This window comes from Astatotilapia calliptera, chromosome 7 (genome assembly GCF_964374335.1).
Source record: "Astatotilapia calliptera chromosome 7, fAstCal68.1, whole genome shotgun sequence".
Classification (NCBI taxonomy): Eukaryota; Metazoa; Chordata; class Actinopteri; order Cichliformes; family Cichlidae; genus Astatotilapia; species Astatotilapia calliptera.
In genome coordinates, this window is record NC_137428.1 from 1,958,189 (window position 1) to 2,028,170 (window position 69,982).

Here is a 69,982-nt window from a genome sequence, read left to right on the forward strand (position 1 = left end):
CTACTAATTTAATTTAAAGTACATCAAATCAACAACTTTTTGCCAGCTTCTAATATTTTGTCCTCCTCCTCAGTAAGTCTCAGTATTTTGCAGGTGCACCTCCCCTCTCTGTTTCTAGCTGATATACATTCTTGTGTCATAAGCTGATGGAGCGGGTCACCCGGAGCGCTCGCTTTGGCGTCGAGCCGGCATCTTCTGGTCCAGCAGAGGAGGAGAGTGTCAGACCTCAGCAGCTCTGATGAGATCCAGAGCCATCGCTGTTAATTAAATCTGCTGCTAACAGGAGACTCACTGGGACCGAGTTCATTCTGCACGAGTTCCACTTTATTCTGCAGCTTGTAGAACCTCCTTCAGCACCAATAACCTGCAGCGATGGTTCACGTGTGACTTTATTAGTCTGTCTCATCACTGTGGAGGAGTTTTGGTTGCTTCAGCTCGTTGAGGTTTGCTGCATCCGCTCATGCACAGCTCTCTGAGCTCTGCAGCAGCTCCGTTCTTTTCTTCTTCAGTCGTTCTGTTGCAGACCTGCTGCTGTGCTGGGATCTTTGTCCTGTTGATGACTCGGTGTGGTCCGAGCTTCAGCTGTGGGACAGTGACACACTGACTCTACAGAGGAGCTCGTGGTCCACTCAGATCATCCACCACTTAGAATCCCTTTACCGTGACCTCAAGTCTTAGAAAGACAAAGCTGATTTTTCGGCAACTGGAACAACAAACTGTTTTGCTCTTGAGCCTTTGAATTGCTTTAAACTGAATAAGGACACAGCAGCTGAATGCCTTGTGTACTCTTTGCGTTCAAATATATAACACAAGTGTTTATGTGCTCCTCTGGAAAAAGTCAGCGTGAAAGCGAGATAACGGGATGAATAAAATAAAATGAGGAAATAAAACGTGAACTAACTTTGCAGCAGAGCCGATCTATAAAATGGATTTTGAGGAGAGATTTAAAAGCGCACACGTAGCCAGGAGATATAAAGCTAAAGTGAAATCTTCCATCAAACGGGATGAATTATCTATCTGCAGTGTCGAGCCTCTCAGTTTACTCTCAGAGCGTAATGATGTGGAGTGAAACCAGCACCTGCTGGGGAGCACCGAGATGAATCTGAAAGCCGCTGCTATGATTAAAAACTCAGCAGAGATTCAAAGTGCGGCTGCTTTGCAGTAAATGGGCTAAAACGTGTTGATTCACAGAAACCTCTGCTGTGGTTTCACTAACGGAGGCTCCACTCAGAGGCTCCTCACACTGGAGCTAATTAGCAGAGAAAGGAGAGGACAGAGGCGGTTACACACCACGGGAAATCATTTCACAGCTCCCGCAGCAGCCCTGAGGGGGAAACGGTCAATGTAGAGAAAAATGTATACACGAGGAGGGATTACGTGTAATTACATTAGGCCGTAAATTATGCAGCCAGCCAGCTCTTTACTGCTTTATAGTGAGAAATCGGTCTGTTCTAACTTTGTTTAAATCATTCAGGGACATGTTCTTCAGACTGAAACCAGAACACTCGGCTCGCTCCCAGAGATCATTTTTAAAGGCTCTGGCTGTACGTAGATATTAAAATCCTGTTATTACCAGCTTCTGTCAAATCATTCATTTAATCCCTGAAGGATTTGTGCAGGGTTTCAAAGCCACTGCAGCTGTTTTATCATCTGATCTAAAAAAACACAGAAGCTCCGATAATGGTGCAGTGAAGTGAGTTTAATCTTACAGGACAGGGCGCAGACCATCAAACAGCAGCAGAAAAGATAGATAAATTAATAAATAACTCACTAATAATTGAGAACAATAATCAGGTGAGGAAGAGCGAAGAATAGAGAGATGAAAAATATTCTTAAAACCAATTATTTAATGTGTCTAATGTTTGTTTTGTTCTTGAATTTCTGAGTTCATTCTCATAAATTTGCAGATTTTGTTTTCCTTCTAATAAAATTATTGTCGGTTTTCTTGTAAACTGACCATTTTCCTCATAAATGTGTAATTTATTTGAACAAATCTCATAATTTTACTATCTCTCATACATTTAAACATTCTCCTTATAAATTTGCCGGCTTTTATGTTAGAAAGGTTTCGTATCAATTTCCTTTTCATCCTCTAATTTTAGTTTTCATTTTTCTTCTGTTTCATTTCTTGGTTTGCAAGTTTCTCCACACAATATTTTACATTTTCTCGTAAATTTGCCAATTTTTCCTCGTAACATTTTCATATTCTCCTAAATTCTTATAAAGAGTGGAAAGAAAGAGAGCAACTAGTGCTGAACATTTGTTTGAATACACACAGCAGTTTAAAAACTGATGAAATGTATTTATTGGTTAAAAAAAAAAATCTATAAAACTGTAAATAAATTTGATAAATTCAAGTTGTTTTTTTCTTTTTAGCTTTCACTTTGGAAGCTGCTTTTAATTTGAAAGTGCTACACCCGGAAATTGCTTGTCACGGCGTCGGAAGTCGAGACTTCTATTTATTTATTTATTTTAAAATAACTTTATTGAACACACAATGAGCATACAACATACGGAGACTTCAATTTTTCATCTCTTCGCTGTTTTCACTCTTATTTTCAAAGTCTTGAATTTGGCCCCTCATGAAACACAAGCGCTTATATTTGGACCGATGACTGTTTTCTACAGTAATTTTAAAAGTTAAAATCTTTAAAAGCTGTGAAAATGTAAACTAACGGCGTATATAAATAGTTATATATTATAATAAATATAAAATATTTAGAATATTGATAAAACAATGGTTTCGTTTTATCGTGTAATTTCGTGTATCGTGTGATTTATAGTTCAGTGACACACTTCCCGTGTCTATATTTTCATTTGACTCCAGTCGGTGGTATTTTGGTGAGGGACCTCCCACGCTGAACTTCACTTCCGGTCGGCGTTTTTTTTTTTTTTTTTAAAAGATGGCCTCACGCGCTCAGGAGGTGTCTCTGCTCGGGCTGTGTGACGGAGAGATCGACTCCAAGAAGCACCGGTGCTCCTATCTGACCAACAAAGTAGGGGGTCGGCCGGACTGGCCGGCGGGCATCGCTGCCCGGTCACCGCGATGCGGCCGCTGCAGAGTCCCGCTAGTCCACGTGGTGCAGGTGTACTGCCCCGTGGACACGTCTCCGCACCACAGGAACCTCCACGTCTTCGCGTGCCCGGGAGCTGAGTGCAGCGGTCGGTCAGAGTGCTGGGCGGTGCTCCGCTCACAGTGCCTGGAGGCAGAGGTGCGGACACCCGGGCCGCCTGCACCGGCTCAGGAGGCTCCTATGCGGGTCACTGACTGGTGTGACACCGCTGACGACTGGGGGATGGGGGGAGAGGAAGATAATGATGGATGGGGAGGAGGTGCGAAGCAGAACACAGCTGTGAAGGAGGAGACAGGAGCTGCAGAGGCAGCAGGTAGGGCTGGACAGAGTTGCATTTTTATCAAAGAAAGTTTTATTCTAAAGGATGCCATATTTTATATATAGATTATAAATTCATAGCCATTTTTTTCATTAATTTAAAGTTTTTCTCCTCGTGCCTTTGAGGTTCTTGTAAATTTGAAGATCTTTTCTCGTTACACTACAAAGGACCAAGGATAGAGGTCGTCTTTCAGCACTACTTCTTAGCCAACAGTTCATCTCAGGGTGGTTCAAACATGCTTCTTAGAGGAGCCCTGCCCAGACGCAGAACAGCCACTACGCAATAAAATAGAGATTCTTTACTACTCCAGATTGGAGTAGTAAAGGAATTAAATACTTGGAACATATATTAGAAGGAACAGACTTTATCCCATTTGACAGACTAGTTTTACTATATGAGATTAACAAGAATAGATTTACAGAATATCAACAAGTTAAGTCTATAATAAAAGGAAATTTAAGCCTAATAAAGTCAAATTACAAACACCATCGAGTGTGGTACAATTCCTTAATCTCAAAACCTCCAAATTCCTGTCCAAAATATACAAGACGCTCTCCAAAACAGGTGAATCTATATCTCTTCCTATTATGAAATGGGAGGCAGATCTATCAGTCAGCTTGGACCACCTTAACACACTCTGGTGTACACACTCTGGTGTACACACTCTGGTGTACACACTCTGGTGTACACACTCTGGTGTACACACTCTGGTGTACACACTCTGGTGTACACACTCTGGTGTACACACTATCTTGGTCGGCTGCTGTCTTTTATCCTGTCTTCCTTCTCTCATCCCAACCAATCACAGCAGATGGCCCCGCCCCTCCCTGAGCCTGGTTCTGCCGGAGGTTTCTTCCTGTTAAAAGGGAGTTTTTCCTTCCCACTGTCGCCAAAGTGCTGCTCATAGGGGGTCATATGATTGTTGGGTTTTTCTCTGTATCTATGAAGCGCCTTGAGGTGACTTTTGTTGTGATTTGGCGCTATAGAAATAAAATTGGGTGCTGTATAAATGCAACTGAATTAAAAATCTCTTGTATTGTTAGTTCTGTGTGCTGCTCAGTTACATTTATTATTTGCTGTCATGTTAGCGTTTGCTGTGGTTTCTGTTTTTATTATTTTCCTTCCTCGCAGGCGTCTCTCTCCATCCCTCTTCTCCTCTATTTTTCCCTCCCCCTCTCTTCCTGTTAACCATCTTCACCTTTATTTTTTTTCCTTTTCCCCAGGCCTCTCTGTTATGGTTGTAATAATCCAAAATAAAGTGATTGTATGGAAGTCTGAGACAGTGAGCCTATTGCTCAGCTCATCTCTGGTTCTAATAAATGATAAAGTGAAGCTCCTGTTAGAGTCAGACAGAGCAGGGAGCGCTGTAGTGCGAACTACCTTCTGACAGGCAGGTGAGGTCATCTTATGGTTCTTTTTTTTCCCCTGACAGCTGGTGAGACGGACGTCAGCAGCCGTCTTTGTGACCTCAGTCTGGGGGACTCGCAGGAGGACGTGACCGCCTTCTGTCCATTCTTCATCAGCGTGGTGGAGGAGACTGATGTTTGCGGGGAGGACGGCGACCTGGAGCACGCTCAGGAGCTGCTGAGGGAGTACGAGAGGCGGGAGGGCGTGGCAGTGGGGGAGTTAGAGGGAAGCGGAGGAGGCGGGGACGAGAAGTATGAGAAGACCGGAGCCCGACACGGAGACGCCGTCTTCTCCAGGTTCATGAAGACGATCTCTGTGTGTCCGCAGCAGATCCTGCGCTACTGCCGCGGCGGGAAGCCGCTCTTCATCTCTGAGCCGCCGTCCAACGTGGCGCAGCTGGTGCCAGCGTGTCGCTCCTGCGGAGGATCCCGGACATTCGAGCTGCAGCTGATGCCCGCGCTGGTAAGCCTGCTGCACGGGGAGCGCGGCGGTGCAGGGGTGGAGCTGGAATTTGGGACGGTGCTAGTCTACACCTGCGCCGACAGCTGCTGGACATCCAGGTCGGACTCGGCCGTGGAGGAATTCTGCTTCGTTCAAACCGACCCAGACCAGCAGCTCTTTGTGTGACGGACTAACCTGAAGCTCGCCGTCGCCATCATGGTGGGATCGCGGTTTATTTATACCCCGTCATGATGTCAGAAGATCAAAAATCTGAGGCGAGCTCGTGTTAAAAAAGGACCAAGCAGCAGCTTTTGTTACTTCAAGGCTTTAAAGGTTTTGCCTTAAAATGTGAAAATATAGATGTGCCTTAGTCATCGGGCCTGGGCAGAGCGTTACAGCTGCTTACGGCCACACGAGGGCGGGACACTGAACCATAGCTGCTCTTATTGGTCCTTCAGACTTCATGGTGCTGAACACAGGAGCTCCAAAGACGACATCAACACGAGTGTTAGAAAAGATTAAAAGTCTCTGCTGCAGCTCGTTTGTTCGTCATCTTTTCTTTTCTAAAATCTTTTACTGCTGCAAACACAGCAGCAGCTGTCGTCATGCGCGAGTCATGCTTTAACTCCAAGCAGCTTCTGGTTGTTCCTGTAGAGAAGAATATTACCAACCGTGACCTCTGACCTCCCTGTAATGAAACGTTGCTGTTTCAGCGCACGTGTTGGTCGTCGGGCTCTGAAATCCTCTGAAAGAAAAGACTCGGACACACAACAAGTTTGTTTTTCTTTTTACTTCAACCTTAAACATGTTTCTAAAACGCCGTGTCACACCACAACAGTTCGGTCGAGAAGCGTCAACGTTAAACCGGGCGAAGGAAATGTAAACGAGTGTAAAACAAAGCTATAAAAATGTAAATCAGCTGAAGGATTTCAGGTTTGAGGATCAGATCCAGAGTATCAAAAATAGATTATTTGTAATTTACTGGCCAATAAATAACAGAATTTTCTTATTTTACGTCTGACGTTACCGATTGTTAGAATTATTATAACAAAGTTAAATTTCAGCCCTTTAATCTTCCTCCAATTCGCTCATGAAAAGTTAAATCTTTGGTTTGTCTGTGAGGTACGAGTCGGTTTCTCTCTAAAATTCCTGAGACAGACGAGGAAACGGTCATCTGACGTTTTCAGGCACTTGAAGATCAGTTTGGAGCACTTTGTGCAAACAGCAGAAGAAAAACGACGTTCCTGAGAGCGCTGGTGCTACTGAGGGCCTCCGCAGAACGGTAAGGTGCCGGCGCCGGATTTTGGCTCCCAGTCGTACCGGTCGGGTTGGTCGCCGCCAACCAGGCCACCGATGTCCCTGTCGATGATCTCGTTCACTGAAAACAAAACAGAAACGTTGTGGTCTGTTTATTCCAATAAAACAAACGTTGCTGAGCACCTGTGTCGGTTTGTTGGTCTCATGCAGCAACTGCGTCACCATTTGCAGAGGAGTTGGATTCAGACCTGAGGCTGGACTCTGCAGACCTTTTGCAGATTAAGCAGTTAACTGCTTTGTTATCAGACTGCATGTAATCGCCAACTCGATCCCATTCAACTGCAAACTGAACCCGATCCCTGTCTTTGAAGGAGTGAGACTGCAGCGTGGTCGTGCTGTTTGGGAGGGGCAGCCCCAGCCAATCAGAGGGAAACTTTCTTGGAAGGGGGAGGAGCTAGGATGGCTAGTTTTGAACGATGCTTAACCTCAGGGGTTGCAGTGGGGCTCAGCATAAGAAGGAGGGATTACTCTGAGGTGTGACTCATGCAAAGCTACCCTCAAAGTGTACCCCGCCTCTTGCCCTATGACAGCTGGGATAGGCTCCAGCGCCCCCGCGACCCTGAAAAGGATAAGCGGAAGCGAATGGATGGATGGAATTTCAGCTTCTCTGCTGCTGTGTTGGCAGAGAAGCTGAAATTCACCAGCCATATTTTGATTTTTGGGCTCTTTGAGGGTAAAATTAAAATAACACGACACAGTTTACTGGACAGAGGTCAGTTTGATTTGAAGGCTCTGCAGTCACAATCAGTGCTTCAAGCATGACCTGCACCGATGGTGCCTTCCTTTCATGAAGGATGCTCCAGTCTCCATGAGCACTAAGAAGGAGTTAATAAAGGAAGCACTTAAGCACCTTTCCTTAGGTTTAGTTCTGATTGTGGCTGCAGACTCTAACACTTCACCTTCCCAGTTAGGAACCTGCTTAAGGACTCTGTTACAGTACCGAGCACGGCCACACGGGGGCACAGCAGGACAAAGTGCTTTAAACGAATCCATCACATTCAGCTCCCTGATTCACTCCAACAGCAACAAATTAAACAAACTGGCTTTCTTTAACTCCTCTGCTCTGCTTTTCTAACCCGTCCATTAAATACTAAACTGTTCCCACATCATGAAGCAGCAGGACTGAAATGTGCTGAGCAGGTGTGGCGGTCACACTGCAGTGCGCTCGTTATGAGCAGCAAAAGATAAAACTGAGTTCATCTGCAGAGCAGCAAACAGCTCGGTCTATTCATAGCTCTGCAGTGAAACCTGAGGCGCGCACACACACACACACACACACACACACACACACACACACTTTAGAGTCACCGATTAACCAAAACAGAGGAAGCCGATATAGCCACGGGGAAACGCTCGCTCCACACAAAGGCAGGTTCTAACCTTTGAACCTCCTGTGATGGTGCTAACCACTGCACCATTGTGCCGCTCCTGCTGCTAGGACCTCAAGGACGACAGAAACCTTAAGCTGGATTTCCAGCATGAATGCAGACAGTAAAAGCAGGGTCCCAGGCTGTGTCCATGGCAACATCACTTTATCAATCTTTTAATGAAAGGTCAGGTCAGGTGTTAAATTCTAATTTAGTATAAAAAAGTACCAAAAGTCTCCATCATGCAGGCACGGAGAACATTCATTATCCAGATTTTCATTTTTAATGTGTTTCAGAATCGTGTAAATACACTTCTATCAGCCACCGCACGCACACAGATATTGTATAACCAGTCATAGTTTTCTTACCGGTGTGCTGATGCGGTGAGCATAACAATGTTTTTGAACATCCTGAACATTAAACTTTATTATGTCGCACTTCTACTCTCTGCACTGACAGACTGATTTAAATATCTGAAATAAATCACATCTCCAAACCAGATCAATCTCTCAGGAGTCACATAATTCAAAAGCCACAAACTCCCTGTGGTGCCCTCCACAAAGAGAATGGGATGCCAGAGAAGCTCCTGTAGGTGCTTCAGTTTGTGAGCAGGCTGCCGTTCCTCTGGGGGGGGGGGGTTCTGATTTTCGGGGTTTTAAATTCGAGCTGAAAGGCTATGGAGGAAGACAGCGTGAAGATCAGACGCCTTGAGGACAGCTGCTGCCTGTGCCAACAAATTTAACCTCCACCTGCACCATTCAGAGCAGCAAATACAGCTATTATTAACCCAGATCAAACGCAATACGCACGCACACAGCCAACATCAGAGAGCGACAGAGTGCACACATGGTGTCACTGACATGAGAAGAACAGATTGAAACAAGCAGGTTTACGAGGTAAAAAGACGAACGCTGCTCATGCTTTGATACTTTGACTCCACCACGGCAGCTTTGCATCATTCAGAGTTCACAATAATCCTTCTTTATCTCATAATGAGTCTTTGTGCAGCCCCTCAGTTCAATCAGAAACAAGCAGTTTTAGCTCCTCCTCCTTTAAGCAAATTGGCTGCCCCTTAAAAAATAGCAAGTAGGTGGAGCTTCTGTGCCTGAGATGACTGTGTCACGAATAACTCGTCAGGCCTGGACTCTGCAGTCTATTCACACCTACAGGCCAGTGGACACTCTTTCAATGATGAGGATGTAACATCCTGGACAGGGAGGAACGCTGGTTTGAGGGCGGAGTCAAGGAGGCCATTTACGTGAAAAGGGAAAGACCGTCTCTGAATCGAGGAGGGGGCCTAAGGGTACATCTGTCACCATCTTACAATGCTGTGATTGCAGCCATTGCCCACCTCTCTGTGAATGGGACTCATGGACATCAGTGGTTGTTGATCAATGTTCATGAGAATTTGCATAATTAAGATGAAGGAACTGACCTCCCAGCCCATTGTTCCTTCAGTGGGCTGGTTTCAGTCATTATGCAAACGTACTGGTTATAAAAACCTGCAGTCAGCTGAGACTGAAGACGTCACCTGATGATGACGAAACATTTCTCCCACAAAACGCTGCGTCCAGATAAACAGAATCAACCTTTGGAGGTATCATTTCATGCATCGGTTAAAACACTGGACTCCAGGTAAAGGACGCGCAGCTGGAAACACTTCACGCAAGTCGAGCTGCCCAAGATTCACAGAATTTACATACAATGTTACCTTTTTGTGATTTATATCGTTGTCAGGACGATAAAAGTCTTATATCGGGATATGAGATTTTGGTCCTATCGCACAGCTGTCACTTCCATAATTTAAAATGATTAAAATTACTTTGACCTCACATCTGTATATTATGTTGATAAATATAAATGTATATTATTGTGAAAAAAACAGGAAGAAGCTTTTTTGTTTTTATCAAGAGTAAATCTGGGTCAACATCCAGCTTCCTACCATCATCCAGCGTGATCTCCTGGAGGCCTAAAGATCCCAGAGGCGGCTGCTCCTCCGGCTCCTGCTTGATGATGAGTGCCTCCCCCGGCCCGGCCAGCACAGAGTCCTTCTGGGGGTTGGCGGGTGTCACAAAGGTACTCCTGGGACTCAGAGACAGGTCCCTCTGAGATCCACCAGGGGAGGAGTGTGGAGGGACGGAGAAGGTCTGAAGTGGGACAGAAGAGGCTGGAGGAGGAATCGTGGTGATCTGAGGAGCCATGACGGAGGTCTGAAGGGGAATCAAGGTGGTCTGCGAAGGCAAGGAGACTTGGAGCGGGACCGAGGACGTCTGAGGATACATTAAAGGGGTCTGAAGAGGAGCAGAGGAGTGAGGATGGTGGAGATGGGGGTTGCTTTGGGGACCACACTGCACCAGGAGGTCACAGGAACCATAGTACGCCACGTCAGGACTGAGCGTGCCGTTGCGCGAGGCCGTCAAGCTGAAGCCAGGTGGATTCTGGGAGATGCGATCTGGCTCCCAGCGTTCCTGCTTGACTGTGGCGACAGCGGGAGGACCGTGGTGTCTGACTCCAGGCAGGTAGGTGAAGCTCTGCGTCACACTTTTCCTTCTCTTCCCGTTAGTGACGTAGAACTGGACCTGGACCGGCGACGTCGCCTTCTTATTGTACACAGGAACCTCCACCACGATGCTGGACTGGAACACACACACACGTTTATAAAACATGAGCATTTGTTGCTTTTCTGCTTTACATACTAATGCATTTTGTATTTTGGGCGTTTGGACCTAAATGATGTGGTTTAACACATGCGCTGCACTCTGATCTGCAGCCACACGGAGGCTCTGAGCGCGTCAGCAAAACGCACTTAAAAGGAAGGAGGAGGAGCTTCGGCAAGAAGGCTTCATGGCACTACGAAAAAGGGGAAACAGTATTTATATGAATGTCTGAAATTTATCGTGGTAACGCTGGAGGTTTCAGCTTGTAACTTCCTCTTTCCACTTCCTATAAAGGGAATCTTGGTCCCCATCTTAAGAGACGTTCAAATGCTCAGAAAAAAAACCTGAGCAAAATTCTGTGAGCTCGACACTTCAGGGCCCGAGGGGAGACTACAAATATTAGACCCAAATATTTTCCCTCCGCTCACTGTGCAGCCGGACATCAGGAGGCAAACAAAGAAACATTACAGCTGAAATCACACTCGGACACCGAGAAGCAACAAAAGCACGTCGCTGCATGCACTGACGAAGATCAACGCACCAACACAACTGAGCAGGATCCTGCAATAAAACTAAGATCGCAGTACCGTGCTGCTATGAAGCAAAAGTACTCCGGGCAAAAGTTTCTTCATCCTGAGGTCGAGCTGTTTTCAGTAAGCATCAGTCTGAGTGTAGAAGCAAGACGGCATCTCCACAGTGACACACCTCGCTGTAAAACCTCGGGAGGTTGCAGACGCCTGACTGCTTTCACTGATTTTAATTATGCTTGCGACACCATTTATCACATATTTAACTTAGAAAGACTTTTGTCCTTATTAAGCAGCAGAGGTCAAATCTAATTCAGTCATTAGTGCCACAAACAGATGTTTCTTGTAGTTGGTCACCAGGTTTGTACTCGTCTCAGATGTTGGTCTGCTGCTCTTTACAGAAACTCTGAAGCTCTCTTGGCTGCCACTTCACCTCCCTCCACAGATTTTCTGTGGAGGCCTGGAGGCTGGCCAGGCCACTCCAGGACCCGTCTTCAGCTGCTCTCTGTTGCCTTAGTTTTGGGTCACCGCCATGCTGGAAGACCCATCTTGATTGTTCTGGCTAATGGTTAATTAACGATGCGTGTTCACACACGTCCGTCGAGTTGATGCCAAAGAGCCGCCTCTGACTCATTCACACGTTCACTGGAAACTTGAAACACGCCTGAACATGTGTTCTTGAAGATCTCGGTCCGTTGCAGCGTAGCGCGTTACAGTCGTGTTCTTGGTTCTTCTTCTTCGGATATTTATATAGAGATCCTCCAGCTTCAAACTGTATAAATATCCAATAGCAGCTAGGTCCCCTAATGTTCAGAAGCTGTTGAAAGGATAAAGTTGTGGTATATCAGTGGTTAGAAATACCATTATTACTTTAGGATTAGTTTAACACAAAGTCAGGGCTGACCCGGGACCATGGCTGTGAGTCACAGTGCGCAGCATAAAAGTCCTTTCACATCAGACGCAGGATGTGCTGCTAATGCTAACTGCTAACTAAAAGCCAAGGATCCAGGATTTGTTGCTGGCTGCTGGGCTCTGTGGGTTTTTGCAGCAGCTCTACCTGTTTTTTTTGAAGAGTTTTTGGTTTTTTTTGCTAGTTCTTCAAATGTTCAATAAAAACATGTATGCTAATTCATAACGAAGAAAGCTTTGTAAGTATCCCCACTGGAGAAGACTGTCATTTCCACAACACTGGCACTGGCATGTAAAAGGCCATTTATTCCCTTCAAAGACCTGAAGCTCCATAAAGCACCCCTCCAATAGCCAAACCCATCTGTTCTCTGATTGGATAGTTAAATTTGTGATTGACATGACATTGGCCAATCAGATGAAAGGAAGAAAAATGGGGTCAAAATTCGTACTTGTAACTTGAAACTTGAGTGCAGAGTTTCTCACGTATTTTTTGGCTGAGTCCACACACAAATCTGTTTTACACACACACAAATTCTTTTTACACTTACAAATCCTGATTTACGAGTACAAAATATTTATGACCACAATTTGAGCCCATATCGTTCACTGACTCATACACTCATGTTCTTCTGTGCTTCTAACAGTCACTCCAGTGGACGCATCGGAGAGCAACTTGGGGTTAGCATCTCACCGTGCAGACGGGATCAAACCACCAACTTCCCAATTAGTAAATACCTCCTGCTCTATGTCAAGGACTTTTGACAAATAAAATTGGACTGATTGATTGGAGCCAACAAACATTTGAGCTGAGCTCTGCCTAAAGCTGACTGAGCGAGAGACGCTCAGACATCTGCAAACATTACTGATCCTTCCTGTCGAAACGTTGCTCATCCGTCCCGATCTCAGATCCAGCTGAACAAACTCAGAGTGAACTTGAGCCTTCAGAGCGGGGTCAAAGCGTACAGCTGTATATCGGAGGGTGCGCTTGATTTACAGCACAAGTCAGAACAAGAACTTTGTTGTGAGAACCCAGTCACTTTGTTTTTTATCATCGCTGGAAGTCAGGATGGTAACTGAACTGAAACATGAAGAGTTCAGTTTCTGTTTGAGGAAAAAAAGAAATAAATGTAAACTTTTTGGTTTTCCCGTGTCTCAAAGATGCCGACGCTGCCTCGATGAGCGTTTGCAGTGATTTACTGCAACAGCTGCTCGAGTTGGAGCTCATTCTCGAGGGAGAACAAAAAGTTTTGGATTCTTAAATCGTTCACTCTTTCTCCGTCTGTGTGCTGCATCACCATCACTCCTCGTACTTACTCCGCTGCATTTTTCAGGCACGACTCTGGCATCGGTTTCCCACAGCGATCTTCCATCTGAGGGGACAAAACACACGAGTTAGACCTTCAGACAAATCATCAGGCTCACAGAAGTTTATGTAACCTTATTAAAGTTGCAGTAAATTAATAAGGCGATCTTACCGGGCCCTCTCTCCATGAAAACAACCCTGGACTGAGCGGAAATGTTGGGTCCGCTGATGAGCAGCTCCTGTCCTCCCTCCACGGAGCCGCTGGCTGGACTGAAGCTGTCCACCTGAGGGAGCTCCTGACCTGAGCGCTGGGCTGAAAAGCAACAGGTTTATTTTAGGACTTTATTACAGATCTCTGTGCTGCAGAGGAAACAGAACGGAGAAGGTAACTCGAGCATTAACAAACATGCAGTATATTTTTGCCTCTGCGTCTTCTTCTACGATCGTGCTTTAAAGGAACACAAGCTTCCTGTTTGCGAGACTCACAGCACTCCACGGGAATCGACGCCGTCTGCAGCCACAGAATCTGGCCGTCCGGCTGAGGGATGGCGACCCTGAACACCACCCGCACCCTCGTGTTCTTCCGCCCGATGTCCGTCTCTCCTTTCTTCAGCTCGATGTCGGCGTTACGCAGCTTCAGGATGCCGGCGCAGTCGATGCTACGAGAAAAAAGGCACCGTTTATCAGAACGCATCGTCTCAACTGCTAACTACCTGTCCACACGTGGACCAGAGCTCGCGCAGTGTGCACTGTGGTTCAGGTCCACATTCCTGCCAGCTGCAGAGAAGACTGTGCAAGGTATGAAGCTGAAGTGTGGGAGCGAGAAACTGGTGAAACAAGATCCACAGAGGAGCGACCCATCTGACTACAAACACCTCCGCTTATTAGAGTTTTGTTAAATGAGCCTGACGTGCCTGAAAACCACAGCGTGGCTGAAAGTTGCTGACGCGAGAACAAAAGGCCTCAAGGATCTGTACAAACCGTTTTGTGAACACAAGGTCCTTATTCACAGCTCTAACCCAACACCACCATATATGGCTAGTACTACTACTAGTTACTGAATAATTGAGCTCACAGCAAAGCCATCCTGTGGCCATGACCACTTAAAGCTCACTCACGCTGCCTGCAAACAAGCAGCAGACTAACGTTATCGACTTATGTACATGCTTCCTTCTTTAAATGTTTGAGATTACGGTGACATTATTTACATGCTTCCTGCCTCCTCTACAGTGTCTAGACTCTGTACCACAGCTCTTTATTTTTTGCTGCGCTTTCTAATCTGGCTTCCTGACCTTCGTTAAGCCTAAAGAGACAGCGGCCGTGTATTTGTATGTTTTTAAAACCATGCTGAGTTCTTATCGATGTTATTTCCTGTCACAAACAGCTGATCTTTGTAATTTCCCCTCCTCTAAAAGGAGGGCTCGAAACCTCGTAGATGCCTCAGTCACGAAACACCTTCAGAACAAACGTCCTGAGTGTTTCCGTCTTTGTGTTCAAAGTAAAATTGCTCTCTCCAGTTTTGGGATCATTTCGATCATTTTTGGGGAAATTGTTACCGTGTTTTGTTGCTCAGATGAAGAAAAAACAGTAACATGAAAGGTTTTCTGGCAGCGAGGCTGGTGTGAAGATCGATATCATTGGGAACGTGATAAAGACTCAGCTACCCAGGGTGTGGGTAGCTGAGCATTAAGTATAATTAGCAGCTGTATGTAAATGGTTTGATATGCTGTGCAAAAGTATTGAGACACCATAATTGCTTAGTAGTGTCATGTAGTCAGTGTAAGAGGTCAACTAACCCTAAGCTGCCGCTGGTTGACCATTTCTCGGGTCCTCAAAATGACTTGCAGGGGGACAGATCGTGTGTAGAACCACCACTCAGACCTGCACCCCTTGCTAACAAACTTGCCTGTACCCCTGTCCTGAAGAAACACCTGAAAACTGTTCCAGTAAGGTCTTCTGACTGCCTGCTCCACATGTGAGGCTCAAAAAAAGCCCTGGCTATCACATGGGACATTGTTTTGAAGGTCTGGGGCCACCCTCAGTCAGTATTTTGAACCCATTGAGATGGGGTTGGCAGCTTCCACAGGCGATGCCTAACCGTTGCTATGGTGTCTGGTAGGTGGAAAGTTTGTTTCCTTAAATGGTGATAGCGGCTTATCCGTCTCTTTTAGCTGAGCTACTTTAATAAAACTCTTTAATTTAACCCTTTTGCCTCCGTGACTCCTTTTTCTGACCCGGACACTTTTTGTTACTTCCCCCTAACCGCCTAGACCCCTCAGGGGAACGTAACAACACCCGCCCGTTCTTTACACGTTGTTAGGAAAAAATCAGAAATATACATGGAGAAGCAGCAAGTTTAAAAGTCAATATTTGATTTGATCGTCTTTCTTCAGGCTCCTTGAAGGACATTCGAAGCTCTTCTCTGTGCTGAAACAATATGAGGAGCACCTGAGTGACGGTGCATGGCTTATAGGGTTCGTGATCGTTACCTGGCAGACATGTCGTTCTCTGGAAGCAGAGGGATCTCCAGCACTTTGATGGAATCCATAATTTTCTCCTGACACATGGTGGTGACTGTCTTCCCCGTCACTCGGTGGACCTGGTAGAAGGGGTGAGGACGAATGTATCGGTCGTCCGCGGTGCCGATGAACAGCACCAGACCGACCCGCTGCTCGCTGCATCCGTGCAACTACAGGAAAGGAAGAAAGACGAGCTGATAAGCAGCTGCTCATCCTGACGAACACCTTGACACCACTGCAACCTGAAACGTCACGCTCTGGACTCCAAATTACTTTAAACTGTTGGATGTGAAGCCGACATGTGATATCTCACAGTACAGTTTTACAATGATTCATTTCGTGCTGGCTGGATCAGTGCAGGGAATTTTTCCATGGGGAAAAACACAGATGTGTAGTTTAGCATGAAGGCCACCTGAGGGATAGACGCAAGTGGTCAGACCTTTATTTAAAGAAATGGTTTGATGGTTTTTGGACAATGATGCATTTTTACCACCAAACAAAAGTCCTGCATCAGCTGTTTAGGAAGTACCGTCGCTTTTATACAGAGGCCCATTTTCAGAGGCTCAGAAGTAAGTTTCATGGTCTGGTGAAGCCTACTTCCTAAATATTATCCAAATAATATCCAGGAGAACTTAAGCAGATAAAAGACTTGGAGGTGATTCCATGTGTTAGCCGTTCACTCTCAGCATGAGGTCCAAAGAGATGAAGTGAGGGAGGCCATCACTAGGCTGGTTAACTGGTTTCAGAGAGGAACTAATCCCAGGACATTATTTGGAAATTTCCTGTAATGGGAGAAATGTTTTTTCTCCTTCAGCATCTTCCTGCCTGCCAGCTGTTCTTTCTCCAGCTCGGCTGTTATTTTGGAAAGATTTGTATCCATTTCTTTACTGAACTGGAAACATCTGCCTGCATCTTTGTTCAAAAACCTCTTTCTGGTTTTGTAAAGTTTCGAGAGCTTCCAGTTACTCCTGCTAATGTTGGACCTGAGCTCTACCTGTGACACTGGTGACCATCACATTATGCTCGACAGGTGGAGATACTGGGTGGGTGTATCAGGCTCTGCTTTGGAGAGGTTCTCCTCTCGAGGTTCTCGTCACTTCTATGCTGATGACATCCTGTAAAGCCCCAGGATGTTACAGATCTTGCTTAGATTCTACTAAAACTTAGATCGCTGAGAGTTTTCTCGATTGAAAAAACAAAGAAGTCTGTTTGTGTCCAAGGGTAATGGGAACTCTTGGTCCTCTTGCCACATTTTCTGGAAGATTTGATTGATTTGTTCTACATCAGAGAGTAGTTAACTACCAACGTACTGGGGCGACCGTGGCTCAAGAGTTGGGAGTTCGCCTTGTAATCGGAAGGTTGCCGGTTTGAGCCCCGGCTTGGACAGTCTCGGTCGTTGTGTCCTTGGGCAAGACGCTTCACCCGTTGCCTACTGGTGGTGGTCAGAGGGCCCGGTGGCGCCAGTGTCCGGCAGCCTCGCCTCTGTCAGTGCGCCCCAGGGTGGCTGTGGCTACAATGTAGCTGCCATCACCAGTGTGTGACTGTGTGGATGACTGGATATGTAAAGCGCTTTGGGGTCCTTAGGGACGAGTAAAGCGCTATATAAATACAGGCCATTTACATCGTGACCTAAGGTCATGTGATCAGGGCCTGTGCGTCAAGGCTGAGAGCTAAAGGAGACAAAGCATTTGTTTTTTAGCATTTTGTTGCAAAGCAATTTGTGATATTTGTCTTGAAAGGTAGAAAAACAACAACACAAAAACATCTGGACAGATGAAACCAGGAATAACTTACAGAGGAGGAGAGGCCTGATGACAATATCCTCCGAACACGGAGGAGGCAGCATTATGTGCATGTTCAGCTGTAAGTGGCCTTGATCATTGGTGTCACACGTCCTCAGGAAGGGTGTTGATATTAAAAAGGTTATCGCAAAGCAAAAGTGATATCTGAACTGAAAAGCTCCCGGCCACAAATAAAGCTGGAGTGAACACATGAAGCATGTTTGAGACGGAGAGAAAACGACTGTGGTCACATTAGCAGAAGGAAAAGAAGGAGAACTGAAAGAGAAATCTAACAGTTACTATTTTAATCTCTTGCAAATTTCCTTCTTAGCGAGTATTAGAGGGCACTGCAGGGCAACCTGCACGAGGCGAATAAAGCCTTGCTTGATTGATTGATTGATTGAGGTGTTATGTGTGTTTTTGACCTTTGGACAGGCGAGCCTGGCTTACATTTATACCTCCAATTGTTATATAAAAAGTCCAAACAAAAAGCCTGTGTCATAACCATAAATGAAAGCAAACACTAGAAACTGTTTTAACAGGACGAGCGCTACAGACTTATAACAAAAGTCACCAAATTAGCGACTGCTTCAAATAAACTTGTAAATAAAAGCAACTGTCTTGACAGTTAAACATAAATAAATGAAACAAAAACAGGTGGATGTGGTGGGGCACCTGGGTGTAGCCCACAGTAGTGCGGTCCTTTCTCTTGTTTTGACTCTAACATGTAACTGAGAATACGACTCGTTTATTAGACCTACTGTAATTACAGGTCGAAATGCAGATCCTTTCCCAATAAAAGGTCTCGCCATGAAAAGTTCTGATGATGATTGATTGCATATGATTCAGCATTTAAACTGGAACAGGTTTAAAAACCGGGAAAGGGATCCTGGGAAATGCTGGGATCTCTTGGAGGACGAGGAAATGAAAAAATGAAAACGGCCCGACTGATCGTGACATTTACAGACCTGCAGTTAAGAAATCATCTGCATAGTGAGCTGCCTTATCCTTTTATAAAGACTTTTAACTTTTAATATTGTCTTGTTAAGTATTTGCTTTATCATAAAGATAGGGGTCACTGTACCATTCAGTTTCTACCCTCATTCCTCTAAAGAAAGATGAGAGGAAAAATAGACAAAGAGAATTTGAAGAACAGCCCTAGCTCTGTCGTCCTTTGTAGATTTCACAAATTAAACAGCAGCCCTGAGTGTGATTATCTGCTTCCTGTGTGACCTGTTGTCCCTTTTCTCGACAGTAAACGCTGCGAGTTTTAGCACGTCTTGCAGCAGGAAGCTTTTCTAGCCTTGGCGGCGGCCTGAGAATGTGCCACCCAGAATAGCCCTGCTGGTGTCCGTTACATGCGAGGCCTTGATGAAGGCTTTACTTGTCTCAGGCCGCCTCTGTTGTCTGATCCACAGGCTCCGCGGGGCCGCTCACTCGACACATCGGCAAAGCACGCAACCTCAGTCGACCTGTGATTCCATCTCCCGTGGGTCACCACAGGCTCGGTGCTTTCAGCTTTTTATTAAAATTATTATTTATGCCACAGACTCACACTTAACTGTTTGAAGAGTACCAAAAACTGAACGAGCAGGCACAGAAGCTTGTTTTCATCTACCTGAACTGTTTTCATTTTCAGAAACCTAAACTTACCACAGCCTAAACAAAAAACGAAGTCAAAGCTGCAGTTCCTCTAATGGCCACTAGAGGCCTCAGACGTCCCCATAGACTCCCATGTTAAATTGTTACAGCAGTATTAAACACGTTTATAGCATGAAACAGGGGGAAAAGGTGTTTTGGTCTTTAAAGATAATTTCACCCTTCATAACGACTCACCTGTTTAAACTGTGTGAAGCCTTAAAATTTGCATTATTAGGGGCGTGGCCTCTGACAGGTGGATGGTGACACAGGCAACGTCCACACTGGCCCGGATAGATTTGAAAACTGCGTTTTCGTCTGAAAACGCTCCGCGTCCACACAAGCGTTTTCCGTCGTTTTCCCAGAGTTGTGCGTCCACATTGAAACGGCCGAAAACGCTTACGTTTCAGTACTGTGCAAGCGCAAAACGCAAGAAGATTTGGCCTGCCTCATTTCAGTCTGCAGCTTATTTAATTTCCGGCTCTTTGAAACGTCGCGGCAAAATGTCGAGGAAAAGCACAGAGTTTTTTAAATGGACTCACAATGAGGTGGAGTTGTTGCTGCGAGTAACACAACAGTACAAAGTTGCAAAAGTGAGTGAGAAATAAAGAATTTGAAGAAAAGCTCTCTGAAGCGCGTACAGACTGATATTAATCCTTAACAGGGCTGTCAAACAAAACAACTGCTGTATAATACCCCCGCTATCTTAGTTTAATTGGTCACATGACTGCATCACATGACTACAATGTGTCATCGTTTTCAAAAAGGCTCTGGGTTCGCTGTCCACACTGCGACGCAAAAACTGAATTCAAATGTATCCGCTTTGGAGAGCGTTTTCAAAACGCTGCGTTTTCCTTGACTGAAAACGGCGTCTCAGTGTGGACGGGAGGTCAAAACAGAGAGAAAACGACCCCAGACCGCTGTAGCTGCTAGCTGTCTGTTAGGCGGGATATGTTTGTGCTGTTGAAGCCTTTTGGAGCATTTTAATGGCATTGTCTGACTAACAACATGGCTGTGGTGAGAACAGTGAAAGTGCATCCAGTTTTTATTTTAATGTTGACCCATCACATGCACCCTCTTCTATCACACCAACACTGAAAGCTCTTACTTTCATTTCAGCTAGTAATAGCCTTAGTGGCTGTTCTCACTGTAGTTTGCCTCAGTAAACTTTTGCACCAGTGCCCCGAGCGTCCTTATTCTATTGTTTATTAGTTTAAAGACTCCAATATCATTTCAGTTTATTTCTATAATACCCTTGAATCTCACATATTAAGTCAGTGCCAAGGTAACTCACCTTAAAGTAAATCGAGAACAAGCTTAGATTAAACAAACTCGGTGACAAAAAAGGTTAATATGAAAGTGATAGTGAGGACGCACCTTAACGATAGGATGTCCAGCAGCTGCCTTGATGGATCCGCGGCTGCCCTCCGTCTCGTAATGCGCCCTGTGGTAGGACTTGGGCTGGACCTCCACCTTCAGCTCGCACTGGTCATACTGGCTGGGCAGAGGCCAGTCCAAAGGAGGGGGCGATGAGGTCCTGAAGGCAGAGAAAACAGATGTGATCATCAGCTAGTAACCGAACTACACCCAAATCTATTTGCTGAATGCTGTAAGGCCCACCTGAACAGAGGGGCGTTTCCGGGTTTGGGTTTGTTCCAGGTAAAGTGGGAGGGCACCTGAAGGAAGAGCTCGGCCAGGCCCTCTTGTTCCCGCCCCTCTTCTGCGGGAGGATCCTGGAAGGACTCCAGACTGGAGTCTACTTGACCTGCCAGGAGGACCAACTGACTCCCCGACGTCCTCCTAGTCTTGGAGGGAACGTCCAGCTCAGGGAATCCGCACATGAGGAGGGATCCGAGGGCGCCGGCAGGGCTTCCCACCCAGGTTTCATCTGTCACGCTGCCCCGTGGGGAGGCGCCTGGTGTGGGGCTGGGTGAGTGGTGAGGGGACGGAGAGCGGGCATGAGGGTCGGCGCTGGAGTGGCGTCTCTTACCACAGGGGGAGGTTGGCCTGGATGACGGCCTGAGAAAGCAGAGCGGGATCAACGACTCAGACATGCACATCTGAATGTGTTTAGGCCAGGGGTCACAACCTTTAAGACCCAAACAGACATTTGGAGCCGGTTTCCACGCAAAAGAAAACAGAGCCGCAAATACTTGTTGACATCTAAAATGAAGATAACACTGTATATATTGTTTTTTACCTTTGTGTGAACAACTAAGGTGTGCTGCTTATGAAATCCATGAAGTGCTACAGAGAAAATTACATTTTATTTATGTAATTAACACATTTTGAACTCTTAAAGAAATATAACAAAAGCAAAGCTGAACTAAAATGATCCAGAAACAAAAACTGTTGTATCGCCTTTGGGCTTTTGGAGCCTTGACCTGACTTTTAAAAATAACTTAAAAAAAAAAAAAAAAAGCACTTTGCTGCTAAAGAAATGAAAAATAAATATTTACAAAATTCTAAATATGTATTTTACCTGGTTAATTTGTGTGGCGGGGCGTGGTCTGCAGCGCCGCTGCAGGGGAGGAGGACGCACCTGAGCAGCACCCGCAATCACGCCTCGCCGCCTTAACATCTGTGCTGTTGTGTTGGTGTGTGTCGGGCTGTGAGCTGCAAAGCTACAGCCGGCTGTGTGCGTCAGCAACTGTGTGTGAAAAGCGTGTTCATGCAAACATCGTGGGGTCTGCCGTGATATGTTTACAACGGAACTTCTGCTCCTGAACCTCTGCGCACAGCGTCTGCAGATCGGGGCTGTACGAAGTCACTTTCATCTTTACAGGACTGTAAGCTGTCGTCTGTGAGGCGTGAGCGGCGTTTGTCTTTAACAAAGTTCACGGTGGAGCTGCTGACAAAATGTGGATCCGAAGATCCATAATTGGCCTACCTGGGGCTGAAAGTCTCGATAAATGCAGGCGTTTCGGCGGCTACACCGGCTTCCACAAGTGTGACGCTTATTTTGAGCGATGAAAAAATAATAAAATATAATTTTATATTTATATGTCAATATCACAATAATCTTCCAATGTAGAACTACAAGTTAAAAAAGAACTAATTTAAATATAATACACTTCAGCTAAATACTTTAAATTATTTTCCCAAACCAGGCGGAGCCGCACTATAAGGACTAAAGAGCCGCATGCAGCTCCGGAGCCGTCCCCTGACTCGCTAAACAAGCGCTTCCCAAAATTCACACCTTTAATCACAACTCTGACTATTCAGTTAATTATTAGGAGTTCATTATTTATTAATATATAATAATATGTTTATTTTTTTAATTTTAAAGTATCGATTACTTAAGGGTCCTGTTGTGATTTTATCTTGAAATGGTTGAAATGAACCAAATTAAGACATCTGGTCTCCATGGCGATATCTACCTGGAAGTGGGCCGGCGGTTGAGCCAACTCTCGTCTGTCACGCTGGTGCGAGGAGAGTGGCACGGTGACTGGCGGGGCGACTGGCGAGGTGACTGATGGGGCGAGAGCGCCGGGTTGAAGGCCAAAGGATGCTGGTACTTCTGCTGCCACAACTCTACCCCAAAGGCTCCGCCCCCACAGCCCGGAGAACCAAAAGGCGAGCCGAGGGGGGAACCCATAGCGAGGCGGGCGGCATCAGGTAGCTCCCCCTCCACATCATCGTAGGTATGCGAGAAAGACTCACAAGAGGAGAGGTCGGAGATCCAGCTCCTGGAGGAGAGGCTGCTGCACGGGCTCGGGCACAGAGCCGGATCCCGGTAGCGGGGCTCCAGAGAGAGGTACAGCTGGTCTCTGGACCAGGATGCATCGCTGTAACCCCCCTCTGCCCCGCCCACTGCCAAAACATCCTGGCTACTGTCGGGCTCCAAATGGTTGTTTGGTGCTATGGAGGTAATCTGAATGCTGGGGCAGTCAAAGGCTCTGGGGTTCACCTGGGCACCGTACTGGGGCCCCTGAAGTTGGTATCCAACATGTGGGTCTGAGGTGAAACATGAGGGGGAACTCTGCAGCTCCTGGATGAAGGGCTGCTCGACCAGAGCCTGCGCGGAGGAGGGAAACGTCCTCACATCGAGATCTGGACCTGCGAAGCGGAGTAAAGAAAACAACATGTAAATCAGGCAGGAGATCATTTGCATTGCAAATGTGTGGTTTTCTTTTTATGGTGTAGCTGTCCTGCAGCAGACGACTGCACCTGACAGGTAATATTCATCAGTCGCTGGGAGAGAACCTGCAGGAAAGCGGTGAGGAAATGAAGTCCACAGGGTTTCCTGCAGAGTTTAACAGGATTTCAAAAACAAGACCATCCTCACATCCCAAGAATGTGACCTTCATAGAGCAAAGACTTAGATATCTTCTCTGAGGGCCGTACTGGGAAATGAGTGTTTGGCACGTATAGATTACTCAGAGTTTAGATATTATGTGTGCAGTCATATCCCCGGAGTGCTGCTTTGAGGCTGAAAAACACTCGTCGATATGTTATCATTTAATGTAAAAATGACTGTCATGTCATTTGGCTACAGATGTAACAGCAACATGATTAAGCTTCAATTTTGCTCTTGCACAGTTTCACAATTTCAACATCTTTGAGTATTTTACATGTTTGATGCAGGCTGACTTCCTGTCATTACATCATTCGACATAAAAACCTCCAAAAAAGGCAAAAAGAAACCAACGTGTGTAAAGATCACTACAACAAAACAGAATGTGATAAAACATTGCTTCAGCCCAATTATCACAACTGTGATCACCACATCAGCCCGCCGTGACGCATTTCCTCCTCCTCTGTCGATTCATTTTGATCTTCTGTTCATTTGCTTGATTGAAGCTTCGACTTCATTTCAGTTCTCTCACCAACGATGAGATGCGTCATGATTTCAGGTTAAAAAAAAGGTACAAAAGTGATGAATAACGTCATTTTTTAAAACTCTCGTTGATTTGTTTCATTGGTTCTGCTACTTTTTTTAATGCAATCATTTAACAGCAATTTTATATTTAATTCAAAGCAGAAATTTTCAAGTTTTTCTTTTTAATGTAGTACTTTTAGCCCCGCTGCAGTTCCCTGACAGTTTGGGAACCACTGCTCTTTGCAAATCATTTAAGTGATGAGGCAAACTTTTATGTGAATGGTGAAGTTAACAAACAAAACCAGCGCTATTGGTCTGACACTAACCCACATTGGATGGATCCCTCCAAGACTGTTGGAACAACAAAAGTGATGGTTTGGTGTGGTATATGGAATACAACGATAGTGGGTCCATTCTTCATCAATGGAAACCTCAAGGCCTCTGGATATTTGAAATTGCTACATGATGATGTGTTTCCCTCTTTATGCACTGAAGCTGGCACGTTCCCTGAGTTTTTCCAGCAGGATGGTGCACCACCACATTATGGGTGCAGGTCCGAGCATTCCTAGATGAACAGTTTCCTGGAAAGTGGATTGGTCGTCGTGGGCCAGTTGAATGGCCCCCAAGGTCTCCCGATCTGACCCCCTTAGACTTTTATCTTTGGGGTCATCTGAAGGCAATTGTCTATGGTGTGAAGATACGAGACGTGCAGCACCTGAAACTATGGATACTGGATGCCTGTGCTGGCATTTCTCCTGCGGTGTTGCTATCAGTGTGTGAAGAGTGGGAGAAGAGGGTTGCATTGACAATCCAACACAATGGGCAGCACATTGAACACATTTTATAAGTGGTCCGAAACTTGTAAATAAAGAAAGAATAAAGTTACGTTGAAACCAAGCACACCATTGTTTTTCTTGTGACATTACCAATAAGTTTGATGTGTCACATGACCCTCTTCCTATTGAAAAACAAAAGTTGTATTCAAGATGGCCGACTTCTAAATGGCCACCATTAGAGATGGCGCGATACCACTTTTTTATGTCCGATACCGATATCATAAATTGGTATATCGGCCGATACAGATATGAATCTGATATAGTGTTTTTTTAATATCTTGCTGCATTTGGTATAAGTTCATACTCAAGTTTAAATAAACAACAACACTAAAGCTATTCTGTTATACCTGTATGTAAAAAATGCACTGCACCCAAAATATTTCATAGTTCAGCAAAACTGATCAATCTAATAAACTTAAACCTACACCATCCTCCCTATTCTGGTATTTTAAAGAGTACTTAGCGTAAATATTAAGCAACCTAACTAATAGGGTTCCAACTCCCAGCAAAAAATAATAATAATAATAATAATAATAATAGGGAACCACCCCCCACCTCATGATGCTTAATCGATGTAATCAACTTTAATTTAATGCACAGAAATCAATTATTTTTCAAGAATAATTAAATAGATTCAACATCTTTCTTCAACAAAATTGCAGACTGCACAGATGGTTCCCAAAGGAAAAAGTACTATAGCTTACTGGGGTATATTAGACTTAACAGTTACTATATACAGTAATTGACTTCTATACATTTTACATCAGATTAAAACTTTGGGTGTAAGATTCAGATAATTATTTATTAAAAGCTCGACATTTTAAATGACAATAAGAAAGAAAAGTATGTCTTTGTGCCCCCTTTTCCCTGTTCATGCCCTATCGGCCCCCCTGGCTAAACTTTGCTAGATCCGGCCCTGCACAGTTACCAGTGTCAGCTACGTAGAAAAAGATCCTCGAGTAGAAAGTAATATTAAATAAATTCTAACAACAGCTGATCAAGCTTAAACGTGCTGCTGCTGTTCAGCCGCTGGTTTCCTCTTTCTGGTGCAAAGTGGGCCAAAAACAAAGAAGAGAGAAAAGCCGATCAGCTGATCATTGATCAGTTTCATGATTGAAGTAGCAGCAAGAAGAGGCAGTCGCTCCATATATCACTTGTTAAGCTTTACAAACATTCAGAGATGAACTTACACACTTGCTTTACTTCTCTCTGGGATCACTTCCTCGGAGATGAAATGCTGGATTGGTAGCGAGGCTACAAATACACACAGCCGCTCTATCACGTGACGCATACTGCTCCGACGTGCTACGGTAATGAGCCGAGTTACGCCGTGTCGCAAGTTTTGTGAGGTGCTTTTTTGCTATTTAATGGATCGGATTACATTTTTTATTTCTCTCCGATCCAGTAATTTAGGTCAGTATCGGACCGATACCGATACGTAATATCGGATCGGCCCATCTCTACCCACCATGGTCACCACCCACCTTGAGGAGTTTGCCCCCTCACTTATACTAATGTGCCACAAACAGGACTTTAATATCACCAACCATTCCCATGTTATTACGCTGTATCCATATAAATGGCCCACCCTGTAGTATAATCCGGGATATTTTCATTTTTTTGATCAAATTAAAGTTGGCAATAAACCACAAAGGTCTGTGAGAGATGGAAATGAGCATCTTGTGTGACCACAGAGGTCCTGACACACTGATGCTCTGATTTGTGGTTATTTATACTTTTTTAGATGCCCAAAAATGAGATCCGATAAGGGAACTGATACTGAATGTGGTTTAAAAAAGTTTTATGAAATCCCAAACCAGCCAAACAACCTCCAGAGGAGAACCACTTCCTGTCTGCCTGCTGATTGTTTACCATTTGCTGTATAGTGTCTGTGACGACGCGTATTCGTGATGCATTATTCAGCTATTTTCAGTAACGCCGTCTCGGTCCGACTCTACTTGCACCGAGGTAATTATGGTGACAGATTATCTCCAACAGTTGAGTAAATGCATTCACACAGCTGCACACACGCCATACTACAACACTACTATTAATACCCCCCCTTCACCCACCCACCCACACACACACACACACACACACACACACCTTGCAGTGTGTATGCAAAAAAGGCATAAAAGCTCCAACTGTGATCTGCTTCAGTAGCTCCACTCGCTGAGTAGAAATAAATGAGATCTGATGCAACAGTTACCCCGTTTGAGTGCAGACAGAGGGGGAGGAGGTGATACCCGCCAGCAGCTGGGTGTCACAGAGCGGTTAAAACAAACAAAAAAAAACAAAAAAAACAAGCAAACCAGGAAGTAAAACCTGCCAGCAGTGATGCACGGCAGCACGCTGCCTGAAGCGCATGCAGACAACGAACACATCTGCAGTAGCCATCTGCTGACCTGTCCGTAATCTATCTGCACATCTAATCACCTCACAGTCTATGCATCCATTCATCCATCAGAGCTGCTGAAGCTGCTTATCTGCCAGTCTTTCAAAGTCAGCCTGCAGGACATTCAGAACAGCTGAAAGAAGCGTCAAGAATTAAAGAGAAACCAGTGAAAACTTTTCAGAGGTGCAGACGATTCCTTCAGTGTCTGTTTGACTAAAGAACCAATGAAAGAGTATAAAAATAGCTGCTCGCTGTTTTTCTGTCCATCTACAAACAAGACTTTAATTTCATGACCTATGAGCTGCCAATAACATCACATCTGCTCAAAATCACAACTGATTATTCCACCAAGTCCAAGGATTTACTTTAGTTTACTGTGTCAGCAGTCTGATATAAAACTGTCAAAGTAAGAACCGACTGGTGGGAAATAATAAAGTGTTATTACATATAATAGTAGGACAAAATTTGTCAGGAGCAAACCACAGCTTTGTCTTCATTAGTCATTACTGGCTCAAAATACTCCTTCAAACAAACTCTGAGAAACCACAGAGTGAAAAATGGTCCAAATTCTTTCAGCTAAAAACGATCCCCGTGTTCTCCCAAAGCTCCTGCTGAGGGTCCACCGCAAACGCCATCGAACAGCAGGAAGAAGACGCCAAAAACAGACCAAACATCTGAGAACCTCCGTCCACAAGACGAGGTTAATCAATAATATGTTATTAATATTAGGGCTGCCACGATTAGTCGACTAGTCACGATTACGTCGACTATCAAAATTGTCGATGACCTATTTAATAGTCGACGCGTCGTTTGAAGCTTTGTAAGATCACAAAAGACGCAGGAATAAGTAGCAGGATTTAAGAGTGTAATAACGGACTGAAACAGAAGATGGCAGCACTGCATGTACAAGGATGCCAGCTGCCGTTAAACCCCGAAGAAGAAGAAGCTGTGTCCCAGAATTCATAGCGCGGCCCAGCTCAGTTTATAACAATGGCGGCAGCTAGTTAGTTTTAATATTGCTCTTATTGTTCTTTCTGGGTCACAAAATAAACATTTAACATATTTTCAGGCGAGAATGTAGCTGTGTAAACCTCAAATATCTGCTCAGTTTATCAGGACACCACGTATTTTCAAAAGCGCTCCGACGTTTTCGGAGACGTCTGTTACCCACTAGCTCGATAGCTAGCCGGGGGCTAGGTCACTAGCGCCGTGAGAACACCGGACTCGCAAAAATAATCGGTGACTAGTCGACTATCAAAACAATCGTTTGTGGCAGCCCTAATTAATATATTATCATTAACCTCAGTTATGATACGGAAAACACTCCGCCAACAGAAACGACACTACATTGAACGACAGACACACAAACAAAGAGCAAACGTCTGGCACAGCAGAAGGAAAGCAGCTTGTTTCTAAAATCAGAATCGGCCATTATGTGGAAACACTTTGGATTTAGCACAGGTGATGTCAACTAAGAACAAACCTAACATCCAAATGAGACGCAGATGTTACAGATGTTACTGTACAGTGGATCAAATCTGACTTTCATCAGTTTTAACAAATATCTCCGACAGCACTGGCTGAAACCATGACCGAGCCTCCACCGTGTCTCACAGGCTGGAGCCTCACTGTTGGACCTCTCTCCTGACCTCCTCCATCTATACTGGATCTGGATCCATCGCTCCATCAGACCCATTTCAGTCCAATTCTTGTATACGTTTCATACCTCAGCCTTTCCTCCTGCTTCCCTTAATTAAGAATGGATTCTTCTTTTGACACTTTTCATAGATTTAACTAAAGACACAGGTATTTTTGAAACAGGCTCCTAGTAAAGTGTCTGAAGAGCCAATTTAGACCTTCAGAAAGCTTGAACTATTGATAAATAAAAACGAGAGGGTGGGACCTCCAGCAGGTTAAACATCAAACACAGAAAACACTCAGATCAGGAAACGGCGTCAGCACATCAGCAAGCAGATAATCAAAGTTATAGCATGAAGGCAGAAGCTGAGCCAGCTGAAGACCCAGCCCTCTGAAAACAAACATCACTCCTAACTTGACCTGCTGACAGTGTGAAACTGACAAGGAGACAAAGGCAGGTTTGGAGCTTGTTGCAATGCAGAAACATGCCAGTTAGGTGCTTTTAGCTGATGATAAAACTCAGAAGTACCGACAGCACGTCACGCAGGCTTTTCTGCACAGGTATGAGTATGAGGCCTGAAAATATCTCGTCTATGGTGCATCAAATGCATAAATGTTTGAAAAATATGACAATTTAAAGTGACCTCTTCTGCTTCGTTCCAGCTTCATGCTTTTATTCCTGGACTCTACTACAGCAGCTGTGCATCAGTAGAACTTCAATACAATCTTTTTATGTTATTCTATGAAAGGAAGTCGGTTATAATTTTTTATTTTATATCAGGGCTGTCACAGGCAATGCGTTTGTGGAGCTATAGCTACAGACTCTTAATAAATGAAGTTGGAGAAAACCAAACAAAGCGTACTTTCTTCAAGTGTTAGACATATTAGACAGCTAGAGTCTACGCTCCGTCTGTTGTATTCTTTCACATTTTATCCAATTAAATTCAATTTTATTTATACAGCGCCAAATCACAACAGCAGTCGCCTAAAGGCGCTGCAATATCTGGCATCATCTATTTCTATGACAGATGCCATACAGAAGTGTATTCCAGTCCCCTTTCTGATTGGTTGCCCCTCAGTAACCAAGCATTTAAACAGCATGCTGTTATGAGTATATCAGCCACGAGAAACTAAAAATACGACTAATTCTCAATTTCCGGAACGTTGCAAAAAGACTTCTTAGTCAGGGGGTTTTTCCATTTAAATCAGAGTTTTTGGGCGACGTCTTTGTTATCATAGTGAAAAGCATCTTCCTGTTATTTCTGACCGTTTGATAAACAAATGTATTTTATGCATGAGTGAATTAAACCCTCCCTTTGTATTTTGGTTTTTAAAATGACGATCTGGTGATTTTCCTTCCAACATGATTGGTGGGGAGTAAATTTTTAACGAGCAGGAAACCACCCGATAGATTTCGGGTTACACACACAAGACTTAAAGCCACAAACACGCCACATACGTTGCTATTCGTGGACATTAATTCAAAACTGCAACTTCCTCTTACTTCGATGTGTTATAAATGTTTGCCCATTGGCTATTTGATGAGTCAACTGATTACCTTTTTTTTTTTCAAATCAAGTTTGAACAAAGTTGATATTTCTGACTTTTACGCTGAAGTCTGGGGTAAAGTGAAGTTTCTGTGATTTTTTTCTCCTATTTTCTGAATCTTATTTTCCATAAATTGATTTATTGAAAAATAAAATGAAGATGTTAAAAAAAAGCCAACATTAAGAGCTTTTGCAGTAAAGGTCAGATGACGTAAATGTTAAAATATCTGTTAATGGTTTTCAGTTCAGACATCATTGATCTGCTGATTAATCGGTAAGTCTATCAATAAGTCAGGCAGGAAGTGAAGAAGCTGGTTTGGCCCTCTATTCACCTCCTGATCCACATTTATCAGCAGACAGCTGATGTGTCACGTCGACCAAAACACAAAATCACAACATCCGGTCGGGATTTTCAAAGTAAATTCGCGCAAAGTATTCGACTATGGTGACGTGTTTCTGGACTGTTTTCGGATTATAAACTGATTACCGACTAAAATAATCATTAATCACTGTCGTAGCTGCTTGAAATACGGGAACTGTAATCCTTGTCATTAGACAAACAGCTACAGGTCATTAAATCTGTCATTTAGACAAACGGCTACAGTTTACACAGTAAATTTAGTAGATTATTACAAAGCTGTTTATTATTACACCATAAAATACAGTTCATGGAGATAAAACTGTGCCAGTCATGCTCATATTTCTATTTTAGCATTTTAACATTTTAAACAATGAATATGTTTTGAGACTATTTCAAATGAGTAGAGTACTTTATAGGAGAAGGAACTGTATATATTTGGCTAACATTTTAAGGAAATGTAAAAGAACATCTCAGATAGTCCAATGTCTACTTGCTACTGGTGGAACATTTATTAAAATATGTAATGTAATGGCTTGATTATACTGATTTAAACCTTATGGGGAACCCAGCGGGAAAAAAATCTAGAAATAGTCACCACAAAATAAAAATGAACATCTGACACAAGTTTTGCGGCAGCTTCAAAAGTCTGTCCAGTTTCGTGCCGTGTTTTATTTTGAAGGCCAAAGCCGGTCACCTCCGGTGGCGCCCCCTTTAGCTCTAGCTTGACGCCGCCGACAAATTGCTAACTAACGTCGAGAAAATGACACGTACCTGCCGTTTGCCTGCCGTCGTCCTCAAAGATGAGTCTGAAGTCCAGCTCCTCCGCGCAGTTTACTGTGGACATTGAAGTGAACAGAGCCGAAAATGTCCCCCAGCGGAAGCCGTGCAGCCGACCTGTCTGCCTGCCTGTCTTTAAAAGTGACCTGTCTCACTCACTGACATCCGACTGAAAGCAGAACTCTGTTTTTAACTGACCCGCCGAACGAAACGACGACTGAATCCGAGCTAAAAGTTGGCCGGCGGCATGTGACGGCTCAGTAAACACGCCTGCGGTCTGCCTTGCTGGAGCACAATGGTCCCATTATCCGCGCTAACTTGTTGTCCTCGCGGCTCCTGCTCGCGTTCACTTTTTACGCTCCTCCAGCTTGATCCGTTTGCTGCCTTCAGGGCCGCCTCGGAAACCCCAATACATCGTGTTTACGCGTGACCGGAGCTTTTTGAAAACGGTCCCATTCAGCCAAAAGTGAAAATGGGCAGGGTTTATATACTGCCAAAAGTGGAAATAAAGAGTTCGATCTAAACGTTGTTTACTTTTTATGTTTGTTTATTTTTTCTAAATAAACCTTAGCTGTGATATCTTGGTGTGGCATGTCATAAATGGGTGTGGCAAGTATCAAACAGGAAGTTAACCCTGAAAACAAAAAACTTTACCATTTATTTAACAATTTAAAAGAATATATTTTTATTTATCTATTTTTTTTTTTTACTGCATGAGGAAGTCAGGAGTAGCAGAGAAGCATATGAAGTGGTGCTGTGTGTGATGGGAGGGGATTCCCATTTGGATGGGGTCAAGCATCCAAAGTAACGAAGGAGGAAGGAAAAGAAGGAAGACCTCAGAGGTTCGATGATGTAGTGCAGGACAACATGCAGAGGGATGGAGTGACAGAAGAGCATGCTGGGATAGGAGAAGATGGAGGCAGATGGTCGACTGCGACAACCCCTGAAGAGAGCAGCCAATAGAAGATGATGACTAGTGTCATAACAGGTTTTCAATTCATAAAAATAAAGATTACACCAGTCAGATATTCAGAACCCTCGAATTCCTTTTAAAAACAGCTAATGTGTTTCATCATGTCTGAGCTATAATTTCAAAATAAGATCTTTAAGACATGGTTCATTTGTCTCCAGCTGCTGTAAGAATACATCTGTTTTTGTAAGCAGAGCATTTATTATTACTGCCTCTTTTTATATAATCCGATAATTGATTCATGAACAGAAATATAACTTAAATATGCTCCCCCCGCTTTTGTAGTCAGAAACTGCTGATCTGTAGCAGCTCCTGTGTTCATATTTAAAGTGCAGCACTGTAGTATCTCTCCATGCACACTGCTGCTAACCTTGCACTTCCTTTTTCAGCTGTGAGACGTTAGTTTCCTGTGTGGCCTCACCCAACTTCATCTTGTTTTCCACTGAGCAGCTGACAGAAAGCTGACATGTGCTTTTAGAAAGCCTCCACAGGGTGTTCCTCTCCTTAATTATGACCATTTTTTCAGACACACAGCTTCACATTGCACCTTCTTTGAGTCCCCTCCCAGAGATCAGCATGCGCCTGGAAACCGTATTTCGCAGCGCCCCTGAAGGCACCATCAGACCGCCCTAATTTGACGTCAGCAGCAGCAGGATGTCTTCACCTCACAGGTTCAGCTCAGGACTTCACGGGACTCGTTAAACACAAGGGGCGGTTTTATTTTAACACCATGCGGCACACCTGTGTAGTGACGCTCGTGTTCTGCGTGCAGAAGCTCTGACCTCACCTGACCTCAGGTGAGTTCAGGTGAAGCAAGTACAGGCCCAGGCTACTTGAAACATGTCACACAGGAAGCTAAAGGTTTTAAAACTGCATGAATTTCGAAGGAAAACTCGCACCTGCCGGTTCATGAACCGGACCTCAGGTTCAGGTGTGGGTTGGGTGACCAGGTGACCCTCTTTATGAGGGACTGCCGAGCATTGTTATGCCCGGGCCTCCACATCATACAGCGACACCAGAGATGTGCTGATCTGTGGATGAAGGTCGACACAAATAACAGAAAATTGAGAAATATTTTTTAATAATTATTGATCGCATTCTCCTGAGATTTTCTGAGCACGTCCTGAACCGAAAGTTGATCAAATACGAGTTAATAAAACCACAGAATCTTTCTTTTTTAATGTCATGCTCATGTTTGCTAAAGATCAGAACAGTGAGAAGAGGAGAGGCATAGACTGTATGTGAAAGATGGACACAGCTCACATGTTGGTTCATGAGTGAATATTAAAGCCTCCGTTTTAACATTTTTGGCTGCCACCATGCTGGTTAGTGGGACCCAGAAGTGACCATGTTTAGACAACAGTGTGGACTATTCATTTATCAGCTAATGAGAACGAGCTGCATTCATAAACAGTATGAGAGCGCCTGCAAATTAGTGCGGAAATAGAATTTCACTCATGACAAAAAAACAAACAAAAAAAAAAATGCTCCAAACATCACACGGTCCAGAGGTCCAGTTCAGGGACTCCAGTTACCAGAGGTGAAGCCTAACAGACAGCTAGCAGCTACAGCTGCCTGTGTCACCATCCGCCTATCAGGCCAGAGAGGCCACGCCCCAAATAGTTCGAACTTTCAGCCTTAATGCACTTTACACAGTGACTCCCCACCTGCACAGGTGTTATATAGAGATCACATCTGTAGAGACCGAAGTTTGTGTATCAGGCTGTAAACGTGTTCATATCTCCAGCAAAGTTTTAACATGGGAGTCTATGGGATGGACTGACTGCGGGAGCCTCTAGTGGATGTTAGAGGAACTGCAGCTTTCTGTGCCTCATCGCTGGATTCAATAATTGTAAAAACAGTCAGTCATGTTTTTGGGTTTAGCTAGTTTGATAATTATTTTTCTTTCATCTGACTGTGCAGAAAGTTCTGAACACGAGCAGAAATCCTGCTGCAACAAAACAAGCGATTAAAGTTCTGGGTTTAAAATCCAATTAAATTCAGATATTACTGAGGGGGAAATGAGCCACATGCACATTTGGTTAACAGAGACGACCTCTTTAATGGAGGCAAACATAGCCTGAGCCAGTGTTAATGAAAAGTGTCCAAAATGTCATTATGAACAGCTGAGCTCTGTGAGGACAGATCCACCAGGCTGCACATGCTTTAATTCAACTTGCAGACAAAGAAAAGCACAGGTTGTTCCTTTGGCATGAACATAAAACATGACATCATTTGGCAGATTTTATACCTTAAAACAAAGAAGATCATGAGATCAAAACAAGTTCACAAAGTGTGACAGTCAGTGTTTACTGAGCGGCGAGAAGCCGCACAAATCACAGACGTCTTCTCCATCAGCACACGGTGCGTTTGAGGCTCTTCCACAAATCATGAACAAAAGACAGAGTAAGGCACCGGGTGTTAAAACGGCTTTCTGCAACGCTCTACAGATTCAACTTTGAACTGAAAAGTTGAGCACCGCCCTCTTCTTTCACCTGTCCAGCACAGAGACATCTACAGGCAGACGCTCTGATGCTCCAGCTGCGCAGCGTCGTCCACTCAGCTCATACCAGGCTGACAGGAATCACTAACGAGCAGCCACAGGATTGCATTTATTCCAGGATCTGACTCAGATTTTAGGCGAGCCCTGAAACCGTCGCTCACCTGCTGCAGGACGCGTGTGTGAAATGTTCGTGTGGCACCTCTGGTGAGGTTTTTCATTAAAGCCTCACATGTAGGAGCTCGATGTTTGCGCCAGCTTTCCTTTATCCAACAGCCGTTTGTCTGTAAATTCTAAGGACCCGGGCTGGAGACGAGCAGCTGCAGTGATGAAACTGTAACGGTGAAGCTGCTGATTGTTGTTGTTACCCTCACCTGTGGCCGGGAGAGATCGGGGTTACTAACGGGAGAAATGAGCTTCTTCTGAAGGGGGCGGGGCTCTCCCTCAGAGACAGAGTGGCGCTCCTCCTGGCAGGTGAGGTGTTCTGGACCCAGGAGGAGACCCTTCCTGGAGAGATCTTGCCCTCCCCACCACCCCAGAAGAGAGCTGGAGGAGGTCTGTGTTTAATTTAATCTTCTCTTATCAAACACCCGAGGCTCTCACACTGGATAGCGTCTGTTCTGCAGGTCGGACACCGTGTGATGGCTACGCCACGCGCGAGACGTTTCATATAAAACCCAGCGAGTTCTGATGGGTTTTAACCGCGTGCATTAGGAGGCGTGGCTCCCCGCACACGTGCAGACATCCACAGGACAGAGGCGGATGAGCGGCGTGGTTAACGGGACTAAACGATCAGACCTGAGCTGTGAGACGTATGTCAGCCGTGCTGGGTTTAAAAAATATTTACTTTGAGTTTAAATCAGATGAAGTGATGAATAATAAAAAAATAAAACTGAGCACAAACTCAGAGTTCATTTCTGGGTTAAATGTCTGATCATGCAGGTCACTGCCAGCTGTTAAACTCCTCACAGGCTCTCCCGCTGGCTTGGAGGCGGAGCCTCTTGGTGACTGTCACTGTTCGTTACCACAGCAACCTCTGAGGTTTGTTGCAGGACGTCGTTTACGTGCCGTTTCCTACTCCTCTCTTCCTCTGCGGCGCCGTTCACCTTCCCCTCCCTCTTCCTTTTGCAGACCAGGCCGGAGTCTTCCTCGCCGATCCGTCCCTCTGGTACTCCCAGAACTCGCAGGCAGACGATGGCGGCCGCTTGCTCTGCAAACTTCTTTGACTTTTCCCTGAAAGACGGCGAGATAGTTTTAGCCCAAAGCGCAGCAGACTCAAGAAATCACGACTGCGATCAAATTTTCAATTGCGGCTCATTTCTTGGAGGGTTTCCGCACTCTGAGCTGGAAAAACATCCTCACGATGTCTTTAAATAAACATATTCTAATTCTCTTCAGTTACTTTGTGTCATTTCAAAATGAAATCTGGAGCTGAAATGAGTCACTTGGTGTCAGACGGGGACAACACCGAGTCTACTTTTGATAATCTGTATGAAACTTTCTATTTTCACACTTTCAGTCGTGCCTGTTGTGAGAAGCTAATGTGGTCAGAACAGTAGGAGGGGCGCTCAACCACACGAGACGTCACAATAACCGTAGGAAATGAGCGAGCACAGATATTTGTGAGGAGGCGGGAGCGCTCAGAGGATCAGAGCCGTGCAGTTTATTCCACAAGCTGACATTTATATTTAAATGTTCATTTGCTATTTCACCTAGGGTTTGAGAGTAACGAAATTTCTATTCTCTGTATGTCCTGTACATGTGGCAGAATTGACAAAGTTGACTTGATTTTGTCACTGAGGTGCTTAAAGAGGGCTCAGAGACGCCATTCCTGTCATCTTTCAGCTCCGCCTCAGCGTTCCTGACTCTTCACAACTTACTTCAGGAGTATAGATTCCCTGTTGGCTGTTCAGCTGCTAAATGACGCAACTATCCAAACAGCCAATCACACGGCAGCAATTCAGTGCATGTAGCAACAGAAAAGAGCATCAATGAAAAAGGTGGAGGCGGGTTGCAAAACGGCTTGCATGCAGGCTAAAAATCAGATTTGAGATTTGTCAGCTGGACATGAAGCAGGACAACAGCTGAGTTCTCCAGGATTGAGCCAAAGCTCGGCACAGTCCACCCGTCCAAAAACAGAAGCCTGAACCACCGCTCAACAACCGGTGAACCCAGGAGACTTTCAGAGCTGCTCAGAAGAACCCAACAAGAAACTTTGCCGGTTGTGTGGAGGGAAAGAGATGAGCCTCGCTGGTGTTTTAGCACATTAGCGGCTCGCTGTGACTGAACACAGCTACAGAGCAGAAGCACTGAAGTTTGTACTCACCACAGTGAAGATCTGTACTTCTTCTGCGCGACGGTCACTGTGGACTGAAAGGCTCGGTCCTGAGCGCGCTGCACCTGAAACACACACACCTCTTAGAACCGCACAAATCATTCACGCCGTCACATTCAGGAACGAAGGCGAACATTTCTGTGGACGTGAAGCTTTGCGTTTGCTCACCGTCTCGTACTGCGGCTGCTCCACTTTCTCCTTACGGCTCCACTCGAGCAGGAACATCTTCGGAGTGATTTGAGGAGGATACTCTCTCCTGCAAACACATCAAATCCACCAAGTTTCACTTTAGTCCACGCAGGCAGACGGGCAGCGGTGTCCAGCCCGCTGTCATACAGCTGCTCGTTTTCTCTCGAGGCGGCGTTTGGTGCATGTAACACTGACACGTTCCCTGAACCTACTGAGTAGTTCTCGGTGCCCAAACATAACCAGCAGGTGGACGTGAACAAGCTGCGTGTCCACACCGCCCGCTGGTCCTCAGGCTGACGGCCAAATCCTGATTTTTAGATAAAAATAAAGCGGTCTGGTTCCTTAAGGTTAAACTGGGGAACAGAAGTTAGAAGAACCCCCAGACCGTGTTTATCAACGGTGGAAAAATCAGCCACAAGCTCATTTCCAGTTAAGAGTCGTGGCATGAATTCATCAAATAACACTACATAAATATTGTGCTGAGGTCTCTGGAAAACCACAACGCCTCTAAAAGCGTGGTGCACTGGCCTTTCACGGCAGGCTCGACGAGCCGCTGCGTCAACCATGAGAATCATCTCCAGCTGCAAACGAGGAGCTGAAAACGTGTTTTTCACTCACCGTTCGAACTTGACGGCCATGGTGGTGACGTCTCCGTCCGTGACGGGTCGCTCCGGCTGGCTGCCGCTCTGCAGGGCGTCCCTCCGAGCCTGCAGCTGTTCCCGAGTCTGCCGGTAAAACTCCTGCAGCCCGTACGCCTCGCTGCAACACGTCAGCACCACATCACACCACACCCACCCTACGTACATACACATCTGACACTGCTGCAAACAAACAAACAGTGCTGCACCTGATCTCAGCGTTGGTCTGCGCCGCCTGCACCTGCTTCCCCAGAGGAGACTCCACCTTGTCTCTGAGCATCTGACACAGACAGTACTTTGTGTTGAAGGCATTGTTGTCGTATTGAATCGCCTGTGAAGCATCAAACAACATCTGTGGTAATCAACAAAACGCCAAACATGCTCAAAGCTTCCCCAAAGATTGAATTTTATTCTGCGTCTTCACGAGCTGCACTTCAAACTCACGTATTTGAGGTAGTCCTCCATGACCTTCTCCAAAGGAAGCGCTCCCTGGCTGCGGAACAGTGACGCGTTCCACATGGCGGCGCGGGCCAGCATCACCGACGAGGCGCCCGTCGCCTTTCTGAACTCCTCTATGTCGGCGTTGGTCTTCACGTGATCCAGAGAGCCTCCGCTGAAGGAGACACAGGACAGCGGACGGTTTAATGACTCCAGGTCTTAGTGTTGCGTTTAGGAACGCTGGTACTTAAGATTCTATTTACTGAGGACAGAAACCACACGGCTCTGTCCTCAGAGGAGCTGCCGCTCTCCCCTAACAGGGCCAAACTCTCGATCTCAAGCCGAGAATGGCGTTCAAACACATGAGCGGGAGCTGACTGTTACTCACTTTGCGATGACGGGGATGGAGACGGCCTGAGCGACGGCCTGAATGTAATCACAGTGGACAGGATGTCTGGGACGCTCGTCCTTAAACCTGAACAACAACGAGACAGACGTCCGTCAGCAACAGCCAAAAGAAATCCAACAGGAAGCAGTTCGAGACTTTTCCAGGCTCCTTATTGGCTCCTTCTGTTTGGCACCGTAAACAGATTGTTTGGTTTTGTGCAGTAAAAGTTATTTTTAAAAATATTATGAGATGTTTTTCTAACTTTCTCATATTTTAGATGCAAAGCAAAGACAATCAGAGGATGAACTGGCCTCATTATAATTTATTATGTATACGAGTTGAATGACTGCATGAAACTGTACTCTGCTTCTCTGTAACTGAAGTTTTCACACTCCTGACGCAGTTTACCTGCCGTGAACGGCGACCGCAGCGACGCCCGTCCTCTCGATCCTTCGGACCAGACTGACTGTTTCCTCCAGCTGGAACCAAAGAACAGCGAAGATTAAACATCTGCAGTAAGTATTTACCCCCCCCCCCCCCATGTATTCTTCTGCACACGTGGCCCACTGAAGGGACCACAAACACCTGACTTCTCAGTGTCGAGGCTGGAACAGTTATCAGGTTTAGGGGGCAGTTACTTTTGCACACGGGCAGTTAGGTTTGGATAACTTTGTTCTCTTAATGAATGAAACCATCATTTAAAAACTGCGCGTAGCGTGCAGCCAACCACGATCAGACGTCCAAACACACAGAGCTGAGGCGAAACAGAAAGCTGGGCGTCTCTGAGCGAGCACTTTGACTGCACGGTGCAAGGCAGCAAGTAAAACACGCACTTGCAGATTTGCTGCTGCATATTACCGCATGCTGCAACAAACAGGGCAGAGGTGGGGCTGTGTGCATGCAGAGGGTGCAAGGCACATGACATTTCATTTTTTAAGGATGGGGTCTCACAAGACCTTAAAATACGAGGTAAAGGGAACCCCCTCCACAGTGCACAGGGGTGAGCTCACATTAACACTGAAACATACAGCTATGAATAAGATAACAGAGTGAAGGTGAGGAAGTGAAACGTTCACGTCTTACTGAGGGCAGGATTCGGATTTTACACGTCACCGGGATGGAAACTCCTGTCACGAGCGTCCTCAGGATCTGAGGTGAAGACCAAAGTCAGAGTTAAAAACATTCCTTTTATCCTGACGTGATCTCTTAGCTCACAGCTCACCGCTTCGATCTTATCAGGATCCGACAGGAGAGCAGCTCCCATCCCGCCCTGCAGGACAGCAGAGGTCAGAGGTCAGCCACAGGGACAGAGGGTCACAGCGTCAGTGGGGGGCGACTGGACTCACCTTGGTGGAATACTCCTTTGGACAGCCCATGTTCACGTCGACAGCAGCCACATCCTTCTCCCTGTGAGGAAGCAGCTTGTTATCACAAAGTTTAAAGTTACTGTGACGAGGAAGGCGGTGCAGAGCTTGACGGCACGAGCACTTCACTCGCAACACAAAGAGTCAACTTTGAACTCACACAAGTCGGGCCACAGCCAACGCTCTGTCCGGGTCAGCGGTTCCCTGAAAGACAAAAGGAAGACTGTTCGAGGTGTCCCCTTACACACTGTTCATATTTCATGTCTTCACAGCACGTTGAACCTCCCCAACAATAAGTGCCAATCCTGAATTTTGAACTACAGACGTCTGACATAATAAATGGAAGATTAATCCTTCAATACTGTTTGGGTCAAACAGTATGTGAGATTGACCCTGTGACCCGTCTCTGCAGAGGACCAATCAGACTTATCGTTTCCATAGCAAACAATAAGCACAAAGCCAATAAAGTAATTTTGTTTCTCCACGTCGATGCCATTCTGCTCGCTCATAAGCTTCCAGTCTCACCATCTGGAAGACGACGTTGCCCTTCTCCCTCTCACAGGTCCTGAACATCACTCGGTCATCCGGAGCCACGAAATCCACCGTCTCCAGCACGTCTGATGCACACACAGTTATGAGAAAGGTCTGAATGAACAGCCGGTATGAAGGGCAGCGAAGGGCACAGATTCTTACCGTTTACCACTCTCTGACACTGGGCCATTTTGATGTCAATCAGCTCCTGCAACAGACACCAAAGGGTCAAGGGGGAACTATTCGGATTTTACTTATTTCTTATCAAACATTTCTTATCAAACATTTCCCTCTTCTTGACCCAAGTTCCGTCAGGTTGCTGTAAACACTCCATCTTAGCAGTTTGTCATTTAAGAAATGTGGCTAAGTTAAGCCCTATTTTATCTCACTCTGAACTGGAGATTGCTATACGTGCATTTATTTCCTCACGCTTGGACTATTGTAACTCTTTGTTTATGTGTCTAAGCAAAGGTTCCCTGGATCGTCTGCAGGCTGTGCAAAATGCTGCAGCCAGGCTTTTAACAAAGTATTCACATGTGACACCGTTGCTATTTCAGCTACACTGGCTTCCTGTTGAACTTAGAGTTCATTTTAAGACCCTGGTCTTGACATTTAGAGCCTTGCCTGGACTGGCACCAGCCTACATCTCTGATCTGCCACAGCCCGATGTCCCCAGCAGGTCCCTGAGGTCATCTGATCAGGGCTTACTTGCTATAAAACAAGCTAAGATGAGAACTAAGGCTGCATTCACACTGCAGGCGAAAGCACATCGAATCCGATTTTTTTGACCCTCTGCAACCATCTATCCCATCATGGTGTGACAGTGTGCACGGCGCAAATCCGATATTTTCAAATCCGATCTGGGTCACTTTCGTATGTGGTGCTGAATCCGATACATATCTGATGTTTTAGAAAGCGACTGCTGGTTTACGGTCACTTCGCATTAAATCCGTCTTTTACGTCACCGACACAAGACAGACGCCGATTATCAGCGCCGGAGAAGACATGGTGAACGCTTCCTGGCCATCCTGATGTCAGTGAAACTGTTGAGAAGACAACGTTGGAGAAACGTGAACATTTTATTTGTTCTGTATAACCTGCAGATTCTGACAGAAACCTGCAGCTATCCTTTGAAGCACTGCTCCTCTCAAACAGCAATAAGGATCATTATTAGGTTATTTACATTATTATGTAAATAACAAAATAACTTAAAGCAAAAATTGGGAAACGTAAAGTCCGAAGTCTTCATATTAAGGGCCATCAGTCAAAAATGCTGTTTGCTCTGGGTCTGAACAGAGCGCGTTGTGTGTGACGTCTTCTTTTGCGCATGCGGCCGCTTTGAGCGTTCACACTAGAGCGCGTTTGCTGTCGCATTTTATTAGAAATAAAATCCGATTTTTTTGTCTGCTCGGATCTGATCAAAAAATCGGAATTGAGCATCAAGACCTGCAGTGTGAACGTAGCCTAAGGTTGACGGAGCTTTTGCCACTGTGGCCCCGAGACTGTGGAACTCTCTCCCTCAGACATTAAGAACTGTGGACTCAGTAGCTGTTTTTAAAAAAACAACTCAAAACTCTTTTTAAAACAGTTTTTGGTTAAATTTCTGCCTGTTTTATATTGTCTGTTTTACCATTTTACTATTTGTCATCTTATGTGCAGCACTTTGTGACTGTCTAGAAAGATGCTGTATAAATATAATTTTTTTTATTTTTTCACCACTCTTTGCTCTGTATGATGTCACAGAGAGGGGATAATCCAAATATGGTCACCAAGGATACAGCCTCTGTCCTCACCTCACAGTAAACCACATCAGCCCCGTAGTCCAGAGCGAGCAGCCTCATGGGCAGAGTCCCCACTCGCACCATGGGAGCCAGGGCGGTGATGTTATTGAAGCTCAGCCGGCCTGCTGCCATCGTGGCGGCTCAGTCGTCCTGCCAAGACCACACAGGACCCAACGGTCAGAGACCCTCCTCTTAAACAGCTGGGCTTCAACTATCCAGAGGTGCTGGCATGTTTAGCCGCATTTTCACAACAACACAAAACTCCCTTACAAAAAAATCAGCTGATTTAAGGCGGTTTCGGTTCTAACACAACTGGATATAACTGAAAGAAGTATGTTTAATGCATTAATTGACACCACTGAAATAAATCAATACAAATAACAACATTCCTACCTTTTAGTGTTGCTTTGGATCAATTAGCTTCTCCTACAGGTCGACAACCTGGTCAGATTATCAGACCTAAAGTTAGAATTTCACTTGAATATTTTCAATTATCTGCTAACTATCTGCGCCGAATTAACCTTATTGAGATGCTTATTGTAGAAAAGTTAGTTTCATGCTCTCTGGTAGCTTTCCGACAGCGAACAAGCGATAAACGTTTTAACTGCAATTCTTGTGCACAGAGTTTGGCAGAGCGGCTAGCCAAGCTACGTTAGCATTCTAGCTAATTGCTTAACTGTGTTTCCGTCACGAGCTGAAAACAGGCGTTAGTACGGAAGCGACAGCTGCGATCATGCAGAGGTTTTTATCTCTACGTTTAAATCAAATCTTTACCGGCATTTGTTCTCAGGTGCTGACGACAGCGGCTCTCGTGCTCATGTGGGGAAGAATAAAGCGTGCTGCAGTTTAAACTTCCTGTTTAGGTATCTACGTCATCACGTCGTTCATCTTCGCGACACCTTCAGTAGAGCAGAATCTATATTTATAGTTTTCATTTTAAATAAAAATAATAATAAAAATAAAATTCAGCAAAAACAAAAAACCTCAGAGGTTAAGGAAACAGAAATATATAATATTACAAAAATTACAAATTTAATCAATATATTTAACTTTTTTTTGTTGCTGTTGTTGATTTGCCTCTCTGCTCTCTATTCAGGAATTTTCTCTTGCGTTTTAATCTTATAAAATCAGATTTTTTCCCCCACCCAGAATCGCTTTTAATCACCTGCCGCATAATTTCTTGGCTCCACCCCCAGCAGCTGTGACGCATCCACAGCCGGCACAGCTCAGAGAGACAGACACCACCAGTGCAGGTCTGCCTCATTCTGCATTTATTTATAGTTATTTTCTCAAAGTGCAGTAACACACATCCAAGTTAACATCCAGTGTGATGATCCCACTGTAAACACCGAATGCTTTACAAGAAATTTACAACATGAAAATGTGTGTATCAATACGAGTGGAGACACCAGCTATAATTTGCAAAGTGAATACAGCTGGATTTTAGATTTTTTTTTATTGTTGTCTGAACAGAATTAGGCCCCTCTACTGATATACTTCATTCCCTCTTTTTAAGTCCACCCTCAAAACTCACCTGTTTAAAATAGCTTATGTTTAAACCTCTGCATGCTTTTAACTTTTATCTGTTACTCTTATTATTGTGTATTTATTGTACAGTGTCCTTGGGTGCTCTGAAAGGCGCTATTTTTAAATAAAATGTATTATTATTATTATTATTATTATATAGCCAATCTGAAGTTGGGTCTATGGTAAAACCGCCCTCAGCATCCTCTCTCTGTGACTGCAACAAACATGCTCCTGATGACTTCCTGATTTAATCATTAGTTTCAAGTCTCATTCAATAAAAAATGATATTAATTTTGTAATTTCTAGTCCCTCTGTGACTTGCATTGATCTGTTGTGGCTCTTCATCATAACGGAGCGATACAGCGTCTGCATCACTGCAGAGGCTGCGTCAGTCTCTTGCTCTCCTCTTACTCAAGAACAGCACACAAGATACTGCAGCTTCTCATCAGCACAGAGCCCAGCCCTGCGTCTGGATAACAACCATGGCCTCTGACTTGGACGTGTGAATTCTCATCCCTGCTGCTTTACACTGCAAATTGCCATAACCTGAGGGATTAAAAATCATTTGGGATAACTATGACTCATTAAGTGCACAGTGTAGTGGATTATACTATATGGTGTAACAAAAAACACATGAATAAAAGGGCGCACATAGAAATGTTAAGGCTTCCTCGTACTGTTATTGTCCAACAGCACAGCTGCTTGAGAGCAAACACAGAAAAACACACAGTCATAAAAAGAAAGTACACTCTCTTTTAATTTTAGGGTAGACATCATAAAAACTCAGCTGGTCCTTAGAAGGTTTTAAAATTAGGTCAGCTTCAGATGAACAGTATTACACATCACACTGTGTCAGTATTTACTGAACAAATGAGGCCAAAACACAGAAGCAGTGTGTGAAAAAGTCCATCCTCACTGCTTCCATAGGAATTAAAAGGTGAGTTAATCAGATGCACCTGAGTAGATGATCCTCAGCCGGTGTAAGCAGCTCTATAAAAGCTGAAGTTGTGGCAGTTTGCTGGTTTGGAGGTGAAAACCCCCCCATCAAGATCTCCATCTCTGACTCTACAGGCTTCAGTAGAGTCAGGGACAGCATCACAGCATGGCTCAGGTTTATGAAGCTGAAATCGAACAAACCTCAAGGCAATGTCCTTTGGACAGGTGGAGATATCTCTCCATAATTTACAAAACTGAACACCCCATAGCAGCTGTCAGCATGGTGGTGGAGGGATGATGATCTGATTAGACCACAAACTTCTCTGTATACCAAAGTATTCTAGAGTCAGTGTGAGGCCGGGTGTCCCACAGCTGAAGCTTGGACCAAACTGGGTCTTCAGCAGGACGATGATCCAAGCACAGCAGCAGAACGGCTGAAGAAGAAAAGCATCGAGCTGCTGCAACGTTTCAAAGTCCAGTCCTCAAAGAGCTTAATGCTGCAGACCTCAATGAGGCAAAGAAACCAAAACTCCTCCACAGTGATGTGAGAGACTGATAAGTCACACAGGAAATCATCACTGCAACTTATTACTGCTAAAGGAGCTTCTCGAAGCTGCTGAATGCATGAGGCCCGTTTCTGCATGCTGCCTCGTGCTGCTGACACAGTGTAATATGTTTAGAACCTGCTAAAGACCAGATGATTTTTTATGTCCTAATCCAGAAAACCTTAGAACTGAAAGAGGGTCTTGTTCACAGTTTCTCAGAATAACACGTTGCATAATCAGAAACTGCACAGAGCAGGAAATTGAAGAAAGATGGTTTTGTACTGTTAGCAAAGGTGAGAAGCTTTGCTAACAGTACAGCTCCAACCTGACCAGCAGATGTGACTGCAAGAAGGGCCAATTCTGTCTCAGTAACATCCTGCATTAGCAACACTTTACATGCACAACATAAAGTGCCACAGCGTGTTAGACTGCTGTGGATTACACAAATCCTATGTCTGAATGCACTCACGGTCACAGCATCATGTGATCCATCCATGAGAGCAGCAGGTAACGTGAGCACAACTAGTTTGTTAGCAACATTTTTTAAGCTTGAGTTTGCCCTCGGTCTTTTGGATGTGCCAGTGCTTTGTGCTCCGTCTGGTTTATTTACAGCAGGTTTCTTTTTATAGTGACACAGAAACAGTCAACAGGACACCAAAGTAATTCTCAGACAATCTATGCAACAAACAAAGCAAAAAGGCACTCACAAATATATTAAAATCTCTAACAGTGAATCAGTTAATACACCACATTTTATACACATTTCACCAAATAAAGAGCTTTTCACACCAAGTCTGAAATTTTCACCAAACACCTGCTCTGACGTCTTGCACACAGTCTGTAATGTCATCCTTTCCTAACGTTACTTTTCTATTTATTTAAAAAGTAAAATCTGTAACTCATTCTGATTAACACGTAACAGTTTGGGGGCTGATGTGGTGGTTTAACGTTTGTCTTACACACACAAGCTCCCTGGTTCAAGACCAGGAGGAGGAGCTACAAACCTACAGGGTTAAGATTATACCAATCCCAAACCTGGATTAAATGGGGGGGGGCTGCAGTTTCACCAAATGGAAATATGCAGCTCCATCTGCTGTGGTGACTCCTTGGGACAACGACAAGGTGTTATTATTAATGTTGCAGCTCCATATTTACATTCAAGGACTCTTCTAGAGGAAAATAATCCTTTATTTTATGCTCGGCCTTGGTGAAGCCCCACATTTCGTTCACTGTCTGAAACAAGACAGTAACTTTTTTCTGATTGGCTGCCCCAAATAGAAGGTTTGAACAGAAAGTGGGTGAAGTTTAGGTCTAATCAGGCCACATTAGGAATATCTGTGCTTGCTGACATCATACAGAGCCATGTGTGTGCCATTCCCAAATTTCCCATATTTCATATGAACTTCCAGCACAGCAGATGTATGACTACAAATAAGGAAAAGCAGAATCAGTCCACTTTACTAGAGCAGCAAGGAAAAAAAAATCTCTCCCAGGACTCAAACTGTGAGCAGTGAAATGATTAATGCCAACGCCTCCTGCCTCCAAATGTGGATCATTTTCCCCATTTAAACATGTAAAATCTTCATTTTTAATGCATGGGAACTAATCAGCAGATAGTAGATTGGTCTGAAGAAAAATTTTGCTCAGGCAAATGAAAACGAATGGGGCAAATATCCAAGAAGACAGACAAAAAAAACAAAATTTATCACAACAGCTATCTTTGACTTCAGCCTAGGTTCTAAATCTAGCCAAATCTAAAGCATCTAGCCTGCTGTTCCAGTATCACTTCTTTATTGGTGCATCTTAAAAGAGCCCCATGACACACTGGTGGCATGGATGGATCTGAAAATGAGAAAGGAGTTGGCTGTTTTTAGTGACTTTAACAAACAATGTGCAAGTTTTTTTTGCAGTTTTCCAACTGTAGGAAAAACTTGGTGTGAAAAGACCTGAAGGCACAATAAAATACCAGCAACATTCAGAGAGAGACACTGTTCTGTCGTGTTACCAAAGGAGGAACAGATGGTTCCAAAGTGGAAATAAAAAGTCCGTCCACGGCGTGAAACTGTTGGCATTAGGATGGTGTACTTGAAGACTTAGTATAAAAGTAGATGGAGAGAAAAAACTGTACGCAGCCCACACAGAACAGCGGGCATTCCACTCAACTTTAGAAAAACAAAAATCAGAGTCTCAAAGGTTCAAAAATCAGACAGAGCTCCCATGACTGGAACAGGGTCTGGACTTGTTTGATGATCAGTAAAAACAGGATAAAAAAAACAAAACCAGAAGATCTTTTTGTTTCCAGATAAGAGTTTTAAGAATTGACAGACACGCTTCCCCTGCCTGATGAGCGGTCAGTCCACTCTGGAGGACTGGCGAGCTCGATGGGGTCGAGCTGAGGAAAGACCACAAAACACAACCTCTGGCCCACATGTGTCGCCCTCTCTGCAGAAAGATAAAATCACAAGTTGTATTAAAACAAGTCAAATTAAACCCTACAAAGTAATTTCTTTAGAAACTCACCAATGAAGTTATAGATACACTTTGGTTTCTCTTTCCAATGCACACCCAGGAAGTAGACAGGTACACCCGTAAGCATGATGACTAGTCCAACACCGCAAACCACTGGCTCAGAGTAAAGACTGAATCCCAGCAGCACTGCCCAGAACATCAAGTAGCACACAGGAACCAGCAGGTTCACCTGTAGAAGACAGCAAGTACATGATGGGAAGTCAGTGAAACCTGACGAGTTGCAGATATGAACAGTTAACAGGTAACAGATGGTAGAAGCCTGCTGGGTTCACCTTGATGGGTCGGTACAAGTTGGGTTTCTTCCAGCGGTAGTACAGCAGGCCTGCGATGGTAACACCGTATGACAGGTAGTTGATGAAGGAGACGTAGTTGATCAGATTGTGTGTCTCTCCAATGCAGAGTATGATGATGGTGGCTGTGCACTGTAACACAAGGTTAGACGTGACTGCGTGAACATGACTGAAGAAGAGTTTTTGAAAGTTTTTCCCACATGCAGACTTTGGTTGGACGGGCCACTTTGGTAACACCCAGCAAAGTCAATCTGGTGACCAACTTTAACATTTTAAGTCTATATTTGCTGTATGTCCGCTTAAACCAGGATGTGGCTTTATTCTGAGAGTTATAAGAAAAACAAAAAATCAGAAAAATAATAAGAAAAATTTGATCGTTTTCTTTTTGTTTACCTTTGTTTAGCTATTGTAACAGGTTCTCTTGCCACCTATGGACACTTGTTTTAGAAACCATGCCAAGTTGCCAAGTTTTATCACAACACTGTGCCTCCCCAATTCAGCTCCTTTTGTCCCGGACAAACAACCAAACTGGTTAAAGAAGGGAGTCCACACAAGCAGTTTGTTTAAATTAAAAAAAAAAAAGGTTTTAAAAACCTTTGGTCCCAAATTGGTCACTCTCCTGCAGACTGACACATCTGTTTGTGAAAATCTATTTAACCGTAGCTGTAGGTTCTGGAGGAAAAGAAAATAATTATTTTTTTAAATATGCAAACACTTTTTGATTTAGTTTGATTTTTTAAAAGCTACAAATCTGATACGCTGATAGCGCTGGGTTCAGGGTTAGAGGTAATGGGACTTAAAGCTCACAGAGTTAGGGAGAAATTTTATAAAAATACTTAAAAACAGCACTGTGCAGTTAAAAACAATTAAAATACTGTTTATGTGTAGAAAGCACTGAAACTGAGACTTCTGTAATATCAATGTGTACATACGCAGACAAGCAGGGCGGGGATGGGCGTACATTTCTTATAGTGGATCATGGCCAGCAGGCTGGGGAGGTGACCTTCTCTAGCTCCCGAGAAGCACAACCTGTTGATAGGAAAACCAGCCCAAACTTAGCAGCTGCTTCATTATTCAAAACCACAGAAAAACAGGAAGTCCGGCTCACCTGGAAGACGTGAACAGGTAGCCGTTGATTCCTCCAAAGGTAGACAGAGCCACAGAGATCGGCATGATGACGGAGAACATTCCCAGCAGCTTCTCACCAAACGTCTGGAGAGCAGAACAACAGAAAGATTGACCAACACGTTCAGACCACAGCGGTGTTCTTTTAATCTGTTCCCGCAGACTCTGATTGGCTGAGCTAAGCTGAAATAGATTGCCTCACTTTTAAGCACACTGGAACAACGGGACAGGTACCCATGAGTCTGATTTAGTCAGAATCAACCAAACTTTCTTTTTCATCAGAACGTTGGGATATGAAGACACTTTTTGTTGAGTTTTATTTTCTTGACTTTGAGTCCTCTCCATAACCAAAGCTTAACACTGATTGGTTACTGATTGCATGTATACGTGTAAAGGTTTTACAATGTGTTGTGGGAGGGTTTTCAGTCTGTGTGTGCATATTTGACTACTTTGTAAATCCTAAATGTTAATGTATTTTATAGGGTATTTAGTATGTGGTGCTCTCTCCAACACTGGGGGATATAACTCAGCTGCATAACCAGCACAACATGTCAGAGGAAAAATGTGTAAATTTAGCTGTGGGAGGGCCTACCCCTTTAATAGTGGTTAACTTTACCTGGTTCATCAGGCTATGTCTCCAAATGCAGGCTTTGTCTGTCTTTGTGTTACACATGACTGCTCCCTTTCTACCTTTCCCCTCGAAACACAATTTAAAAAGCAGTTTGGTTGCATGAACACGTCATTTTCAGCAGAGTTGGACATCGAGACCATGATTTCCATGTTACTCACTACAGCCACAGCATTGGATGACAGCAGCTCCTCAGGCGACATGGAGGAGAAGTAGGCGATGTTGGTGAGCGTGTACACAAAGGTCACCAATGGGATGGAGATGTAGATGGCACGAGGTAGATTCCTGACCGAGGCCACGCACCATGCACAGACGACACAGTCCAAACCAAAACATTTACAACCACATGTGAAGTTGAGGGATGAGCTTTTCAAGCAGGAAGGTCTGGTGGTCAGCTCACTGAAACGAGTGAGCTGACCACCAGACAGCAGACTCCTTTCAAAGTGGAAATATTCGGCTTATTTCCCGTCATATATGGCACGTCCCTGTGGTGCATGTTCGGAATACTTTAATTATCCCCAAGGAAATTATGTGGTTGCTCCAAGACATTAACAGTAACAGACTTAACTAATTAAATAATACAATACTTTACAAAGTTTACAGATTTAAGAAAAAGCACTAATATATTTTAACTCTAACCTGTGAAACTTTTACTGTAGAGCATGAAATTAAAGTTTTAGATCAATGTCTGCACAGGAAGTCCCTGTGAGACAGAATCTCAGGCTTCACAGGTTTTTTTTTACTCCTAGCTCTGTATGATGTCACGGACAGGGCATGTCCCTAATTTGATCATCTCAGGCAAAAAGAGCCCCTCCCACTTCTCTTCCAATTTTCCATCAACCGATCAGAAGAAAGTTGATTTAAAAGGGGAGGAGCTAAACATCTCGTTTCAGACAGAGGATGAGCTGAGGGTCTGCAACACAGCCCAGTATGAGACAGAGGAGGATTATTTTGAACTGTGACTCATGCAAAGCTCCTCTAGCAGAGCCCAAGAATGAAAACATGGAAATGAGCAGAAAGGATCCACTTTAAAGGAAGTTGCATATATTTATATTTTACTCACATATTTGGTAACACGTCATAATAACCATCAGTGATAAATGGCAACCTGACAGTTAACTAAACTGTAGTACTGTTCCAAGCAGTGGAAAAATCATAAAATAATAAATAGTTAAATAATTATTTTACATGAAAACTGCTGCGGCCTCACAGGCCTTCAGCATCGGTCCTGTGTGTAATACATGACTTTTTTAAGTAACTCCAACAGTGAAGAGCCGAGGGGCAGACAAAAGGAAACAGAAGTCCCTCTGACTCATCAATGTACACCAGCTGTATGGTTTCCGATCCATTTACCTATTACTGAACATAAAAGTTAATTAACTAGAAATTTTCCATTTATTAACCCTGTCAGGTCTCAGTCATCATCAGCAATGACCTTAAGCCTCATTCTTTCCTACTAGATGTCATTTTTCTGTTGTTCTTGTGTGTCTTAGCAAACAGAAAGCAATAAATAAAGAAATAAAGAAAAGCGTGAACCTGTAAGCCTCACAGCCGGTTTTTATAAAGTGTTACCACGTCTTATTTAACACGGTCGTGGTGAATAAAAACGGAGAAATAATGAGGATCATGGAGCATCACTCTGCTGAAAAAAGAAAGTTGTAGCAGCCAAAAACAAACATTAAAGGAAGTGTTAGACATCATTTGGTTTGATTGACAGAGGATTACAAAAGTGCAAGATTAGTTTTCAGATTATATTTTGGTCTCAGCAGTTGTCGATTAATCTGCAGAACAAAAAAAAATTGCAGCACATTAACAATCTCATTTGCTAAGTAGGACCTTTTGATGAGTTGGTGGTGATCTGGTTACTGTAAGCAGGCTAGTTTCTCACTTTCCAGTCTCCTTGATTTTCCTTGATGTCTGACGTTTCCTTTAAAGTTTCATTTGGATGAAGTTCTCGTGTTTGGGCACTTACATATCTTCAGAACATTCCCAATAATTTGTGAAAGCAAAACCACGGTGATGAGAAGTGTGAATATTCACCGTCTGGGTTCGACCACCTCCTCTGTCACGTAGTTGAGGAAGTTCCAGCCGCTGAAGGCGAAGGACGCCTGCAGGAAGGCGAGCGCGATCTGCCCAACCGACGGCGTCCTCTCCAGAGAGAAGGCCACCTGAGGCGTCAGTGCCTCGTAGTTTCCTGGTGGTTACATGAGACATCAGAGCTTTTAGCTTTACCTCAGGAAGTGGAAAAGCGTCAGATCTGTTGAGGGCTGGCAGATTTACCATTGAAGATCTGGACCAGACCAACTACAATGATGAGGCCCAACGCCATCAGCTTCCCCACCGTGAAGACGTCCTGGATCCTGGTGGCCATGCGGACGCTGGAGCAGTTCACCCAGGTCAGCAGCACTGAGGCGAGCACAGAACCTCGTTAACGACACACTCGGGAGGACAGAGAGTGCTCAGAACATCTCTACAGTTTAAAGGTCAAACTTGGCACGTCTCCATTAAAGATCAAAAACTATCAGCTGATTCTGAGGGGGGTTTATTACTGCAGAAAGCTCTCCTCAGGAAATGAATGCTTAGGATTTGTTATTTTCTTTCTGCACAGCTAAATAACCTCCACACATTAATGAAACTTTTAAATGAACCACCAATAAGCAGTAACGTGTCTCTAAGCTCAATCCTTCTGGGCTCAGGTGCTCCTGTTCACAGCTGCATGCTGGAGGTCACCGCTCTGTGGAGCCACATCTGGGCTGAGAGTTAAAAAATAATGATGGAAAAAAGTTTAAAATTTAAGCCCTCCTTCACATTTCCCAAAGCCCTATGGTGGGCCCTCGGGGCTTATGTTTGACAGCCCTGATTGGGGGGAAGGACAACTCTGATTTCTTTGAGAGTCAAGGAAAAGGCTATGGAAGTCAATCCAGACAGAAACATCTGGAGTGGAACCTCTAAGCTGCTAGCGATGGCCTTTCCTCAAGGCAAGGAGGAAAGGCCTCCTGGAGTAAGACCTGTCTGGGTAAGAGGACAACACAGGTTTGGATCACCAGTCCCCGTCTGACTGGGACTGAGCTGGACATCACTGGAGACTGACCAAAGGTTGCTGGTCTGGACTGAGATCAACACGTAAAGCCGGTGGAGTGCTCCTTTAATAAGATCAGCAGCAGTATCTGGTCTCCATCAGGCGGTCCCAGTGCGGGTACTCTCACCGGCAGTGGGCGGCAGCAGCCGGTTACCCTGGGAGGCAGGAATGTGGGAAAAGGCCGAGTGAGAGAGGGCGTGATTGTTTCACCTCGTCTATCACTGTCAGCGGCTTTCCCCTGCTCGCTCTCATGGTGGCCTCGCTCTCCGGCACAAAGGCAGGCTGTCAGCCACACAAAACAAACCACTTCCGTTGCGAAGGGCGAACAAAACCGTCTGGGTGCCCCTCGGCCACCCTCCGAGGAGGCCGGATCGAGCTCACGTTTCAGGATCCCGTTCCAAGAACGAGTGTGAAGGAGGGCGTCAGGAGTCCAGCTGTCTCTCTTCAGATTCCAGCTCAGACATTATTTACTCATTGATCAGGCATTTGCAGCCAGTTACAAGACATCAACCAATTAGGCAGCCCGAGGGGTCGTGACCTCTGCTCGGGCTGTCCTCACTGACTGTCCTTAAACGTCTAATGACACTCGCTGTCTTTGAATCAATTCTTGATAAAAACAGCTGAATTTTTCGAGTCACACCCTGCTTTTAAGATTTTTTCTCAGATCTAAGAGTTTTTATTTTACCCCACTGGATTAGTGAACTTGCAGAGTTTTTATAGCCAGCCTTTCCAGTCACTCCATAGTGTAGTAGCTTACACATTTACCTAACAAGCCAAGGCCATCAGTCCAAACCCAGGAGGAGACAGTCCCCTCACGGACAACTTCACAGTGAAAGGAATGGGACCAAAGAGTTAGCTTATGTCCTCCATGTTAATGTGTCTAACAGCTTAATTCAGTGCTGACAAGCAGTAACTGTTTGAGACATTCAGACAGTCTTTGCAAAGGTCCAGGTAACATGGAAATGACCCTGTACTGACAGTTTACAGCCATCTATTAGATTCCTGTTGTTATGTGCTGGAGTACAAATGTATATAAAAACTGGCAAGTGTTAAAAGAGCTGCACTTCCTCTGATGTCCAAAGTTCAAACTACAGCAGAAAAACAAATGTTTGCAGCTGATACAAACACAGTTTTGCTCTCTATAGACAGACTTCGCTCAGCTAACTGGAGCGTCTGTGCTGTTGTCACTTCTACCTCCATAAAACACACACGGTGACCAAAATTTCAGCACTGAGGTTTCATGACTGGACCTCCCAAAACCATGTGTGACCACGTGTGACTTTAATGCACTTTTATACAGAGTTTATAAATACATGAAACTGCCATGATTTGAACTGTGTAACAGAAATGCTGGACAGCCGTGAGAGGGCAGAAAATCTGCAGAGCCGAGGAGCAGAGAAAGCAGCCGGGTCACTTTTCTCGCCGTCTTTCTTCTCGTTCTTTACACAGAGCTCACTTCATGTGTGAACAACTGAGTTTAACAGCATGAAAGCCTTCGACGAGGGTTTGTTCAAAAGTGTGTGCCATTATGCTCATTTCTACCATTCACTGCACTTTGTCGCTCTCTATGAAGGCAGACTTTTGACTCTGCTTTGGAGTGTAGCCTTTCAGAGCAGCTATAAACACTCAGCTTTGTGCAAACTGTTTGCTTTCAAGCAGAATGTGAAACAAACATCCCTCTGCTGCTGCTTCTTCAGTTCATTCACACCCTGAGCACCAAACCGCTCTATAGAAACTGTAAACTGCCACACACATGATGCTGAATAATGGACACACTGACAGACAAAACATGGATAATCTTTGATTCGGAGGGTTTAAATGATTTTAGCTCATCTCATCTCCTGGTCCTGCTCTTCTTCCTCCTCCAGGATTCCAATGCATTTTTTATTAGAAGCATTTTAACACACTTTACTCTCCTCCGACATTCAAGTAATGCTGCATCACTGCTCTCTGGAGCACAGAGGGAAGATGAGCACACAACGAGCAGCACGGCAGACTCGCAAGCCGCAATCTGCAGCTCCATGACGTAATTCTCCACGCTGCATCACACCGAACATGTGATTTTTTTTATTAAAGGCTTTTTTTTACACAGAATTTCTGCCTTATTCATTCTTCCCGTTGGCCACTCCAGACAAAATCCCCCAAATCTGGAAACACATTCAAGCTCTGTTAAAAAGAGCAACCAGTATGTTTCTGATCAGCACAACTGTTTCTAAAGATGAATGCTGAGCAGCAGTATCATGGGACACAGCTGAGGTCAGAGGTTTCCATCCACTCGTCACAGGCTTGAACCTCACAGTCATTTTGGGCTTTTAATGATTTCTTTGAACGGTTCTTCTTCCAGCATGGACTGTTTAAAAAACTTAAAAACAGGATCTGGGTGCTCAAGTCTGAATTGATTTTGATGTTTACGTGCACATGCTGAAAGCTTGTGATAAATGATGTTGGAGGTTCTACAATGTCTTTAAACTTGGCCGAGGCCTGTTAGCTTCTCATTAGTGATCATGGTTAATTACGACTGACAGATTCTCTCTGCAGCATAAAAAGGATTTGTTTGACAGCATTCACTGGATTGACCAATACTGGGAACAATGGGAAAGTCCAGCCATCTCAGTGAAGATCTGAAAAGCAGAACTGCAGATTTACACAAGTTGGGAAAGTCTCTCTGAGCCGTTTCTGAGCAAGGATCCAAGATCACACAAGTACAAGTTACTCAGATCTGTCCCCACTGAGGTCTGGGAGACACCCAGACTGTCCCCCTCAGATGACAGGAAACTGTTAGGATGTTCAGGAACTACCCGGGCCATTATTATGTTATGTTCAGGAACATAGCCTGCCATTGGACTAGAATCTGCTGGAACACCAGTGTCACTTCCACAGTGAAGCCAGTCTCACATCTCCATGGACCAAGAAAGAAGCTCCTGCTCCAAAATCAACGAGCTCAACTGAAATCTGCCCACGTGGACGAGCCAAACGGCGTCTGGAGAAAAGTTTGATGGTCAGACGAGACAAAGATGGAGCTGATTGGAGGAGCAAAGGTGAGGCTTTCAACCCTGAGAACACTGCAGCTGTGACGCATGGCGGTGGCAGCATCACGCTCTGGGCTGTTTCACTGCCAGTGGTTCTGGTACATTAGACAAAGTGGATGGAATAAAGAAGGAGGACTACCTCCACAATCTTCAACTTCTCCAACCAACAGCTACATGGGTGAAACTTGGACACAGTCTTGGGTTCCAACAGGACAATGATCCCAAACACTGCATTTGGATAAACCAAGTTAGCATTAAGCTTATGGAATGGGCCTCCCAAAGCCTCGACCTCAACGCTGCTGAAAATTTGTGATATAAGCTTAACAGTTGAGTCTGTGACAGGAAACCAAACAATATACATGAACTCTACTGACTTTTCCAAGAAGAATTATACCAGAAGCCTGTTGATGGGTACCAAAAGGATCTTGGTTGAGGTACAACAAATATTAATGCAGGTGAATGTATATTCTGATACGCCATGAAAATCTGCCATTTGAATCAAACAGTCTAAAGGCACCTTTTAGAAAAAGTTTCTGGGACAACGAATTTGGTTGGAAATGTGTTTCATCACTACAGCGTCCGAGGTGTTGCCTGTTATATACATCCCGATTCGTACTGCATCTCCTGTGGGCCTGAAGGATCGACCTTATAGGTTTTCCACAGAAGACAAAACAATGAAGCAATTCTTCTGACTTGATGAACTGGCCTCACACTGATCAAAGTGTGTTTGATAAAGTTATCACTCACGGAGACAGGTGGCAGACAGCATCCGTGTCGCCATGTACGGTGGAACGCAGTTTGGGAAGACCGGCTGCAGTATGTAGCTGGAGAAGGTAAGCGCGATGACGGCCAGCGTGGTCGGATACATGATGAGGACGGCGCTCCACAACAGGAGGAATCTGGAAGAGAGAAGGAGCTTCAGTGACAAACACAGATTCAGAAACTCTCCATAACTCAGCAGGACAGCAAAACACGAGGCAAAGCCCTCGCCGTGGATTTCACTGGTGAATATAAAAAAGACCACGTCCAGTGTGAGTGCAGCTAAAGAACCTCTAGACTTCTGGAGTCTTCATGGCACTCGTAAGACAGTCCAGAATAACCGGGCTCTGTGGCCCAAACTGTTTCCTTTTGTTCGTCATGTCTTTGACAGAAGGACTGTAACGGGTTTCTATTGCAGCGAAATCTCTTTCTGTATCATGACCCACTTTAGGCCATCCTCCAGTTTGATTTGAGGTGTGAAGCGAGCAGCAGCAGCAGCGTCCTGATGGCATCACCTTCATCCACCACAACGAGACGCTTCTGCTACACACATTCGAGTTAATGAGTCTGCGTCCTTCCAACGAAGTGTCGTAACTAGAAAAATTTACATGAACAACACCCTTTACCTGTCCATGTAGACTGACCTACATTGGTCAAGAAAGTTATTTACTGGCATTAACCCTGATAAAAAGTCATATTTCTTTATTGTACAGTACTGTGGCAAAGAGTTTGCTCCTTTTCTCTTTTATGTTATTTCCACATTTGAACTTAAAAGCACTTATAGCAGTCTCAGGTTAGTCTCAGGCCCCTGACATTTAGATTTCCATCATCCTAATCCTAATTCAGTGAAGAGTACTGGACACACAAAGGGTCACTCACCCCGTCAGACCTCCAAATATCTCTGTGACGTAGGAGTAGTCGCCTCCAGATTTGGGAATGGTGACGCCCAGTTCAGCATAGCAGAGGGAGCCCAACGCAGCGATGCAGCCTCCCAGCACCCAGACCACTAAAGCCACTCCCACCGAGCCCGAGTGCTCCAGGACACCCTTAGGAGAGATGAAGATCCCGGAGCCGATGATGTTCCCTATCAGACACATTTAACAGGAGTCGAGATCTTTAATATCTTGTATGTTGAATAACCCAGGTCACATGAGGTATGTGTCACTTTGGGGTGCTTTGTTGGTGAGCTGTTATGGTTGCCATTAGTTTTTAATCATTCCTTGTGTTTTCTTACTTCTCATGCCTTTTTTCTTGTCCTGTCTATGTCATGTTTCATGTTAGTCTCCTGGTTACTTCCTGGTTTACTTTGTTAGTTTTTTCCTGGTTTTGTTAGGCCTGTGATAGATGGGTGACCTGTCCGGTGTGTGAGCCCTCCCACCTTGCCCTGGGACACCTGAATTTGATAACCAGAAGATGGATGGATGGATAATGTCTCATATTGTCAAACGCCTCAACTCCTCTCTCTTCATCTTTATTTTTGTTGTTGTTGTTGTTGTTGTTGTTGTTGTTGTTGTTGTTGTTTTGGGCCGGGGACACATTGTACATTCATTTGTATTCATGTATTCTGGTGACACAAACATGAGGATCAGGGGTTAGTGTGCCTGTCTGCAAGTCAGGTAGAAGTCAGAATTGATTTTGCAGGGGACGCCCAAAGCATCAGCTCTAAGGAAGGATGAAGAGCTTCAAGCTTTATGAGATACATTCAGGAGAATTTGGCTTTTGCTTGCTGTCAGTCCAGAAATCTGCCAAATACTAAAAAAGAGTAAATGAGACCCAGAAAACAATGCAAAGAATGAAGCTGGAGGTAGAGACCCCACAGGTCCTGATTGTTCTCTTATTGGTCACATAGCACCATCCTTCTTGCACGTGCTTCTCACATGTGACTTCTTTGTCAGAGAACATCCTGAACATTTCTACTGCTCCAAAGTCCAAACTGGTCCCCTCTGAGTTTATATAGAGGACATAAAGACACAAAGAGCTCCATAACAGAGTGAGTTAGAGAAGGACATAAAGGCCATAACTCAGGATGGGAACAATTCCTCCTGCCCAGAGCCTCAGTATGCAGTGTGGAGTACCAGTAGATCCGACACATTCAGTCTACAGCACTACCAGTAGCGTGGCAGAAGGCAGCCAAGTGGCACACACAGCCATTACATAACCAGACATAAATTATCCACTCCAGTCTGCAGAGGTGGGAAGTGACCGACTCACCTTCTGCAGCAGCTCATTCCTGCAGCTTCCTCTCTGAAACATGTCAGCGTTGAAGGGATTAAAAGGTCAAGAAAAAAGATTTGAGTTTGTTTTAATCTACAGAAACATGACTTCAGATGCAGAGCTTCCTGCAGCGTGCAGAGCAGCCAGTTTGTTCCCTCCGTCTCTCTGTGAATGGAAAGGTGTTTCAGCATTCTGCACACAAAACCTTCCTCTTGTTCTGGAGGGAAAAAACATAAAGCCAAGTGTGGATGAGGTCCAGTTAGCCAAGACCTGCACCAACACCCACGGAGGCAGCAGGTTAGCAGCCTGGGTTCAATGCCTTGGAGCACTCCATTTACTCGATAATAAAACCACTGTAGGTCGGCCGTAACAGCTGGAATCCTCATTACACACCGGAAAACTGAACTGATCACTTGTGGTGAAAAAGAAATGAAAGACAGCTGCTTTAAACCACAGAAATGTTTCGTTGTGTGCAGAGTGTCGGCCTATCACAGCAGCTTGTTTAAGCCTATAAAACACATTTTAGTTACTCATTGTGTTTTTACCCTGAGGTGAAACCATGTGAGCTTCTTGGATAATAACATGGATGAGCTCGGTGAACTGAGAGACTCATCATGAGTGTAGTTTGATGTGTTTGATGGAGACATGGCTGCACTCACACCTCACAGACACAGTGTGGGTACCAGGCCTTTGGAGGTTTTGGGTGGACAGGGACGTTAATCCAAGCGGTAAGAAGGAGCTGAGGAACTGGAATAACAGCATGAACCCGGACACGTGACCATGAAGGAACATTGAGGAGACTGTTGTTGTGATTTGGCGTTGTATATAAAAATATAAAATAAAACGTTACTGCTGCTCGGATGTTAAACCTCCAGCTAATGCATCCATATTGTTTGATGAGGGAATTTCCCCCCCATCACTGCTTAGATTCCTCCATCAGCTGATGCAGAGACCATCCACACGACTGTGGTGAACAGCTAGACATACATCTGAATACTTCCTCTAACATCTGTTTCTGCTGCCACAAGGACAGATGAGGAAAATCTTTCCCTGCATCATAAAGATCCTTGTTACAGTTTTTTCTTGGTGAGTTGTTAAAGATTTATTTCATTTCTATTAAATTCTGCTCCTTCTTTTGTGGAGTTTTTACCTTGTTGAGCTATTTTATTTTATTTAAGCTATACTGTTAGAAGGCATTTTGTGCCTGCTAGTAGACCACAAGGTTAAAATAACCCATCGTGATAACTTAGAGTAACTCTGGTAAGACAGCAAATAGAAAAGGAGACTTTCAGGGCTGTGAATGACTCCAGATCTGATTCTTGTCTTTCTTCCTTGGTCAGATCATCTGCCACCATAGTTTGTGCTTACATTCCTATGCTGATGATACACCTCTTTATCTCAGTACCTAACCCTCCACTCAGCTCCTCCCACAATCACTTGCAACTGTCTGCATGAAATCAAAACACGGATGTCATCTAACCTACTCAAACTCAACAGAAATAAAACACAGCTCTTGGTTGTGAGCCCCAGAGTCCGACTCCAGCAGACTAAAAATCTTCTCATTGACATGAACCCCGAGGTTTGCAATCTGGGTGTTGTTCTGGACGCTACGCTCATCATATCTGTCACCACAGCAGCTTTTTTACACCTTTCGATTTTGGCCATTACTCATTGATTCTGTAGCAGACTCTCCTCCGTGCCTCTGTCTCCACCTCGATTATTACAATGAAGTTCTGTTAGTGATTTCCAGCTCCAGTATGTCCAGAACTTCTAACTCACGCTGACCTCTGGGAACATATCATCCCCACCTACAAAGCTCCACTAGCAAATCCGTTAATGCTCTGGCCCCTCGTTACCTACTAGGGAAAACCTGCTACTCCATGCTGCTAAGCCGTGGGCCTACTTTCTGTCCCTCACAAGAGAAAGGTCATTTATCCCCATACATCCTAAATGACGTTAATGGGAGTGTAAAATATGGCACAGGTATGTATGGTTGGGTTTATGCACAAAAACAAAATCAGTCTGTTGGTTTGAAAACGGAAAAAAACAACAAAATCCTGTGTTAAAGTCCAAAGTTCTGCCGACATATACACCAACCACAGCCTCCTCCCTGCATTGATCCACTTCACTGTTTTGCTCCTCTGTGCTATCTAAAGCCACCACGGCGGTCCTCTTGAACCTGGCTCCAGCAGTGAGTCCGTCCCCACAGACTCTCATGTAAAAACTTCACATTTACAGTGATTTTATGTTGTTTTACATTTGACATGTAAAATCACAATTTATTTATGTAGATTTAATGATATTCTAAAATATCATTAAAAGCACACTGTAAAATACTTTTATATTACTTTTTTTTTTTTTTACAGTGCAGAAATAAACATGTTTGCAGCCAAGAGACTCTCCAGAGAGGCCTGGGTCTGCTCTGGAACTCGTTTCAGAAGCACCTCACCAGGTCTGATTATTGAGGGGGCCATAACCCTCCTAACCCCCTGGAAATTACGCCCCTGGAACCACCACAACTGGTTTCTTTCAGCGTGGGCAGTTCCTCGCTCTTCGTCCCTAAAGGAGAGCCCAGAAACCCTGGAGAGGAGGCTCATTTCCATTGCTCGTATCTGTGATGTCATTCTCACAGTCCCCACTCAGAGTTTGTGAGTGTAGACGTAGGTAAGAATGCAGATCGACAGCTTTGCTTTCAGACTACGCTCTCATCATCACAGCACACCGTCAATGATCTTGAGGCCACCATAGTGCGCAGCATCCACTTCTTGGCTGTGTCCAACATTCTGTGGATAAAACCTTTGTACAGAAACTTCAGGCTGTAAACAAGTTTATTTCTCTGCGTGTAAAGCTGGACAGTTTAACATGAGAGTATCTGCCTCAAGTGGACATTAGAGGAACTGCACTTTTTGGCACCAGCACCAGGCTCAGTCCCTGAAGGATTCTGTCCGCCAGTGCTGAAGGAAACCTACAGCCATGTATGAGGCTCAGTACAATATAAAAGTTCCTCCTTGTGTCTGTGTGCCAAGCAGAGTTTATATATTTTTTAAAAAGTACTCATTTAGCTTAGATAAACTATTTTTTGTGCACCACAAGCAGTTTGGGTGCTGATTGGCTCACTGCAAACATGCCCAACATCAAACGGAGGAACAACAAGAGCCCGTTTGAAGCTGACAGTAGTTTTAAGTCAGACTTGAGCTCCTGCAGGCCTCCCCCCTCCATCCACCCTGGATGATGCTCCTCTTTAAAGCTCCCAGCTTCTCCTTCTGCTCCAGCAGACAATGATCTTCTGCTTCACCACAGCCTGCTCCTGGACTTCATGTATTTCAGCCACGTAAGCACTACAACTCAATTTGATGTGAACCCACAACAAATATGGACTCCCTCATTTTTCTACCCCCACAAGCTGTGAGTTTCCTGTGCAGCTTTCAGCTTATAATCAGCCACAGAGGAGCTGGTCCGTTTCAGCACAGCTCTGATAAAGAACGAGTTTCATGTAAAGTTCTGCTGCACTAAATCAAAAGAAGAAGGAATCTCCTTGTTTTTCAGCCTCACCTATGATGATGGTGCAGGCGCTCAGCAGCCCGATCTCCTTCTTCAGAGTCACTCTGTCGGGGATCTTCTTCTCCTCCTTCCTGCCGTGCGTCCCGGTGCCGTGCGGCCGGGAGCAGATGCTGCCGCTGTTCTGTCCATCCATGTCCGCCTACCCGGGTCCGGTCCGATCCTCCCAGTCCCAGTACTCCCAGTGCTCCTGTCCTCTCCTCACTCCGCATTCATGCAGACTGAATGGGCTGCGCTTGCGCAACAACCTGCCGCTGTCCAGGGTAGAATGTTAAATACCCAGGACTCACCAAGAGGCGTTCAAGGACACCGAGAGGAAAACGGCCCGAGCACTCTCACCTTCTCCCGGTCCTGCCGAAAGGGATTAGTGCAAGACGTTTAAGGACCAGAGTCTGCTTTTAGTCTAAGTGACGGAAAGAAACTCCCCAATTCTGTAAGGATTTAAAGACATTTCATATTTTCAAAAGTATTGTCATTAGCTCATTTGAAAATATATAGAAGAAAGATGAGGTAATATAAAGTTACAGATATTAATGTAGTCGAGTGTGCCAAATTTCAAAGTGTAACACACACCCCAACATATGCAGTCTGTGCATGTGTTAGTATCCTCCGACTGAAATGAGTCGGTCACACAGGAATAACCTGCAGCTCATTTCATCAGAATAATACTTTCAGGTATTTTTAAAGCAATAAAAAGAAAAAATGCGAAACTTTGTTTTTATTTTTATTTCACAGTCGTAGAAAACAGTTTTGCATGCATTCAAAATCTGGAAACTTTTCTCTGCTCAGGAGGCAAACTGATGTCCGAGTCCGTCCTTTAAAACTGAACCATCATTCAGGTCAAAATAAATAATGCAGAGTAAAAATCGGCACATGAACCGAGTCGTGGAATTAGCTCAGGCTCAGCTCTGTGGCCAGTGACAGTTGGGAACACACTGGGCAACATGTTAGGTTAACGCTGCCTCCAACGCTTCCTGCTCACGCTGAAGGCTGCGCTGCAAACCGTCGTCTCAGAGACACAAATGTGCGAGTAATTCTTGCATCAGCCTGGCGCCTGGTTTAGAGCGACACACGTCAGGCAGTTTGCAGGAAGCCTTCGCTCTCACACATCTCAGGATGCAAACACCGTGAATGTCGATGAAGATGAGGAGCGTGCCTGACCTGAGGCACCACTGTGAAAAGTGCCGTTTGCTGTGCAGGTCATGGTCACCCGGCTCTGATCAGGAGCGATGGCCCTGATCGTCCAGTGACTGTTCTCATTCCTGGGGTGTCAAATAATCCTGATTTACTCGTCAATTTAAACTACGGTTTTTTTCTATTAGTGAGATGGATCAGGATTCCTGCTGCGACGGGGTTATTCTCCCCCAAACGCCAACCTTTACCTCATTTTAACCGTGCAGGTTTTATTGCTTCAACCTAACCAGCAACTGCAAGCCAGAGTAAAAACATTTTCTTCAGCCTCCTCGTGCAGACATCTCAGCTCTGGGAACCAGGACTGTTGTCTCTCAGTGTGAATCGATGCTGCAGGAACTTCAGTCTCAAGGCTGGATTTTGGCCACTGTAATCTGAACTGAGCTGTTCAGGTCCCGGCAGTGTGTTTGTGGAAGAAGCTATGGATCTGCTGAGCGCCAGCCTGGCCCACGATGGGCTCCAGCTCGCCGGGGGAGGCGTTGCAGAGCTGCTGGATGCTGGAGAAGTGCCGCAACAGCACCAGAGCTTTGACCTTGCCCACCCCGGGGATCTGCTGGACCAGAGCCAGGACCAGAGGGTCCAGCAGGCGGGACGAGCTCTTCCTCCTGAAGGGGTTCTCCCGACCCTCCCCGTGAACCTGGAGACAACAAGAACAAGCCTCAAATTCAACAAGAAGGCCAGCTTTGATTGGTCTTTTGTTCTGATTGGTTTGAATCCTTTTTGTTACGCAGGGTTTAATATTTTTATGACACACTTACAAAATGTGACATCATAGAGAAAAACAACGCAAAATGATTTTATGTACCGTAACCCAGAGTTAAGGACTAAAAATCAACACATTCTGGAAATCTTACCATCTGAGCGATGAGCTGTGAGGCGTCGGCCTGCCCGCTGATGGGCAGCAGAGACAGGCCGAGGTCAAACACCACAAACTTCTGCACAGCGGGGAAGTACTGCTCGCTGAGTCTGGTCTTCTCCACCAACACCAGCTCCTGGAAGCTGCTCCCAGCCTGAAAACAAACACGAGGAGCGCCTCCAATATCAACCTGAACATCATCGAGAAGCTTCCAGGTTCCACATCAAACTTACGTTCCTGTAGCGAACCACCTTCCTCTTGTAGCTGCTTCCTGCGATGATGTCACACTCAGAGACGTAGAGGACACTGCTTTTGTTGGGCAGGAGGAAATCTGCCACTCCGAGCTCCGTCTCAAAGATGATTTTCACACCTCCACCTGCAGCAGATGCAAATTCATTGCACTAAATACACAAACACTTTAGCCAGAGCGGGAAGCACTCACTGTGTGTGGATCTGTGGGTGCTAAAAGCATACTGTTACTAGAGCCATCCAGTCCTTCTCTAAAAGCAAACATTACATTTCTTAAAAGTGCTTTAAAAGTCCAAACACCCACAGCTACAAACATCTGACTGACACTGCCCCCTCACTGCATCATTACATGCAACAAGCGGCTTCTGCATTCTACGTTGCGCGTCAGACGACCACAAGGGGGCAGTATATAACGGTGTGCAATTAAAGCCGCTTTAACTGAAACTGAAGAGAAGCTGTCTGCACATAGAACTCACACCGCTGTCTGTATGTGTCGTCGTCATTCATTTGATCAGTAATAAAGTGACTGAGGTATTTCACCGTACTGAACCTCAGGAGTGTTGTTGGACAGTTTAAACACAGGGAAATCGAGCTGTTCATGCTGCTGGGTTCTGCACATCGACACGACGCTTTTAAAGCACCGTACTTTATGTCAACTCACCAAATGCTTCCAGTCTGACCACCTCACTGATTCACATCTTAATAAGAGAAAAACTGCCAAGTTGCAGCCCTCTGCTGTTATTGCTCATAAAATACAGATTTTTGTGATGAAATCAAATAGCTATATTTACAGAGCTACGTAAGCTATGTCATTCAATTTTAGGCCAAATATCTGATACTATGAGTTTTATGAATATATCATTTAAAAAGTGTAGCTGAAGTTTAATAATAAATTCTGAGAGCATGAATTTGTTTGAAAATATTATTATCATCATATTTGAACATTAACATTAAACTCTGGCATCAAAAAATATGTTCTATTGAAAATAAACTATACTTAACACAGTATAAATAATTCAGGAACTATAAAATAAGGCTTCACATCTACACGCGTTTTGCGTTTCATGCAGAACTCCCCCCATAAACACAACCTTAAAAGTATTAAAAGTCAGTACTTTTATAATAAAACGTTAAAGGCGGGTTCTCGTCTGATTTTTGGTGAATATTTATTACTCCGGGTTCGTGGTGCTTATTTACCTTTCAAACCCTGAATGAAGGACGAATTTCTCCATTTGTCGCTGCAGATCATGTGTCCGTAAGGAGGAACCGCGTTGAGCAGCTCAGGCGCTTTGTTCTCCATGCAGCTGAGCGCCACAGCGGGTTAAAGTTGCCTTGGGTGACTGTAGGACGTTAGCTACCAGGGTTCGCTTTTGCCTCCATAAGTTAACTCGCTTCCTCCTTCTTCTTCTTTATAGGGTTTATTGGCAGTTGGCAAACAGCAAAATGGTGCACTACCGCCACCAGCTGGTGTGGAGTGTGGACCGAAATGACAAAAAATTGGACTTTGTAAAACCATCGCCCTTTCCTCTCTTCCTCCGCTTGCTTTTGCCACCTTTCCTTCATTTTGTATCCCATTCTACTCTTGAGCTCCGTCCCACTAACACTAATATCCATACCTACCATCGGTCTCCTTGTTGCTTCTTTTGCTGTCCTATTTGCCGTTTCATTTCCTTTAACTTCATGATGTGCTGGTAACCATAAGAATGTGACCACAAGCCCCATCATAATTATTCTGAGTAATGTTTGCTGGATCTCTATCAGAATGTCAGTCTGCATTCTGAGTGACTGTCTTGCAGACCGGCCGGTGATGAGCTCGAGTCTGAACATATCACAGAACTTAGTGGTTTTGTTTCTTCAGTCCACTGGACTGCTAACAATAATGAAACCATTTCTCCTGTGCACACTGATAAATCGTCACTGATCCTTTTCCCTACTTTGATATTAAATTCAGGAACAATAAATGCTATCCCGCTTTGGTTGGCTGTATTCTTTGATGCATCTATGTAGATTTTGACACAACTACAATACTGATTAATATATTCCTGCGCTGTATGTGAAGATAAACCCCCTCTCCTTGTTCTTTTTGTTTAACAATGTGAAATATGCTACTGCATCAGGGAGCATCCATGGTGGTATTGTAGGCAACGGTGCTGTTTGACTTATGTTGATCTTGTCCAGATTAAGTTCAGCTGCTTTCTGTCCCACTGTCCACCCAAAGCTCTTCAGTTCACCTTTCTCTTTATCCCAGCACGGTTGGAAAACAGTTTTTGTCGGATGATCTTGACCATGTCCTTGTAAACTTGCCCAGTAATTCAATGCCAGTTTGTAATGTCATTTCCCCCATTTCTTTTCCTCCTTTCCTGCCTGTGTTCAGATGACGGACATACACCTCCACGTCGCCCCCTGGAGGACAGGAGGAAGAGCGCACCTGCACGGCCTAGATAATATAAGAACTTTATTTATCCCGAGGGAAGTTCTTTTGTCATCGGACAGTGTAAAAATGACAAAATGCGTGCTAAAAATATTTGTGTTTTTTTTATATTTTAATATATTTTTTATAGGAATTTCTTAATCTTATTTTTATTCTCATTTATTATTTTTATTTTTTCTTGTAAATTATTAAGCTTTCTTTCTTGGAATTTATTTGGTAAATTTCCCAGCCTTTTCTTCAATCATGTTTTATACACGAACATATTTTAATGGATAAAATTAATACAAAATAAATAAAATTTTTACAATAAGGAAAAGGCTGGCACCGTAGCGCCCTCTACCGGTCAGACTCGGCACTGACCCCTCCGTCTGCCTTTCTTCGCGCCTTACACTCGCTGCTGCTTTCGCCCACAAACAGGTACGTTCGACCTGCGAATTCGACGCTAAACAGAAACAAGTTACAGGGAAAAAGTTGTTTTAACCGAAGACTGAAAAATGTTTCTTCTTCTTTTTATCATTTGAAATTTCAGTAAAACGGAGCGTAGCTGGCGAGCTAACGTTAGCTAACGGGGCTCAAGTTTAAACAGTTGGCGTTCGAGAAACGGTAAATCTGTTAAATCCGACTGTTTTCTTCCAGTGTCGCTGCTTTCGGACTGACGAAATAAAGAAATGGTGAAAATATCTGTTCTGAAGGTACGTGATCCTTTAATGGCTGTGTTACTGCTTTAATTAGCTAAACGTGGCTCACGGGTTCAGTTTTGATGCCCAGCAGATGTAGTTGGTGTATTTAACCCTTTCACGCACAGTGGTCACTACAGTGGACAGCTATTCAAAGGCTGTTTTCTTGTATTTGTGTCAGTGTTGATGGTGTATTTGCACATAAAACACTACATTGGACACATGTGTCCCTTCATACTCTGCCACCCACTGGTCAGCCCGTGGAGTGGTAGCCACCTAAGTGGACATGTAAAAAAAACCAACCAAATCTTAGAAAAGTATGTTTAAAAAAAAAAAAAGAAATTCAAAAACCGTCTTTTCATGCCTAAAGATGAATAAAAAAATCCTGATTGTGGTTGTCATGATTCATGTGCTAAAGGGTTAAACCTTTAAAATATCACTTATCACAAAGGTGTTTCAGGTGTGATTACTTGTCACCTCCATAACAGAAGATAGCCTTTATTAGTTCCCCACGTGGGAAATTTGTCACATGTCACTGGGAGAGGGTGAAACAAAATAAGTGTAATAATGAAATGCAAAGATTGAAGACTTTATTTTCTTTAATTTGTCAAAATGTAAGTTAGTTATTTAAGTGAAGTTCAAGCTGAGCATCAAGAGGTGCAAAACATACCTTTCTATGCAGCACAGTGATGATGATGTGTACTTCAAACTGAACTCTGCAGGTGGAGAACCCATCGTGTCTCTGGGGTGCCATTTTGGGTCTCAGCGGCGATGTGGAGACTTCAGAACATTACAAAAAGCTACATTTTCAGATGAACCTCTTCTACCGCGACACCACGCAGGACGTGTGCACGCTAAAGCCTACGTCGTTGGAGGAAGGACGGGTATCAAGACGTCAGAAACATTGTCGCTCCTGCGTTGGGCGAGGTGATAGAGTAAGGAGATTTGTGTGTGCTTTCCTGTCAGGTGTATGTGGTGTACTGGGCGGTAAAGAAGTCGTGGTTTCGGGCCGTGGTGGAGTCGATCTTCGTGGACTCGGTTTCCTGTCAAGCTTGTTGCTTTCTGGTCGACCACGGAGAGAAAATCGTCGTCCCCTCAGAGCAGTAAGACCAGAGCAGCTTGGGAAAAACTGCTTCCACCTCATATCACACACACAACAGTCGGGTCAGAATAGTGGACACAATATATCTTTAGGCTTCATGCAAGAACATTTTCAGCCTGTAATCTTAAACCTGTTGGGCCTTCAGTTAGACTTTGCAGCGCCTTTAAAGCTGGTTAGATTTAAGTGCTTCAGAATAAAATATAAGGTTTCAGGTTAAATCTAACTGATAATCCTCATATTTAACACATTTAACATAACTGATACTGCTAAAACATGGCTTCCCACACACAGACTTCAGAATCAGAGAGACTTTATTTATCCCCAAGGGGCAATTAAGATACAACAGAGCAGCATGACATTGAAGATAAGGACAGTGCCTAAACAGGCAAAAAGAGTGAGATAATAAATACACAGGATATACACAGTTTTAAAAGTACACAATTTCAAAATTAAAGTGACTGAAAGGTGAATAAATAACTGTAAGTGAC

General features: G+C 44.5%; 6 protein-coding genes across 12 annotated transcripts in view; 2 read left to right on the top strand and 4 right to left on the bottom strand.

Moving 5' to 3' along the window:
• The first annotated feature begins 1,172 nt into the window (after positions 1-1,172).
• Positions 1,173-5,777, top strand: pdcd2l (programmed cell death 2-like). Its single transcript, XM_026172433.2, has 2 exons — positions 1,173-3,387; positions 4,826-5,777. Exons 1-2 carry the CDS (start codon positions 2,904-2,906, stop codon positions 5,425-5,427), a joined length of 1,086 nt encoding a protein of 361 aa, XP_026028218.2. The 5' UTR covers positions 1,173-2,903; the 3' UTR covers positions 5,428-5,777.
• Positions 5,778-6,016: 239 nt separating this feature from the next.
• LOC113025051 (nuclear factor of activated T-cells, cytoplasmic 3-like) lies at positions 6,017-32,875 on the bottom strand. Its single transcript, XM_026172426.2, has 10 exons — positions 31,630-32,875; positions 22,640-23,318; positions 20,880-21,278; positions 20,637-20,796; positions 15,811-16,010; positions 13,808-13,980; positions 13,494-13,634; positions 13,333-13,388; positions 9,868-10,561; positions 6,017-6,619 (listed from the first exon to the last, which is right to left on the bottom strand). The coding sequence occupies exons 1-10, from the start codon at positions 31,700-31,702 to the stop codon at positions 6,501-6,503; spliced, it is 2,694 nt and encodes an 897-aa protein (XP_026028211.2). The 5' UTR covers positions 31,703-32,875; the 3' UTR covers positions 6,017-6,500.
• A 1,772-nt stretch (positions 32,876-34,647) lies between these two features.
• Positions 34,648-42,919, bottom strand: dus2 (dihydrouridine synthase 2). Its single transcript, XM_026172430.2, has 15 exons — positions 42,782-42,919; positions 41,151-41,196; positions 40,983-41,074; positions 40,618-40,661; positions 40,440-40,500; positions 40,316-40,363; positions 40,177-40,242; positions 39,502-39,572; positions 39,094-39,180; positions 38,712-38,880; positions 38,477-38,598; positions 38,248-38,388; positions 37,609-37,696; positions 37,432-37,505; positions 34,648-36,338 (listed from the first exon to the last, which is right to left on the bottom strand). Exons 1-15 carry the CDS (start codon positions 42,899-42,901, stop codon positions 36,071-36,073), a joined length of 1,497 nt encoding a protein of 498 aa, XP_026028215.1. The 5' UTR covers positions 42,902-42,919; the 3' UTR covers positions 34,648-36,070.
• Positions 42,920-44,956: 2,037 nt separating this feature from the next.
• Positions 44,957-63,200, bottom strand: slc7a10b (solute carrier family 7 member 10b). The gene is given in 12 exon segments (XM_026172427.2): positions 44,957-48,219; positions 48,298-48,475; positions 48,579-48,728; positions 49,529-49,625; positions 49,705-49,808; positions 50,511-50,634; positions 52,390-52,543; positions 52,630-52,755; positions 57,205-57,356; positions 58,096-58,300; positions 62,983-63,125; positions 63,127-63,200. Coding segments are annotated over 12 exon segments (1,638 nt in total). The 3' UTR covers positions 44,957-48,088.
• A 499-nt stretch (positions 63,201-63,699) lies between these two features.
• Positions 63,700-66,730, bottom strand: faap24 (FA core complex associated protein 24). Its single transcript, XM_026172434.2, has 4 exons — positions 66,482-66,730; positions 65,269-65,411; positions 65,034-65,189; positions 63,700-64,816 (listed from the first exon to the last, which is right to left on the bottom strand). The coding sequence occupies exons 1-4, from the start codon at positions 66,582-66,584 to the stop codon at positions 64,568-64,570; spliced, it is 651 nt and encodes a 216-aa protein (XP_026028219.1). The 5' UTR covers positions 66,585-66,730; the 3' UTR covers positions 63,700-64,567.
• A 479-nt stretch (positions 66,731-67,209) lies between these two features.
• tdrd12 (tudor domain containing 12) overlaps positions 67,210-69,982 on the top strand; it is a 38,124-nt gene continuing 35,351 nt past the window's right edge. For 3 of the 7 annotated variants that reach the window (XM_080303343.1, XM_080303344.1, XM_080303345.1), the window contains exons 1-3: positions 68,473-69,006; positions 69,115-69,276; positions 69,359-69,495. In XM_080303343.1, the coding sequence (XP_080159469.1) occupies positions 68,965-69,006; positions 69,115-69,276; positions 69,359-69,495 (341 nt within the window). In that variant the 5' untranslated portion in view covers positions 68,473-68,964. Of the gene's footprint in view, positions 68,133-68,244; positions 68,408-68,471; positions 69,007-69,114; positions 69,277-69,358; positions 69,496-69,982 lie in introns of those variants that run through there. The other 4 variants (XM_080303348.1, XM_080303349.1, XM_080303347.1 and 1 more) reach the window with 3 other exon arrangements.

What these genes read in the sequence shown, in the direction of transcription:
- pdcd2l (XM_026172433.2), top strand. Translation starts at nt 2,904, where the DNA reads ATGGCCTCACGCGCTCAGGAGGTGTCTCTGCTCGGGCTGTGTGACGGA. An exon ending in AGGAGCTGCAGAGGCAGCAG is followed by an intron (nt 3,388 to 4,825) that starts GTAGGGCTGGAC and finishes TTCCCCTGACAG; the next exon opens with CTGGTGAGACGGACGTCAGC.
- LOC113025051 (XM_026172426.2), bottom strand. Translation starts at nt 31,702, where the DNA reads ATGTCCACAGTAAACTGCGCGGAGGAGCTGGACTTCAGACTCATCTTT. An exon ending in AACCGCCGGCCCACTTCCAG is followed by an intron (nt 21,279 to 22,639) that starts GTAGATATCGCC and finishes CTGCTTTCTCAG; the next exon opens with GCCGTCATCCAGGCCAACCT. An exon ending in CTGGACATCCTATCGTTAAG is followed by an intron (nt 16,011 to 20,636) that starts GTGCGTCCTCAC and finishes CCTTTCCTGTAG; the next exon opens with TTGCACGGATGCAGCGAGCA.
- dus2 (XM_026172430.2), bottom strand. Translation starts at nt 42,901, where the DNA reads ATGGCAGCAGGCCGGCTGAGCTTCAATAACATCACCGCCCTGGCTCCC. An exon ending in ATCCTGATAAGATCGAAGCG is followed by an intron (nt 40,243 to 40,315) that starts GTGAGCTGTGAG and finishes TCTTCACCTCAG; the next exon opens with ATCCTGAGGACGCTCGTGAC. An exon ending in AAATCCGAATCCTGCCCTCA is followed by an intron (nt 39,573 to 40,176) that starts GTAAGACGTGAA and finishes CTTTGGTTCCAG; the next exon opens with CTGGAGGAAACAGTCAGTCT.
- faap24 (XM_026172434.2), bottom strand. Translation starts at nt 66,584, where the DNA reads ATGGAGAACAAAGCGCCTGAGCTGCTCAACGCGGTTCCTCCTTACGGA. An exon ending in AGGTGGTTCGCTACAGGAAC is followed by an intron (nt 65,190 to 65,268) that starts GTAAGTTTGATG and finishes GTTTGTTTTCAG; the next exon opens with GCTGGGAGCAGCTTCCAGGA. An exon ending in CACAGCTCATCGCTCAGATG is followed by an intron (nt 64,817 to 65,033) that starts GTAAGATTTCCA and finishes TGTTGTCTCCAG; the next exon opens with GTTCACGGGGAGGGTCGGGA.